Source organism: Aythya marila, assembly GCF_965140915.1.
Source record: "Aythya marila genome assembly, chromosome: 1".
Classification (NCBI taxonomy): Eukaryota; Metazoa; Chordata; class Aves; order Anseriformes; family Anatidae; genus Aythya; species Aythya marila.
In genome coordinates, this window is record NC_139042.1 from 199,462,990 (window position 1) to 199,535,078 (window position 72,089).

Below are 72,089 nucleotides of genomic sequence, written 5' to 3' on the forward strand. Positions count from 1 at the left end.
AATTGCCTGACAGGACTGGGATTATTTCTAACATTCTGCACAGCTGAATATAACCTTCCTAAAGACAAAATAGATTTACTGCTGAATAGAGTGAACTGCGTTAATATATTGAACTCTAGGAAGCCCCTAAATAATGTGGTATGAAGCAGTAGCATTCCTTCACCTCTTTGAAGGCTGAAGACGGGGTGATTGCTGGATAGAGTTAGGTTCATGAAAGTTATACGTTGGTGAGTGCAAAGCTGATATTATAGGACTAGTCTTAGAGGATTGCAAATCTTAGAATTAAAATAAAGACACAGGGAGAGGCATTTTTTTTTGGTGTGTATGTCCTTCTCCTGACATACTACATCCTGTAATACAACTCCCAGTTGCAGCTTGATTTTCATAATTTTGTAACTGAAACATGAAACAACTTCTTCCATCAGTACTTGTTGATTAAGTTCTAAAGAAAGAAAAATCTAGAGGAGAGCTTCATGCTCTGACACTGAGTAGTTGTCTGAGGGGGCTGATTTTGTTGCCCTCCTGGGTGTACAGGCATAATTCTTCATGCAGCTGAAGGGACCAGCTACAGTAACTGGCTCTGAAATCTCAGTATGAGACTTAACTGCTGGAAGGAATGTCGATACCATGGGTGCAGATGTGGGTAGGCTGTTACAAAACCTGAGCAAAAATGATTTACTCATGTGGTTGCAATACCCCACAAAAGCAAAAGCAGTATTTCTGGATGTAAGCTGAGGTATCAGTGTGATTTTGTGCAGTTCACTATCGAGGCTGTGATAGTACTGGGGTTTTTGTTCTGTGCTCATAACTGGGGTCTATGTCCTGTGTTCTGTTCAGCTGTGAGACGCACAACAGTGCCAGTGTGGGTGATATGCCATCCCAGGTGTTCTAAGTATTGACAGCTCAGCTCTAGCACTGCCTCACTCAAAAGCTGGGACCAAGACATTTAATGAGCAAACTTTGACCCTGTATGAGTGTAGGGATTTTTCTAGCAGTGATTAAGTTTCAGAAGTAACTGCCAGCCAAGCACAGAGGGCTCAGCAAGGATAGGTGAGCAAAAAATGAAGGCACAGCTCCAGGTATTCCCACTACATGAGGGATTTTCAAATTAGTATGAAGCATTTCTGACCTGGAAATTACAACTCCAAGGTGGAGCACAACCCTTTGGGGATGATGGCTTTCTCAATCAAGAGAAATGCTCCAGTGAGTAATATAGATATGTTAATAATGTGAATTTCCATCCAGTTTGCCTGTTCGCATTTATAGGAAAAGGCTTAAAGGGTTGTGACGAGCAGAATAAAGTGGAGATGGTGGCCATTGACCAGTGGTGTAGCCCAGGAATTGATACTGGGTCCAGAACTGTTTAACTTCTTCATTAATGCCATAGATGATGGGACTAAGTGCACCCCCAGCAAGTCTGCAGACAATACAAAGCTGGGAGAGGTGGCTGATGCATCAGACAGTTGTGCTGCCATTCAGAAGAATCTCAACAGACCTCAGTACAAGAGATACATGGGCATACTGGAGTGAGTCCTTGAACAAGTTTCCAAGAGAGGTCATGGACTCTATCCTTGCAGATACTCAAAACCTGTCTAGACACAGCCCTGAATATCCTGTTTTGAGCAAGAGAGTTAGAAAAGATGCTCTCCAGAGGTTCTTTCCCATCACAATCCTTCTGTGATTCTGCAAAAATAATGTCAGTGGTACAAATATTGAATCAGATAATTCTCCCCTCACTCCACTGTGCTTCACTGATTTTCCCATGCATATCATTTCCTATTGAATGTTTATTCAGGTGAACAGACAGCCTTACTAATTTGGGGAATGAGGTCCTGGGCAGTCCCATATGTGTGTTTCTTCAAAAGAAGTTTCCTGAAAAAAAAAAAAAAAAAAGCCCTTATTCGTTGCTTATTTGTTTATTTCAGTATTTCTTTCCTGTATATCATGGAACACATAACCAATCCCATGCAAATAACAAATCTTAATTAACTAATCCCATAAAGCCAATATCTATTCATCTCTGGATGTTTGACATGTCATTATTCCAGACACACTTCAGCCTTTTATTGTAGAAGGTACTACTGACCTTCTGAAATCACAAAAGGCAGCTTTCATCCACTGCTTCTTCCTCCCTCTGCTCCCTTTGATTTTTACAAGCAAATAGTTATCTTAGAGAACACCTGTTCTCAGCAGGTGTCTGGAGCTTCCCTGCCGTACCTAAGCCTTTGAGGGGCTGTAGCATCTCTACCAGCATGTTCAGAACAGATTGCCCCAGTAATTGACACAGAAGCATGGACTGCTACATGTGGCGAGATGCTATGAGGAGTAGATGGAGGAAGACGTGTTTTTCTTAGGGCTGTAACAAGCTGCTGATCAAAGAATCAAATTCTAGTGGACAACTCACCAGGATTACTAAGAAAAGTTTGCAGATTCAGGGTTAGTCTCAGCTGGTAAGGAACACTAAAATGTATAAATAAATATACTAGATTTACTAAGAAAATAGTATATTTGTGTGCAAATTGGAATATTCAGGAACTACAATAGCTTAACACCAACTGGTGATCCTGAGAAAAGTTCTGTTCTCTCCTCTGCTCTACTCCCTGCTGTGCCAATCTCTTAAAAAAGCTTCTTTATGACATTTGTAGATGTGTTCTTTGCCTTGGCTTCCTAATGGGTGTTGAAGTACCCTCTCACAGAGTAAAAAGGAATGAGCGGCAACTGGAGCTTCTAAGTGTTCCTCCTGCATTACAACTCTGCTCCATGTTTGCCTGGGACCCCTGTTCCACATACATGGTCACTCTTTCGCAACCCTTACCTACTAAAAACTTGTGTTGGAAAAACTCATTCCAATAGAAAAGCCAGAGACCTTCCAGCCTGTGCTTAAATAACTGAATCCAGCCCCTAGCCAGCGTACCCCAGACAGTGCAGTTCAGGCACTAGGCACCTGCTTCAAGGATGCCAAAAATCTGTTTGGTTACCCTTGACCATAAAGGCTACATAAGACACATGGCACATTGGTAGATACCTTCATGTAGAGGACTAAATTTAGATGTCTCACCTTCAACCTGCATTTCTCCTATGAACTGCTTAGAGAACAGATTTTATACATATCTAAAACCTAAAGATTTTGTTGCCATTTTGGTGCTTGTCCTCAAAGTCATCTACTGCATGGGAGAGGTAGGTCTGGGTCTTAAATATTTTACAAATGACCACACAGAAAAGGCTGGCTAGGAAGAGAATTGAACCCAAATGGCCCATCCTTCAGCTATCAACATGATTAAAGAATTTCCTGAGTGAATCTTAGTCCACTGTGGGATACTATCCTACCATTCCCTGATAAAGAACCCTATGTACAAATGAAACACAAGAATAGAGAAGGGAAACCTGTGAGACACTCACTGAAGGAACACACGGAACTTTAGACAGTAGCAAACAACTTCCTCTCTTTAGCAAATTTGGCTATGTGACAGTTTCCAGAAAGAAGGATTTACTTGATTTGGAGAAACTTTCTGTACATTATGAGCACACACATAAGAGCCAGGAAAAAAAAAAAAAAAAAAAGAAAAGAAAGAAAATTTGTTTTATATGTACATATACAATCCAGGTACATTCAATCTTGGTTCCAAATTTTTGGCAGCTCCTTGTATAATTCCAATTCAAGTCTTTGCTTGTTACAGGAATTTTGCGTGAATGGACACTGCTCATCAGTGTCATGAAAAACAGTGAATTCAGGCCAGCTGCTGCACATTGAATTAATGTTCAACTTTTTTATTTCCACTCAGAGCTCAACCATAAATTCTCAATTATGGCCTGGTTGAGGCTCAGTGAAGCATGAGTGGAGATTTTTTTTATGTAAATAGGGTATCAGTCAACTCATTAAAAAAAAACTTGAACAGTAATTGAGGAGCAACTTGTTCATATTACATCTTTCACTCATCTTTAATTGATTAAATAGGCATGGGCTGGACTTGATTTTCCCTTTATTTTATCAAGTCCTTACTTGTCTGGCATCATTTGAGACCTTACTATTGTTTCTGATGGAAATCTGTGTCAAACTAATTGTTTTTGTTTGTTTGTTTGTTTGCTTAAGTCTAGGTCCTTATTGGACAGTTACTAATTCTAAGTTTTATATTTCAAATGGGGTAATGAAGGATCAGATCCAAAGACAATATTTTGTGGAAATAGATAAATATGTGTTTTAAGATGTTGCCATAAAATTAAGGAAGATGCTACCACCCCAACCACTATTTAGAGTTTTTCAGATGGGTATTCATATTTTCTTTGGAATATTGAGTCAGTTGTCTAATCAGTGTAAATCATCATTGTACGACTGATTTAAGCATACTTATAGCAGTATTTATGCCAATTTCTGTGTTCTGTCCACCATACAGATTGTCATAAAGAGCATTACAAAGGTGTTGTCCAAAAGCAGTTAAATTCCACGTGTGTTAGTGCTCACATGTATTTTCAGTGTACAACATCGTGTACCTGTATGGAAGAGACTTTTGCAAAGAAAAACAAAAAAGTGATGTTTGTGTGGCACAGGACAATAAAGCACATTACAAATGTCACAAAATCTGCAAGGGATGTCTGTGTATTGCTATAGTCCACTCTGGTTTTCATTTTAAATCTTTGAATCAACTCATGAAATGCATAAGGAGGCAGAGCTGGTTAAAAGCGATGGGAAGGGAAGGGAAGGGAAGGGAAGGGAAGGGAAGGGAAGGGAAGGGAAGGGAAGGGAAGGGAAGGGAAGGGAAGGGAAGGGAAGGGAAGGGAAGGGAAGGGAAGGGAAGGGAAGGGAAGGGAAGGGAAGGGAAGGGAAGGGAAGATGAAGTCTTCTTAGCTGAAATAAAATAAACAACTGTTTGATCATATGCAAATGTAAAGTCTCTTTTAGTGCATCCATCCAGTTTTAAAAGAACCTAAATGTTATAGTTTCTAAACTATTTTATATTGGAGAGTGTTCCAACTGTCCAAAACAGTTGGACTTAATTATTCAGTTCAAAAGAATGTGCATGTGAGAGAAAGAAGTAATATAACACTATTTATAGTGCCCTCATCAAAGGCTCGATGCTTGCATCCAATTTACCTAAACCATTTAGTTTGGCTAAGAGTCACCTTTCTTAAAAAAATGTATGCGGGCATCATGCAGCAGAAATTGAAAGACCTGTTTGCATTTAGTTCTTTAGATAGTCATATTGCAATCACATATAATTCTACCAATTTGCAAAAAGTTGAGCAATTGAAAAAAAAAAAAAAATCAACGCAAAGAATTAATGATATTGTTTGAAGGTTTCCCTTCAAAGAAGAGTTCTCTGAATTCTTTTGATTTTTTTTCACCAAACTGATAATCAGTCATTCCTCCTTGTGGTATGACACTGACCTCCCTTAATCTGTCACTATCTGTGACAGCTTTTGGAATCAGCAATGCTAGATGTGGCATATGAATTAAAATACATCTTTTCTCTCACTTCAGATGGATAATGAATTTTAACTATATTACATCAAGAATGGAAACATCATCTATAATTAGATTTAGATGACACCTCCTCTTGTAAGAACATTTCCCCTGTTTTCAGTTCCTAATAGAAATGTTTTTAAATTTGGCTGTTCAAGATGACATTTTCCATGCTGGTATCTGCTTCTGGATGCATATTATAATTACAAACAACTTTATTGAGCTGTTTTCAAAAACAATACTAGGAACAAATATGTTGGTTTTTATCAACATTAAAATTCTCCTAACCTTTTCTTTGAGACAGTGCAGTGTCTTTACTCTTTGGAGAAGGAATAAGAGACTTGGCAAGGAAGTAGACTGTTATATCAGCCCTTTTTCTGTTCTCACAATCACCTTGTTTAGAAATAGTAATAGTCAGCAAATCCTTGTTGATGGTTCACATCTGGCTTCTCTATATTCTGCCTATCCAGAGGAAAGGTTGAAAGGAAGGTGCTGTTTTTTCCATGCAACTTTTGAGGGCATGAATATTTTGTCTCTCACTCCACCTGTGTGGATCAAGAAGACCAGTGATGTGAATGTGGAAAAAAAAAAAAAAAAAGGACAGCTAAAGGATAAGGAGGATAATGGAAGACAAGGAAACTGAGTAGAAGAACAGTATCAAGAGCTGTTCGAGGCAAAATAACTGTGACAAAGAGTTGGTGGAGGAGAGTTATATTCTGGAGCTGACTGGTAAAAAGTGTGAGGGAATGAAGTACAGGAAACAGGACTAGGAATCAGTCAAACAAGATCAGAATGATCTGTGTAATCATAGAAACAGGAGCAGTAAAGAAGTAAGAAATTAATCTGATGAACTGGGACCTCCCTGTCAAAAATAAAATAAAATAAAATAAAATAAAATAAAATAAAATAAAATAAAATAAAATAAAATAAAATAAAATAAAATAAAATAAAATAAAATAAAATAAAATAAAATAAAATAGAGCCAGATGCCTGGAAAGGATATGCTTAGATGAAGGACAGAAACTGGGAAAGGCGACAGGGGAAAACATGAATGAACTAAGATATGGTATCTTGTAGGAGAAGATGTCATGGGATGAACAAAGAGCAGAGTGACGATGATGGGAACAGACAGGGAAGAGGAACTTGGACAGGGAATCCATTGAAGAAAATTGAGCAGCAGTTGATTCAAGAGTTATCTAATTTAGAAGAGACTCAGCAGTGTTAGCTGGGGCATAACAGAATCATCTAATCACAGAATGGCTTGGGTTGGAAGGGACATTAAAGATCATCTTGTTCCAAACCCCTGCCATGGGCAAGGAAACTATCTACTAGACCAGGTTGCCCAAAGCCCCATCCAGCTGGCTTTGAGGACCTCCACGGATGGGGCAACCACAGCTTCTCTGGGAAACCTATTCCAGAACCTCACCATGCTCAGAGTGAAAAGTTTGTTCCTAATATCTAATCTAAATCTCTCCTCTTTTAGCTTAAAACCATTCCCTCTTATCCTATTATCTATCTATGTAAAATTTGCTCTCCAACAGATGAAGACAAAGAGAAGTTCAGCCTGATGGCACAGGGTTTTTGACTAGTGCCTATCAGTTTCTCCTGCTGCTGAGCATTTTAGGAGAAGATAAGGTGCTGTTGCTATCAATCATCTTTCCAAATGGCACATGGTGTCCCGTTTGTGACAGATTAGTGGTGTACCACCAATGTGCTATGTTCAAAGCATAAGTAAATCTCTCCACACTGAAATAAATACTGCAGGGATACTATTTCTGTTTCAAAACTGAGATTTATAAACAAAAGCTTTTCAGAATTAAGACCATCTCTTGTAAAGTCCTGAAGACTTAATAGATGGACAAAAGATGCAATATTATATTCTTTCTTTCTTTCTTTCTTTCTTTCTTTCTTTCTTTCTTTCTTTCTTTCTTTCTTTCTTTCTTTCTTTCTTTCTTTCTTTCTCTTTCAATACTTCCTTGCTTACTTGCTTGCTTTCCTTCTTGGGGGGGGGGGGGAGGGGAGAGGGGGGAGAGAAAATCTATCCAACTACCTCATTGAACCTGATGAGCTATTCAAATGTTATTACATGGAAATATATTGTGATGCTTGGTAGCCAGATTCTGTAAACAGGGACAGACGTGGGTCTCAAATAAAAAGCATTATATAAATGAGTTCTTATGCTATCATGAGCTATAGAAGTCCTTTGTTTCTGTACTTACCTTAGGGAATACTGTATTGGGGAGCAAAAAGAGCTGGAACATAGCACAGCCTCACAGGTCCTGATTATTTGTGCTTCTCGTCAAGACATAATAAATTAAAAGAAACCCTCAGGCATGCCAGCCTCCACAAGTATGTCAGCACGTGCAGGGGGAGGCTATATGGCTGTGCTGTCAGATGTTTTGCCTTCAGCTGACTGGTGGTCATTCCCTTCTTAAGATCCACCTCCTGGAAAATCTATCCCTAAAGGAAAAAGTCAAGTGGTGAAATTACTGAAGAGTTCCAATGCCTTCAGTTATGTAAACAGCACTTTAAAAAATAATCATCAATTTTTGACTCATTCCAAACCACTATTTATTTATTTTTACTGTGACACATAAGGTATGTTTAACAGATAAGGAACAAGACACAAGATATTCCCCTGAAAGTACTATAACCCATAGACTTTCAACTCCATTTGCATACTTTTTCTTCCACCCTCTAAATGATTACTGATGCCATCATTCTAGTACAAAGGACTGAGAACATTAGCCTCCATACAGACTTGTCTGAGAGTCAGCAGGCTTTGAGTCCCACGAGACAGACATGGACAGGTCTAGGGGAGCGTTCATGGGTTATGCTAGATGAGTGTTTGAAGTACTAGAGTGCTGAATAAAAGTCACCATTGTGCCAAGAGCACTATTTACTCCTTTTGCAGTCCCTGTATTTTCTGCAGGAGCTTCTGTTATGAATATTTGGAGAAAGACTTTCGATAAGGGAAGGACAGGTAGAGGTAGGATTTATATGAACTGGCTCCTTAGCTACTCCAAACTGTCAAAGCTTCAACAGATTCTCAGGGCATTTATAAGCCCTAGAAATTTCAGTTATTTGTCCTTACAGAAGACAGCTGAGAAGCTCTGAAGATTTGGGATTTAGTTGCCTGATGTGCCACTTACACCCTTGTGTTCTTCTTCTGATCTGGAGAAACCCACCACATCTTTGGAGAGGTTATTGCAATGATTGATTTTTCTCAAAGTAAAAAAAAAAATGCTCACATTTAACTGGAATCTCCCCTGGTATGATTTGTAAACACTGCCCCATGTCCTTTCTATGTGTTTCCTTTTAAAAAGGGAGTCTCTGTCTTTTTTGTTACCATCCTTTAAATACTAGAACATAGCGATGAGGTCTCCCCCAAGTCATCTTTTCTCCTGGATGAACAAACCCAGTTCCTTCAGCCTCATATGTCAGGCTCTCCAGGCCTTTAATCATCTTAGTGGCTTTTCTTTGGACCCTCTTCAGGCTGTCCACATCTTTTTTGAACAGTGGAGACCCAAACTGAACACAGTATTCCTAGTGTGGCCTGAAAAACACCAAGCAGAGTGAAATAATCACTTTTTTAATTATACTCTGCAGGTGATACCTTTGCTGACACAGATGAGACTCCTGTTTGGATGCTGGTTCAGTTCCTTAGGCTTCCTGCAAAAAGAGAAGATAAACCCACCGGGAATAGAACTGAACTGGGCTGTGAGCAATATGTTTCATACACAGATGTTCAGCAGATCCTTGTGGATCCTGCTCTGCTTGGAAAGCTGGATGTGGCTATGTGTATGTTTAGGGACAGATGATGCTAAGATCAGAATTGTCTATAGATGTAGAAACAGATCAGATCCTTGCTTCCTGGCTCTGTTGTAGGAATTTAAATAATAATAATAATAAAAAAATAAAACAAACAAACAAAAACAAGCAAACAACAAAAATCCCACAACACCTACACACAGAACACTGCACTCTGACGAGCTATGCTGCATGCGGGGCTTCTGCAAGTGGACCACTGTATTCAGGCTACTAAAGTATTTGCTGAAAGACATCCAAGTCACAAACAAAGGCATTGACCCATGACTTAAATAAGAACTCATTTAGCATTTTTCTGCCACATGTATCCATATGTGATGTGCTAAGCACCAATTTTTAAAGGCAAAAGAGGAGGGCAATTTCAGCAGACTAGCTCAAACCAGAAATCCAGAGTTCAAGATAAAGACAACTGAGACTAAACCAAGAGACACATGGATAAAAAGAACACAGTGTTATTAATGCTTATCACTTTTTATGTCCATGCAGTTCTATGACAGTTTCAAAAGGATGTACTGATAAAGGATTTCCTGGTAGTTTGTCACAGCATGTGGTGGTTCCAGTAAGCCTCTTGCTGAACAAAGAGCACGGGGGAACTTTTGATATCTGAATGGGTGACTGACAGTCCTGAGCCTGAGAGGGAAGCACTTTATCCAGGTTTTTGTCATTTTTTCAACTAACTACACTAATACTTAAGCTGCCATATAAGCAATTACGTTGTTAGCAAGAGCATGAATCAAAGTCTTAATTGTTTTTAAAGTTTGTGATATTTTCTTCTCAGGACTTAGGATGCCCAACAACACAAGTTTTCAGTTTTCAAATGGAGACAAGATAACTGTGATTTTGGGGTTGGATTCAATGCATGCCTGGGATTTGGAGATTCTCCGTCCCTTTCCCCATGCCTACCACCCATCCCTAAAACATGGTGAGGTTCAGAATCCAGGAAAAAAAACAGGTACACATTTTGCAGATATGATTTTTCTCCTTGGATCAAACTAAGATCTGTGGCACTCAAAGTCCAGAGAGAGTTGTAACAGATGTAGGCCTCTCTCTGTCTTTGCCCAGTCTTACATAAAAGAGGCTACACATCCCCTTTTTCTGACAGTCTCCCCTAAGCTTGTGTCTTCCTTCTCCTGCAGCTGGAGTCTCCTTGCAGAAATCAACCTCTCAGCATCAAGAAGTGCTGATCCAGTGTGATTTGTGAGACAAAATGATAACTTGACATTAAAAATTTCTGATTGCCTCAGGGGAGCTGAAGGAGGATTGGAATGTTCCCTCAGCAGGAGGCTTGGACATGCTAGTGAAAGATGGAAAGAAGGAAAGGGAGGATAATTAAAATAGTTTCTTTGCAGATTCACTGAATCATGACAATTCTGAACTAGAGACACCGTAGGAGGGACAAGAAGATTTACTGGATCAAGGAGCTGCTTATAAAGGAGGAACAAATTAAGAATATTTAGCATGAAAATTAACACTGGAAGCCAAGCTTAACACTGACCCAGATACAGATAGAAAGCTACTCCCTGGCTAACATAAAATAATTATTGATGTGATGAGACTTTTTAACTCTCTAATCATCTAGATTTAGTTAAGGAGCAATGATATTTGAAAGACAAGAGGGGCAGAACCAGGCTTGGGCTCAGAGCCACAATGATGTAGTCAGACAACTTTTGGGCTGTGTTTGCCAGCTCAGGAGTATCAATTAAGGGATTCAGCACCCAACAAAACTCTTTCATGGAGACATATCTTTCCTTCTTCTGCAGGAAACAGTGCAGTCTGGCTCGCAGTACTCATTAATTTCATACAGCTGATTTTTCCCAGGATAACCTCTCACAATGTCATGACTCTGGTTACAATCTGTAATATGCTTAACAGCCACTGCCCACTCCTCCCATCTCCCAGGAACGATGAATGAACAACGAAAACCTGGCAGTTGTCTTAGGGAGGCTGCTAGGGCTCTGCATGTTCTCTAGCTGCCATAACCAGTGTAGTGTAAAGAACAGGTTCCCTGTCCCTGTCTTGTAGCTACATGTATGTTGTAGGTATGGATGTGATCCTGCCTGCTACCCTGACATAAGCCCTCATGGGTGCTAATTGAATGGAGATTCTCATCACAAGTCTTTACCACATTTATGGACATATTATCTCTGAAAAATGCTCAGCCTCGGGGAACCAAGGCAAATTCTTCCTTTGAAGCTGGTGAAAGATAATTATCACAGATTAGTGGTGATATTGAAAATAGCACAGGTATGAATCAACCTATTCTTTAATGTTTTAAGTTAATTTATTTCATTACAATCAATCTTGTCCATAATTTCCAGAACTTGGTACATGCTCAGTTTTGTCTTTATCATTACTGTGTCTATTCAAATGTACTGGGTGAGCTGCTTGGTACCCAAACACTGCTGCTTGGTACCCAAACTATCTGCTATTCACATGCCTAAAATTTCTAGTCCCATCTCTTGTCTGTCAAAAAATGCATATAATCATTGCTTCATACTAGTCCTCAAAGGATCAAATGTTTAAAGTCATCAAGCTTTTATAGTTTTGCTTGGCCTGCAAACTCTCAAAACGTCTGCACGCCTTTTCTGTCATAAGCGAATCTAGCAGATTTAGCTGGCTCAGATACCAGCCATGGGGAGTTCAATGTGGGCTGCAACATCTCACACCACACTTTAAGAAGGTCAGTGCTCAAAGTTTTCTCAGCTTGTTCAGAGCTCTCTGCTACCACAAGCTAAGTTAGCTATTAAAGCTAGCTTAGGTAAGAACTACACAGTTCTGCAGTGATGAAATACCCTCTGTCATCTCCTATTAAAAATGCATGACCCCTCTTCTTCATTACACAGAGCTTTAGCATATACTAGATGTTACCTCCACTGTAATAACACCCAAAGGGTTGAACATATTTATATGTACATAGATATGTTTCCAGTAACTCTGAATTTACTTGTAGTCTTCCCTCTTTAAGTAAGTCCCTGGTAATTCAGCTGTGAAATTAAAGAAACACTGGACACTGTAGTGAGCTCTACTTTCCTCTTCCCCTTGTAAAGAAATCTTAATAATGTTAAGTTTATGGCTGTCTATATTAAAAAAAGAAATGCAAAAGGTTATAGCTTAAGATAAACTACCAAGCTTCTGTAGCTGGTGGCTGGAACAGTTCGTTTTCTCTTGAATTAATCCAGAGAAGTACCTGCACCATGTCTGTGAAGTGTCCTAAATTCTTTATAAATTGAAGAAATCTAGTAGTGTTTTCTCTCTTTGTGATAACTGTGATTTCTCTGATTTTTGTATTAAAAAATTATGGCCCATCTTAATGAATGGTCCTACATTCATCCCACTTAATTTAAGGCTTACAAATTAGGAGCTACTTATTTAGATCCTATGAGTAATAATCTAGGTGAGAAGGTAAACATTTCTACAGAGTAATTCAGCCCCTCCAAGATCTGAAGAAACCTCTACTAATACTGGAATTATCCTACCCTGTCTAGGTTTCTAATGGAAATGCCTCATTAGCTATTAAGCTAAAAGGGAAAAAAATCATGTCTAACCAAGTACATTTACAAAACTTTTAAATATTGGCTCCCCATCATTTGACATGATTATTCTTTAATTGACGTTGATGATGTTCAGTAGCACTCGGCATATTCACAGAAGGATAAAAGGGTCATGTAGATATTGAACGGCTATGTCACTTCTATTTCCTAATACTAGAATTTTGGCTGGGTTGCAAAGATCCACTAAATTAAGTAAAATATTGTATAAGATTAATGATTTTTTGTTTGTTTTTTTTAATAAAATAGTTAAATGATCCATTGATATTCTGAGCTCCCCACTTGGGGTTTATGGTCTGTCCTGGTTTCAGTTAGAACAGAGTTAATTTTCTTCCTAGTAGCTGGTAGAATGCTATGTTTTGGCTTAGAATGAGAAGAGTGCTGATAACACCCCGATGTTTTAATTGTTGCAGAGCAGTGCTTATACTAAGCCAAGGACATCTCAGCTTCTTACTCTGTCCTGCCAATGGGCAGGCTGGGGGTGCAGCAAGAGCTGGGAGGGGACAGACCCAGGACAGGTGACCCAAACTAGCCAAAGGGGTATTCTATACCATCTGATGTCATGCTAAACAATATATAGGGGTGGCTAGCCGGGGGAGGGAGTCCGGACTGCTCGGGGTTAGGCTGGGCATCGGTCAGCAGGTGGTGAGCAATTGCATTGTGCATCACTTGTTTGTACACATTATTAGTAGTGGTACTATTATCATCATTGTATTATTATTATTATTATTATTATTATTATTATTATTATTATTATTATTGTTGTTGTTGTTGTTGTTGTTGTTGTTGTCGTTGTTATTATTTTCCTGTCTTATTAAACTGTCTTTATCTCAACTCACGGGCTTCACTTTCCATTTCTCTCCCCTGTCCCAGAGAGGGAGGGGGGAGGGTGAGCGAACGGCTGTGTGGTGTTTTGCTGCTGGCTGGGTTAAACCACGACATGGTCTCTGTGCAGAGAATTGTGGGACTGGGTAAAATGTGGCATAGGAGAGCCTATATGACTTCACAGCCCTGGCCAGCTAGTCATAGACCCTCACTGAGCAGGAGCTGCAACAGAAACAGGGATCAATTGCCCTTTGAAAGTATACTTTACTGTTAAGTAAGGTAAAGACCGTGGCTACATCCTCCATCTGCTCCAGCCCAGTAGTGCTCCTGACAGGCCTTTGGGGCCCAGCCCAGTGCCTGGGGACCCAGGGTCCCAGAGGGACACATATGCCACTTTCTGCTTTGTAGTTTCAGCTGGTAGCAAGGCTGAGCACACACCCCAGAGACAGACAGACACAGACAGACAGACAGGGCACTGCCACAACTGGTCACAAAGGCTGCCCTGGTCAAGGGCTGACTTCAACAGCACTGAAGCACAGGACTCATAGAACAGACACACAGCCAAGACCCCTTCCTCTGGCAGAGACAGAATTTCACTGCTGCGGGCACCCCCCACACTCTCCATCTTCACCAGAACACACACATCAGTGGATCCCTCAAGCACCAGCATGGCCCCTCTGCCTGCCCAGTACCCCTGCCCATACCCCGGGCCCCTCCACAGGCCATTTGCTCACCGCCTGGTCCTCCTCAAAGTTTGCCACAAACACTCTCACATGCTCATTCCTCATGCACATCACATTCGTGAGTCCCCTTGGCCTTCTCAGAGTGCACCCTCTGCCCACCTGAGACCCCAGCCCTGACCCAAGGCCCCCGCTACCCAGCTTGTCACGTTGTTCCATTTTCACTGGAACCATGGCTGGTTCCAGTTTCACTTGCACACATTCAGGTCTTGTCAGGAGCTGGCACATTATCCTTGCAGCACTCACACACGGGAGAGAGTGTGAATGTGCACAAAGAGAGTTAAGAAAAGATTTAATGAGAAAATATAAGAACTCTTCTTTCTCTGACTTTGGATAAGATACCTAACTTCTAGTTAGGCATGAGGTAAAACAGAGCTGTGCTACTAAGTGACATTAGGTTGTCACTTTGGGTGTGCTTCATCTGCCTTAGAGGTAAGATTCAGCTCACCGATGAAGACACCTAAATTTAGATGTCTACAACATAGGTACCTACCAGAGTTCTTCTGCTCTATCTGCCATCTCTTTCCATATATTTCTAATACCGTAGTGCATATGGCATTGAATACATAAATTTAGGCAGTTTACCTAGACCCATGTTAACCCGGGCACACAATGAAATTCATATCATTTCAAAATAAGCATCTAAAATGATTCAGATTATCTGCTCATCTGAACTGCCTACAACTTGCCGCTGACTCTAAAGCATAATTCAGTCATAACATAAGGGTGTTTAGCTCTTCCATATTGAAAGTAAAGTGAGATAAATCCCACTTTCTGGTTTTGAGCCTCTGTTATTCCATCTGTAAAATGCAGCTACTATGGCTGTAGTATCTCAGGAACAGGTCTAAATCTGTGACTTGTTTTTATATATTTGATTTACTGCCTAGCTTTACTATGGTGCATTGCTATGATTCCTGATTGAAGCTGCCTATTGCAGACATTTGAGGGATTTGTTTCAATAATGTGTCTTCTACTTGCAATGAAGTCAAAAAGGACTTTAAAATTTTGTTCAATATCAATTAATCTCTGAAGAGACAGCAAGAAAAGAGAGTGACACTAATGAAATTATTAATCCAGAAAATGCTGAAGGTTAGAAAGAAGATGCATGTTTAACTAGTGAACTAGTTAAGGCATTAATATAAAACATAATGAAACCGTAGGACTATCTCACTCATGTGGAGATTATAATAGTTTGGGGCAGTTTTCATCCCCTTGTATTCTATATAGCAATGCATCTTGAAACTAATGAAGTGCTAGGTTTTTATGAGACTTTTCATGGACAATAAGGCTAATTGGAAAAGGGGTATTAAAGTAATGACTACCTTCATATCAGTAAACTCTGAAGGAGAAATAGAAAACTTGAGGGGCACTGCTTTGTTCAGCAAAGTTTCTAAGATCTTTTACCTTCATATCTAATAAAGTTCTGAGTCATGCTGCTTAATTCTCTGGATTTAGAAGAGATTTTTGATATATTAGATATCAAAATAGAGATATATTAGAGTTCTTTTGTGTTTTATCTATCAGACCTTCAAGGAAACTCATCCTACTATTCTGCACTTTATTTCCTCAATCAGATGAGAATATAGACTAAAATAACATTTTTTATGTTGGTCCAGTCAAGTATAATATCATTTCTTGGGTTAAAATGTGTAGTTTACTCAAAGAAGCCTGAATGATCTACTGTGTCCTATCAAGTTACTGGGAAAAAAAAAGATTTTGATGTGATACATGAGAGTTAAGATTGGACTGCTGGACATAGAACCAATTTTTATTGATATAGGGTTCTGCTCTTTCTCCTTTATCTCTAGCAAAAATACAAGGTAATTTCTCTGATGTCATTCTTTACCACACAGTTTATCAGTTATCACTGGGACCCACCAATTGTATACTTTTTTTATACCAGCTGATTTTATAACCTTTATTGAGATTGAAGATTTTTGATCACTATATTTTTATTGAACTTAAATGTCTATCACTAATTTTGCCAGTTATTTAAAGAATAGAGAACTGATATTGGCCATGAACTTTGGCTATTCTTCTTGAGATATGACACAGATCTTTATTATTAAGCCTCTTGAATGGGAGTGGAGGGAAAGGGAGTAAAAAAGTAACAACTTCACCCCAAACTTTAAAAAGTCAAATCTGAAAATAAAACTATCATTACATTGGTGTACAAACTGCAAGCAAAGGCAATTCAACTGTAAGTACTCATGACATACAAAAACAAACAAACAAAAAAAACCAACTATAGGCAACATTTTAGATGCTCAAACTGCACAAGCTGTAGAAAAGATTGGACTATGGTTTGAAGAAAATCTCTATAGAGGCAGTGATTCACTAAGTTTCACTGGACCTTGTAAGAATCTTGTTTGTTCCCATTTTTACTTTTCTTTAAAAGAAAAAGCAACAAATGCCCCTAGGGCATAGCAGAAATTAAAGAATAAAACAAGCCCCCCCCCCCAAAAAAAAAAAAGAAAAAAGAAAAAAAAAAGAAAAAAAAAAAAAGAAAATAAAAGAAGAAAATGGCAGCTATGATTATTAAAGTCATGGAAAAATGATCTGTACAAAGCAGTATAATTTATGGCTATTCACATTTCAATAGAAGGCAAATAAAAGATAACATGACGGATAGCGAAGAGGGGAATGTGGGATGTGTCATGCAGTTTTAAGGCAAATTTTATAGTGAAAAGAAGTAGTTTATTAGTCAAGTAATTAATCTGTGCAAGTCATTGTCACAAGATATAATCAAGCTAAGTCTTATGGCAGGATTTTAAATGGATCAAGTATTTCTGTGAATATTAAAAAAAAAAATAAAAATCATCCTTTTATGAGACAGATTTGTATAATATAGGAAACCCCTAATATCACTGATGCTGTCCAGGCTGGGCACATCATATTATTTTAGACTTCTCTGACTTAACACGGATGGTTCTGTCTTTATGCTGTCTGGCTCATTTGGAATTACTGTGTCATTTAACTTACATTCACCTGGGTGAATATACTCCTGCTGTGCTCTGTTTTTTTCTTGTGATCATTTTGAATGCATCTAGCTTGTTTTTCTTTTTCAAATAATTTAGTTTTAAATTGCCAAGAATTTAATATTTTCAGCTATTTTATGAATCAGTGTTCAGATAAAGGTAAAGACACAAATATCTGTAAACTTCTAAATGGCATTATTTTAGGAGTTACAGCCTATGGCATAAACTGTATTTCTTCTTCCTCCTCTTTATCCTTTTTGTTCCCTCTTTCCTCCTCTCATCTGTTCTCTCATCTCAATTTAAATGCTAAGCCTGGGACTTGTGTCAGAGAAACAAGTGTGAAGTTGCTTTTCAGAGCATAATCAAATGTGTTGGTATAGCTGAGAGGGACTCCTGATGATGTCTCAGGAACCCTAACCTCTCTTGAGTGATAGTAACCCAAGACCGATAACATCCAGCTTCTCAAGACAGTTAGGATGCTCACTGCCATTCCTCTCTGCCCTGAGGGAGAGTAGCAAGCCATTTTCCTCTTCTTTCAAGTGATTCAAAAAGACTTCGTTACCCTGCAAAGTATTCAAACCATAATTTTTCACTCTTGGCTCACAGAGCTGAAGGTCATACACATGAAACTCTTTTCTCTTTCTGATATTCTTTTGCTATTCTCTCCAATATCTATGTAATATGTGACAGAGTGTCTGAAGTCTAAAAATAAAATATCGTAGCTTCTAACTGCACATGACAATTTGGAGCAGAAATAATCAAAGCTTTCTCAAAGCTATAAGCAAACTGAAAATATGGTGATACAATGGAAAGCGTTGAATAAGCTTAGTAAAAGCTGATGCCTCCATCCCTGTCTAAAATAAGTACACAAGGAAGCAGCATTGAGAAAAACAGCATGTTAATAACCATGAAATTCTGTTTCAGCTTTTAAAAGAACAAATCTCCATCTCTTAGTGAGAAACCCACTGTTTAGGAAAAATTCCCATAAATTCCTCCTCTCAAGAGGGACATGTAGGAAGATACAGATGCAGGGAACAATAATCAGTGGGCTATAAAATGAGAGTCTGAATACACAATTCTGCAGGGGAAAACAAGCAAACTGTGAGGTTATTCAAGTTTTCAAATGCCAATAATCATTTGATGGAGGGGTAAATAATATAAAAAAAATTAAATGGTGTAAATTCATCTCTTTGGTGCTTATATAAGATTATAAGTGTGAAATTCTCAAAATTCCAAGTGAATAGACAGTGATTTACAGAAGAGTTTTTGTTCAATTGAATTAATTCAGAACTGCTTTCTTTATTCATTATTTCGTAGAGTTTTTCTGTAATGTCTTTAATAACTGCAGTTGCTCAATTATCGTTGTCTTTCTATTTTGACCTGAAGAGACTCTTACCTGAATATAGAAATTTGCTTTAAAACTTTTAAGTTCTCTTTTCACAATGTTACCTGTTTTTTGTTTTTCTTCCTTGTCAATATCAATTACTACTTCACTCAGTTTTTTTTTTTTTTAATTTTATATTTTGAAATATCCAGTTGCCCAGTCCCGCAACTACGACATCATCGGCATAAGCGAAACCTGGTGGGATGAGTCCTGTGACTGGGGTGTTGCGATAGATGGTTACAGGCTCTTCAGGAGGGACAGGCAGGGTAGGCGAGGTGGTGGGGTGGCGATGTATGTGAAGCAGGGGCTGGACTGTGTGGAACTTCAGGTCGGCGATGGCAAAGTTGAGAGCCTCTGGGTAAGGATCAAGGGACGAACGAATAAAGGGGATGTAGTTGTGGGAGTCTATTACAGACCGCCTGGCCAGGATGATAGCGCCGATAAATTATTCTTTACAGAACTAAGAGAGGCCTCGAGATTAACTCCCCTTGTCCTTATGGGGGACTTCAACTTGCCGGACGTTAACTGGGAGTGCCACACGGCTGACACGAGCAAGTCCAGGAGGTTCATGAAGCACCTAGATGATAACTTCTTGGTACAGGTGCTAACGGAGCCAACTAGGAAAGGTGCCCTCCTAGACCTGTTGCTAGAAAACAGAGAGGGTCTGGTGGGAGATGTGGTGATTGGTGGCCGCCTCGGTCATAGCGACCATGAAGTGGTTGAGTTCAAAATTTATGGTGACAGAAGGAAAAGTGCCACCAAAACCTCATCCCTAGATATGGGGAAAGCAGACTTCAGGCTGCTCAGGGAACTAGTCAGTAAGGTCCCCTGGGAAACTGCTCTTGAAGGCCTCGATGTCCACCAGTGCTGGTCACTCTTTAAGCGATGCCTCCTAGAAGCACAAGATAAGGCAATTCCAAAATATCGCAAGTCAGGCAGGCGGGGCAGGAGGCCGGCGTGGCTGACCAGGAACATTCTAATGGAGATTAGGCGGAAACAGAGAGTGTTTCGCTACTGGAAGGAGGGCCAGGCGTCATGGAAAGAATACAGGGATGCTGTTCGTGTTTGTAGGGAGAAAGTTCGAGTGGCCAAAGCACAGCTAGAGTTGAAGCTGGCTGTGTCTGTGAGAGAAAATAAAAAGGGTTTTTTTAGATATGTAAATGGAAAAAGGAGAACTAAAGAAAACATAGGGCCGCTCCTTGATAGGGAAGGTCTCCTCACAGACGATGACGTAGGCAAAGCAGAGACGCTTAACGCCTTCTTTGCCTCTGTCTTCAATGCCGATGATGGGCTTCGGGACCCAGGGTGCCCTGAGCTGGAGGACCGGGACGGTGGGGATGACAAACTCCCAACTGACCCTGAACGTGTGCGGGATTTGCTACTCCACCTGGATCCCTACAAGTCCATGGGTCCGGATGGGATTCATCCCCGGGTGCTGAAAGAGCTGGCGGATGTCATCGCGGAACCTCTATCAATTATTTTTCAACGATCCTGGGAATTTGGAGAGGTCCCGGTAGACTGGAAGCTGGCAAATGTTGTGCCAATTTTTAAGAAGGGTCAGAAAGAAGACCCTAGCAATTACAGGCCTGTCAGTCTCACGTCAGTGCCTGGTAAAATCATGGAGAAGTTGGTTCTCGGACTCATTGAGGCGCACCTGGGGGACAAAGCAGTCATTGGTCCCAGCCAGCATGGGTTTGTGAAGGGTAGGTCCTGCCTAACTAACCTGATTTCCTTTTATGATAAGATCACCCGTATGGTGGACCAAGGGAAACCAGCTGATGTGATTTTTTTGGACTTCAGCAAGGCTTTTGACACGGTTTCCCATAGGATCCTACTGGACAAAATGTCCACCATACAGCTAAATAAAAACATCATACGATGGGTGAGCAATTGGCTAACGGGCAGGGCCCAAAGGGTTATGGTAAATGGAGCTGCGTCAGGCTGGCGGGCGGTCACCAGTGGGGTCCCTCAAGGCTCCATTTTAGGACCGGTACTTTTCAATATTTTTATAAATGATCTGGATGTAGGAATAGAGGGTATTTTGAGCAAGTTTGCTGATGACACCAAACTTGGAGGAGTTGTGGACTCAAATGAGGGCGTAAAGGCCTTGCAGAGGGATCTGGACAGGTTGGAGAGCTGGGCGATCACCAACCGCATGAAGTTCAATAAGAGCAAGTGCCGGGTCCTGCACCTGGGACGGGGAAACCCTGGCTGCATGTACAGACTGGGCGATGAGACGCTGGAGAGCAGCCTAGAAGAGAGGGATCTGGGGGTCGTGATAGACAGCAAGTTGAATATGAGCCAGCAGTGTGCCCTGGCAGCCAGGAGGGCCAATCGTATCCTGGGGTGCATCAAGAACGGCATCGCTAGTAGGTCAAGGGAGGTGATTGTCCCGCTCTACTCTGCGCTGGTGCGGCCTCACCTCGAGTACTGTGTGCAGTTCTGGGCACCACAGTATAAAAAGGACATGAAACTGTTGGAAAGTGTCCAGAGGAGGGCTACGAAGATGGTGAAAGGCCTTGAGGGGAAGACGTACGAGGAACGGCTGAGGTCACTGGGCCTGTTCAGCCTGGAGAAGAGGAGGCTGAGGGGAGACCTCATCGCAGTCTACAACTTCCTCGTAAGGGGTTGTCAAGAGGCAGGAGACCTTTTCTCCATTAACACTAGTGACAGGACCCGCGGGAACGGGGTTAAGCTGAGGCAGGGGAAATTTAGGCTGGACGTCAGGAGGGGGTTCTTCACAGAGAGGGTGGTTGCACACTGGAACAGGCTCCCCAGGGAAGTGGTCACTGCACCGAGCCTGTCTGAATTTAAGAAGAGATTGGACTGTGAACTTAGGCACATGGTCTGAACTTTTGGGTAGACCCGTGCGGTGTCGAGAGTTGGACTTGATGATCCTTAAGGGTCCCTTCCAACTCAGGATATTCTATGATTCTATGATTCTATGATTCTATGATTCTATGATATCCTTTTGAAACTCTAAGGGTACACATTAAGCTGGTAACATACAGAACCATGTCATTCTCAGTGCTTTGTGTGTAACCACTATGTGTCCATCAGGAAATAATTCATCTTCACTCAGTAGAACAAAACTGTGCTCCGTGTTGTTACTGCCTGGTTTGTCACAGAAACTTGGATGGCTTCAATGTAGTTTTTCTTCAGAGGTGTGCAATGAAGAATCCTCTGTGTGTGTCTCAAACTGAAGTTTACTGCAGTATATTCAAACCCTTGAAGCCTAATTTGGCTTAGTGTATTTGACACATCTCCTCCTGGGTTTTGTTAGTTAGAAAACAGATCTACCAGCATTCAAGACCATATAGTATTGAATTTCTAAGAACTCCAAAATAAGGAATGTTTTTTTGTGTGTTTTTTTTTTTTTGTTTGTTTGTTTGTTTAATAAAAAAGAAACATCTGTCTTTCTTGTTATGACAATTTTATCCCTCTTAAATAGGAGCTTATGCCTAAATTTATATTTTCAATCAAATAAGGAATCCTACTAGGGTTTTGTGTCAATATTCTACCATTTTTTCTTTCAACAATAAGCATTCCCTCTTCTTCTGCCTCAGTCTGTATTGCTCTTTGCATAATTCAGTTTATCCTCTTCCCTTTCATCCTTTTCACTTTTTCCAATATGCTTGTGGTACCTTGAGTTGGAGTTGGAACCACATTTTCTTCTTCTCCATTTGGTTGTTGGTTTAGTGTACTTCTGGCTGCTTCCTCAAGATAACTGAATCCAGCTCTACAACTATGTTCTCCTCACTTTTGAGTAAAGCAGGTGGGTTGGGTTATGTGGCTTTATTCTGCTTATACAGACTTGGGTGGATTTTTTAATTTATTTTTATTTTTTTTCTTCAGTAATCTGTCATTGTGTTTCATAGCCACTTGTGAGTAACAAATACTCCTTAGCCTCTTTCTATACAGCTGCAATCCAGCCATTTCTTCACTATTCTATTGTAGGGCATTTTTTTTTTTTTTCTCCTAAAAACAGTATCTTGCATGTATCTCAGCCATGTAGAATTTTTGTTTTGTTTTGGTTTTGGTTTTGTATTTTTCAGTTCTCACTCCCAGTTTCATAAGGTCATTTAGATTCATACACTCCAGGCCATCACCAGTCATAGAACCATAGGATCAGAATGGTTTGGGTTGGGTTGGACCTTAAAGATCATTTAATTCCAACCCTCCTGCCATGAGCACAGATACCTTCCACTAGACCAGGTTGCTCAATTCAATTCTACCTGTGAAATTAAAAAGCTCTTATTGGTTATTTAATGGCACTACTGAATAGCAACAGACTCAATACAAGTCCTTCAGGAACACCACTAAATAAATCCTTCATTCAGGTTTAATATTGAACCATTAAAACATATACTAAGTATCTTTTCCAAACTTGTTTTCATCTTATGTACAGTAAATTGCCCTCTTCTTTTTCCTTCTCCTATTTATAAGAATTATTGTGGAAGACTATCAAGTTGCTTACTCTTGAAGCTGAGGTTACGATGTAAGATATTTTCCAGACCAAGGAAATTGGGTTTGATTTGGCATTATTTATTCTTATTTAGTTTATTATGATTTTTTATCTGATAGCTGTCTTTCAGATGAACATGATTATTTGTCTCATTCTTCTTTCTAAGAACTGATTTCCTCTAAACATTGATCTGACCAAGACATGGAGCTACCTGCTGTTATTTGTGTGGTAGTGCTACCATTGATCACAGTTCCCCTATTGACTGTTTCCTTCTGTAATTAATCACTTTTGGCATATGTACTTCACCACTTTCCTACCTTTCTTCTGTTCCAGCATGCAGAACCAAATGCAAAGTGGGAGGGCCAAAGAAGTCATGATGTATCATTGGATGCAACACTAGATATGTGTGCACACAGCTTCTCCTAAGCTACTGCAAGAGGGGAGAAGATTTATTTACAACTGGGTTCCCCTGGAGCCACAAAAAAGTGCTGAGGCTTGCAGTGACCTCCCTGAGACTTTGCTGGTACCCAGACTTGGCAGCATGTGGATGCCCAGGTTTTCCCAGGAGGCCAGTATTGGAAAAAAATGGGAGGTCTCTCCTAACTCTCAAACCCAGTTCCTCCTTGCTAGTACAGTCCCCAGGGAGGGGGAAAGCTGACTAGTGCTTCAGCCTAAGCAGAGCTTTGTTTGAACACCATCTCCCTAGAGACAGGCATTTGGGGATTGAATTAGACAATCAAAATGTTCAAGTGACCCAATATATTGATAGGTCCTTCCTTGCATGGCATATGTGTACTTTAAACTGCAAATTGCACCACTGAAATGGTGCATTTTCAACCCTTCATTCCTTAGAAAAAGCTCACAGAGTTGATAGCGTAGTTATTTCTGATTTCACAGTTGTTAGGTTGCTTTTTTTTTAGTACTGCTGTTAGCCATGTCAGAGTTTCCATTTTCTTTCCTCAGGCTCTTGTCACTTGATTACAGCAGTTCACCAGATGTCCCAGTTTATTCTATCATTTGTATTCTTCCCTTTTCTGGATGGCTCCACATTGATTAGTCTTGTGTAAACATCTAAGTCCAAAGCCAATGCACACAGGCACCAAGCTCTATTCCCATTGAAATCAGTAAGAGGCTACTCTGGATTTTCAGAATCTCATTGTTTTGATTTGTGGTTAAATTAGTCATGCCAGCTACTGCAAAGTAGATGTGCAGTCCAAATCCATGCTAGAAGATTTTGCCTGTCTACCATGAACATGTTTTTCCATAGACAGCAAAAGTTTTTTACTGAATAATTCTCTAAAAAAAAGAGAAGCTGTTCACCAGTGAGTAAAAATAAATAAATAAATAAAATAAAATAATAATAATAATAATAAATGAATTAATTAGTGTAAAACATGCACTGTTTAAATTGTCTCCAGAAAATTTACAGGAAAATTCAGTTGTACTCTCAATTCCTCTTGGAGGTGACCTACTAACCTCAAAATATCCTTTCCAGTGAGCTTTGGTGTTTTGAATGGAGACACCAGGCTCTCCCATGGTTTCTCAGGAGGAAAACATTTGGTGCTGGACTTTGAATCACAGGTTCTTGTAGTAGCATTCATGTGCCTAACACTGGGTAGTTACATCTAAGCAAGTTTTCCAGGATCCCTGAACAGGCAACGCTAACAGTAATCAGCAGTCAGTGGAGTTAGGAGGTGAATAATCTCACCCTAGCACGAGTGCCTTGGGCTGTGCTGAGCTCTCTATTGTTATAAGAGGAGATTAAGTAATTGGTTCAGATATAGATACCTTCAAGTTAAAGTTAACTTGTAAAATTAATTCCATCCCCATTTCTATCTGTTGTTCTGATGGCTCAGGCATTTCTACACATTTCTTCTAGCCTGTCAAGCAATCTTATTATCCCTTATCCCCACATATTACCTCAATTTACCCTGGCTGGTTTACCTCCCTTCTGTCTCTCTTTCTCAAGTAAAGTCCTAGTTTTTCTCCCAAGGGACCAAGCTCAATCTCCACACCATTATCTGAATCATTTGAAATTTGGCTATACTTTGGTCACTATTGTTCAGATTTTTTGTTTATTTATTTTTTCATTCCACTGCAATTTGTTTGTCCAGCTAATCCTAACATCACACCACTGACCTGTCACCTGTAATATTCCCATCCCAGGCTTGTTTTCCTTTTCCTTTTTATTCCAGTTTCCCCTCCTTCCAGTCCCGTGACCTCACTGGTGTCTGGAGCACCAGATTCTGTTCAGTTCACTCAACCCCTTCTGCACTGTAAATTCTGCCCTTGATTTTTTGTCCTTCTGTAGCCATTTCTTCCCAGTGTAGCCATTTCTTATTTTACTTTCATTCCCATCCCACAAGTTTGCAATCCCTGTTTTACCTGCCTCTTTCAGATACCCAATGCAGTCTTATTTTCTCTCTTCCCATCTGTCTTTCTCCTCATCCTATCCTATTTTCCACCCACACAATTCAAGTACCCTTGGTCCAACTTACTCTTTAATTTCCTCTGTATATTATGCATATAATTTTACTTTCCTCTTCATGAAAATAAAACATTTTACTCTTCCAGATGCTTCCTGGACATCTCAGTTCATAAACAAGTAAGTGACAGGGACAGTCCCTAGCTCTCAGTATGGATACCCGCAGGTAACAATCACAGAAGAGCCCAGAACAGCAGCCAAAGTGTTCTCCTGGGTCTGCAGATCTCAGTCAACATCTTCAGAACATTTGATGACTAAATATAGGGACCCGTTGCAAAACCATGATTATTAAGTACAGCATTGGTATATGAAAAGGAGCACACATCTGAAACAAGCATTACCCTCTTGAAGGATGCTCAGTCCTTGCTACAGACTTTATAAATGTTGGAGAAAGTTTTAAAATTGAGCTCTGAAGATTTTTCTTTACCTTGAGAGCAATGTTTAGCTGTAAGCCATACTACCAGCCTCACCTATAGTATGGCTCACCACCTGGAGAAGCTGCTCGTGTGTGCAGAGAGAGACAAAGACAAAAGCATCTGACAAACCCTCACACTGCTTTAGAGCTGTTTGAAGAGGAGAATCTGATCTATTGATTCGTTCTGAAAATAGCACCCAGTGGGAGGTGACTGACTGGCTAATACCTGTGGTGTTTCCATTACCGATTGGGATGAAATCTGTTGCCAGGAATCCTAGGGCAGTTTCCATGGCAACCAGAAGAAATGCACAACTGCAACGCACATGACTTTTCAGGTGCTCTTTTAACTCTCCTGAAACAATTGGCTTCTCTGCCAAAACCATACCTACGATAAAGAAAACCTAAGTGCACATCCAAATCATCCAAATGGTGAATAAAGTTTATGTTCAAGGCCAGATTTCAGCTGAACCCAACATCTATCATGAAACAAACTCAAGAGTTTGTTCCAGAAATCTGGAAGTATACCATAATCCAAGATGGAAGAAACTTTACAAGATTATCTACCTTCCTTTTTTTTTTTTCCCCCCCCTTTTTTTTTTTTTAATCTTTGAATAAGAAATTTCAAGACAATAGCAATATATGTAGATAACATGGAATTAATTTGGATATCTCTATTTCTATATTAAAACCAAAGCCCTCAAATGTCAGAGTTGATTATATGCAATGTGCTCCATGCCAGAGGCACTGTGGTTATTTACAGAAATCAGAAGGCAAATATTCCGAAATTATTTTAACGTGAAAGTATGAAATCTAATCCAAAGTATTAAACAATAACTGTAAGGAAAGCTTACAATCTTAATGTTATAAAAAGACATTGATTTTATGTACAGTTAGCCACAAATTACTGTAGACAGTAAATTCACTGAAAAATTCCCACTTTCATGAATTAAGGTTAAACCGAGATATAGTTTCAGCCTGAATATGGCCAATATGGATAGCAGAGTTTCATTACAAAGTATTGAAATATAGTATATATTTTAAAAATAAATCTTCATTTCATTTGAAAAGTTCAGGGTTTTGATTTGAAAATCTACTGCCTTTTTAGGAATACATAATTAATTAATTAAGATGACCCCAAGGCAAGACATGTGACATATGATTGAGAGACAATACGATAACAGCAATAAATAAATAAATAAATAAATAAATAAAAATAATGCTATAGTTTGTAAGCACCTTAGGATGAGGAACTAAAATGTTACTATTTCAGATGAATGCAGAGTTATTTTTAAGTTTAATCAATAGTCAGAGACCTCCATCACCTGCTTTGTGCTCTGGAGGAATAAGCACATATGAGGGTGTAGAGAAATTGAAGGAGATGCAGCAGATCAAATAAACAAAGTAAAGGCAGTGAGGAAAGGGACTTATCAAAGGTTACAGGCCACATGACAAATGTAAACGTTTTTGAACTCTATCTGCTGACATCTGGAGGTTGCTGACATCCTCCCTGTTAGTACTGATGGATGACAACTATTGGAAGTGCACAGGGGACAAGAACTAATTCTTCATGAGCTGAAAAAGATGTGTCATCTGAGATGTGGAATCCCAAATAAAATTTTGACTGGCTGGATCATATGAAATATCATAAACCTTCCTTTATTTTTACTTGAGGGTGAGTTGCAGGAAGAGAAAAATAATAAAATGTTACTGTGGCAAAAAATACACAAGTACAAAGACTGTTGCATAAAGAAATAAACCATCCCAGTCTATCATCACTAGGAGTGAGGAACAAATTTCTGAAGCAGAGCGAGACTAGAAGCAAACCAGTCAAGACAGAGCAAAGTACACTATTAAAATAATCAGAGAAAACTGGGTTGACCTGGACATTTTAAATGAGGATGCTGCTTGCATCTGAATGAATCATTAGCAGAGATTTAGGTGCTTTCCTAAAACAGATTACATTCATAATAAATAGACTTGAGTAGAGAATTTTAAAACCATATTAGTGGTAAAGGTTGATGCCTGGGGCCATATTATCTCAGCATCAAGCTCTGATCTGTCATAGATCAATGAAATGTAGCAAGCCTGAATTGCTGATTCAATTTAGTATTCATTTACTTTCAAAGCAGAACATAAATAGTATGGGAGAAAATGTGAAACATGATCTCTGAGACCAAGATCATGTTCTATGGGGAACTTAGCATTCATGCACACATTTATCTTGTGAATATTTAGGGAGCCGAGTATCAAAACAGTCCAATCTGTTTTGAAGATGAATCTCTCTCAGTGCCCCAGATGTGTAGTACCACTGAAGTCGAAGGAAATTTTGACTTCTCCCCCAGTGGATACTGAATGCAAACATGCTGTGCGCATAACTAAGGATGAACCCAGTCAGAGCAGTAGTGAAACTCCCAACAAGAATATAGTGGCTGTAGCATCTGATTTCATGCCTGAATGGGAAAATGTCCAGTCCGCATAACTAGACAACTGTGTGACAGGAGAAGAAAGAGACAAGGAAAAATTTATTTTATTCTTTTGAAAAGCTTTAACATTTCTTCAGAGAACTTAAGACAAGCTGACATATCTTTAATAAAGCTATGAAAGATTGATTAATATTCCATCTATACTCAGCTGCATATATATATACTAAATATAAATATACAAAATATAAATATACTAAAACTATATTTAAATCTGATCAGATACTGAATTTAAAGCCAGAAAGTCACAAGTTTGGTCACTCAGTTGTTGAGAGAGCTTTCCTGTAACATGCAAACTACAACATCCCAGCTTTTGCCATGGGAATGTGAAGCTGCTGCGTGTGATCAGATGCTGGCAGTGAGACAGAAAAGCAAATTAGAGAAGCACTAAAACTTCTCCAAAAGTCATGAAAACTTTTCCAAAAATGTGTTCTAAATTGTATCCCAGTCTCATAGAAGTCATCCTGGGATACTCACACCTGATCCAGCCCATGCAGTAGAGTTACTTAGTCTTCAAAGGTATAACTAACTATACTGGACCCTTCCCACTGCCCTACTGACAATCTTGGCATGTTTACTGACAGAATATAATCTAATTATCCCATCTCGTTTACCATGTATCACTTTGCAATGCCTGAATACTCCTATTTCAATTACCCCCATGCATTTTTAAAGTTTCTTCCCTTTTAATAAATAATTTGTTCTATCTATTTGTATAAATAACAAATTGACCAAAATAATAATAATGATAAATCACCAATAGCTGGCATATCCTGTGAGGTTTGCTTTCAAACTCTTTCTAGTTCACTTCATTATCCTTGGGTCTTATTTTGATGTGGCAATAAACAGCTTTAGATTAGAGCTGCGTAGCTGGTAGAGTGTGTTTATACTTAGCAACTGTCTATAGAAATAAAGATTAGCATCAAGGCTTTACCACACTCTTCTGTCAGGATGCTGATCTTTTGAAGCTACAGTGTAGCCAGAAAACTCATCTTTACCTTCAAAATTAGCTCTGCCATTTATACATTTCATACACTAACACTTAGAGAAGGAATAAAAGACTAGCTTTCTTTCTTGACCGAGTTTGCAGTAATCCTATCTGTGTCAAAACAATTTGAGAGGGAAGGCCTACGATGAAAAGATGCAATTACTTTAATACACTCAGAAACTAGAATTTGTTCTGCCATTTCTCATTCAGACTTAATACAAAATATTCTTAAATGAGAAATTCAAAATGCCTGCAATGCAAGCTGTATGTGTGTATATACATGCCTGCATATTTTCTTGTCTGTATGCGTGTGCATGTATGTGTGTACATATATATGTATGTATGTATGTGTTCCTATAGGTTTAAATATGTTACAAATGAATGTATTTTAATGCTGACTAAATAATAAAACTTATCTGGTCATATCTAGCTTTTGGACTCATATCTCATTGCAACCCCAGTCTGAAATGGCTTTAGGATTCATCAGCATTCTTTTGTTTCAGTGCATTGTGTTTGTTTGGTATCTGACCTAAATCATCGAATCCCATGGGATCACAGTTGGACAAAGGTTGTCTCTTTCTGCAGTGTTTGGACAGGAGCACACTGCTATGTTTACAATGACAAGAATAGGACAGCCTTGATGCTGACAAATATTCTTGGCCATCTCAACAGTATCAAAGCTGCATAATAATTGCCGTTATTGTGGTACGTAACTTCTGATTATAGTATTTACTATGCACAGTAGCAAAATAAAATGTTATGCTTGTGTGCAATACATTTTTCTATAATGACAGTCATAACAACCTCTGTAACTATTAAACTGTAGAAACATCACAGTTCTTCTAAGGGTAGCTACAGAGTTCTTTTTGTTGCTTGTTGCTTCCTCAGTTGGACAATGGTTTGCCAAGGCTGTCATCTCCTCTGCACTTGAAAAAGGGGAAATTTTTTTTCTTTTTTCAAAAGTAACAATTAGTAGCAGAGATATTAATTGTGGTTGTTTGTTTTTTGTTTGGTTGGTTGGTTGCTTGCTTTGTTTTGTTTCGTTTTATGAAAATATGTGTCATATTCAATATGCATAGCTTGGAACAAAATTTGGTGGATATTGAAGCTGATCAGTATTTAACAGAAGTTTAATTTCCTCACTCTAACAACCTGACAGGTGATAGTTCCCAAAACACACGAAGCTGTGTAAAGGACTGACTGCTGTGTATCCTGTCATTGTAGCCATCTTTTCAACCAGATGTAGACATTCTGCTTTACATCCATCACATTCTTTTTCACTGTTTTTTTTTTTTTTTCTTCTTCTAGATTAGCTTTAACTCAACACCACGCTGATTTGATTTTCTCCTGTTGCTATATATAAAAATGGAGCTGAATTTTAATATTGAAGTTTCTATAAATTTTCTTCCCAAGAAACTACCTTCCACAACATTCTTAGATTCATGGCATAAACTCCCAAATGCTCTCCGGTGAACTCTTGGATGAAGCCTACTTAGCATCAGTCCGAAGCTGCAGCCAGTATGTGTTCCTGCAGGACTTCAAGGGGAATCATCTCCCTGTCCTTCACGTTGTTTGTGAAGCAACATCATGATTCTTGATCAGTGCACTCTCTTGTCTAGAGCGTGAGAGAGAATGATATGCATTAGTAAGAGTTACCTGGCTTCCACAGTGCATAAATCTGTGTAGTTATATGACAACTTCCATACCTATTAAAGCCAGCTATCGCAGGAGGAAAACACAATTAATGTGCCTGAGAAGCTTTAACATAGGTAGAAGTGACAACTCTGCTATAAAAACAACATCATGCAGTAAACCATAAATCCCATATCTGACTGGGATGTAAATACTTCTGGTTCTAAACCAAACACCAAATGCATATAAAGGATCTAAAATAAATAAATAAATAAACATTTTGAATTTCTCACCTTGACTGAGTATTTTATATTAAAAACAAACAGAAAAATAAAAGAAGTTGAAGTCTAAATAATTCATTCTGATATTTCCAAAACTGTATTTTTAACTCAGAAAGGTATATTAAAACATTCATTCATTTCCAGTTTTAAATGCCTATTAGTGTAACTTGATCAGAGATCAGAATAATGTTTGCTTTTCATGAAATGTAATTGCTGTGTGTCATTTTTAGTTTCACCAGTGAACATTAAAATTAAAATTATTGGTTGCTTCATTCAAAACCTCTCATATTTTCATCCATATCAAATTCTAAATTAGCTATCTTGCAATTTGTAGAATATAAAGATTAAAATTAATCTTCTTAGGATGGCGCTCCACTCTCTTGATAATAGACACCATGTTCTGTTAGTTTTTTTGTTTGCTGTTTTTTTTCCTTCTTACCCATCTTTTTCTTCTTACCCATTCATATATTTAGTTCCAAAGGAACATTGACTTAAGTTAGGAGCAGCTGGGAAAGAAGGAGAGAGAGATTTCAACCTTGATAAGGTCAAAATTGAAAACAAACATTACTCATACAAATATGTGGTAAAGGCACAAAATTGAAAAGATTCAGATTTAATTTCTGCAGCTACCACAGATGTATGGGATTATGAGCAAATGTCTGTACTTCATAGCATGTTCATTTAATGTCAGGCTCTCTATATTCCCTCTGTGGTTGGTGACAGGAAACACTTCAGAAAACAGAAGCTGTCTTCTGGTGGGGCTCCTTAAAAGGAAGATGTGGTACATGCCTACGTCCCACCCAATATGGGGTTGATCAGGACATGGGAAATGGAAAAACTTAGTGCTTGGTATTATTCATTTCCTATGTGAACACAGGAACTTAGGACATGGCAAGTGAAGATGCCCATTAGCATGAGGGGTGAGAAATTGGTACTTTTTGCAATGTATAAGAATATTTTAGATGTATGTGCAAGGGTATGAACTACACCCTGCAGTTACTTTTTACTTTCTCTGGACTATAAAGGGAGATTAAAGATTTAACTTAGTTGCCTACACAGGGCTGCCTAGTGACATGGTAGATACTCTGTAGGATCCAAGACATCTGTGTAGGAATGACACACATGACACAGAAACTACAGGAGTGATTTGCATATCTGGAATGGCAGCTGGCAGCTAAAGGGATGCAGGAGGATACATCAAGTGATACTACGTGCCTGAATCTGGGCATCTGAATGAAGCCCTATATGACTAGTTCAGATATTGATTGATTAGAAAGTCTATGTAACTTTGTTTTTTATCTGTACAACCAGATAAAAAAATATGACCGTGTATGTTGTGAAGTAGTGTTGTGAAGACAGTTTCTAAAGTATATGGCTTTTCTTATGCTTCCTTTATATCCCTCAGGAATGGCACAATTTTACCCACAGATTTTTTTATTATTATTTATTGTATGCAACTCAGTAATCCAGTCATGAACGTGATCAACTAAAGGAAAAGAAAGCTTTGGCTGCACCGACTATAATTTCCAAATTTATCTCAAGTTGTAGTTGAGAGCAGGAAGGGCATGAATGTTGAGAGTTCAACATCAACACAGTCATTCAGAGCTCTATTGTTTATGAGTCAGGCAAACTGCTTAAAAAGCACTTTATTCTTTTCTGTACACACCAGAAAACAGATTCAAAATGAAAGCTTCTAAATTCACGTCTCTTCCTCATTTTCTGAATTAAAAATATGACGTGAAGAACAATCACAGCTTTTCTGAAGGCAATCTCTTTAGTCTCTTTTTCTGAAGACGATCTCTTTATATCAAAGATATAGTACAGTCCCTTTCCCCCCCCCATCCCTAATAATTAGAGTAAATTGCTTTGCAATAATAATATTCAGCATTTTTACATCTTCTCTTCAAGAAGAATCAGAACTTGTGAGCTTTAAATCTTTACTGTAAAGCATTCCTTGATGTTGTTTTAACCCAAGAAGTTTACTCACCCTCTGATTAAACAACAGCACAACCATTATTATGTTCTAATCCACCCTGAGACTCAACTAGCAGAAAACTGATTAAATAGAAAACAAAGACTGTTTTTTGTTTTCTTGTTTTTAAAGACAGAGAAAAGCAGGCATAGTATTTTCCTGTATCTTTGTATACTGCTTTTCATACTCATGAATACAAATTCACATGCATAAACACACTGAAAAGTTGAAAAACTACATATCCTCCTCTTAATCCATGTTATCTGTGTATCCGTTTATCCGTTACTGTCATGTAGAAAGTGGAACCCATCACGTCCTGGTGAGAATACCAAATTTTGCTGTTGTTATGTAAGTCTACATGCGTTCTGGGAGTTTAAGCTCCATCTATAGACAGAGGAGGTCAAGGGCTCAATGTAATTGCCATAAGGTCAGCACTCAGTGTTGTCTGAAGTATTCTACAGTATCCAAGGATCATAAGATCATAGGATAATTCATGGGCTGAAGAGACCTCAGAGGTTATCTGGTGGAACCTTCTGTTCAAAACAGGGTCATCTGTGAGGCCTGATCAGGTTGTTCAAAGTTAATTATCCAGCTGGGTCATGAAAAACTCTATGCATGGAGACTATACCACCTGTCAGCAACCTGTTCCACTGTTGACTGTCCTGATTTAAGAAATAAATTCTTCTAATATTTCAACTGAATCTTGTTCACACTGAGTTTGCACACGCAATACAGGAACTATAGGAAACATGTCCTCCAGAAGTGGCAACTGTAGACCAAAGACCTAGTGGCAGGACAGCCAAATGGCTCACCTGGCTCCATTGATTGTTCAGACTAGAGCACAGATGCCCACTTTCCATTCAGACAGAGCAGAGAAGAGTTCTGGTGTTCTTTAAATACCGTGTTGCACTTGCCAGTATTGCACAGATACCTGAACAACCTGGAATATCTCAAAGAATGATAAAAACCTAAGTATAGGCAACTGAACTAAGGTAATGGAAGATACCCAAAGAGATGTATTTCGTATCTTTCACCAGACTGGTTGAAGGAAGTTCTATATTTTTTCCATTCTTGACATCCCCAACATTCATTAACCTCACAAGCTCCCCACAGGCAGACATGAAACTGTGCAGTGATCCTTCCAAGAATTTTCAAGATCATTTGGAGGTAAAAGGAACATCCCTTGGCCTTTAGCTGTATCATTTGAAATTACCAACCAGTGATGAAAATGAAGGTTTAAGCTCAAATCCATCTACTAGGACCTTGCAGTCACATAAGAAAGGAAAATCTGCATGCAGCTGAGAATAACCATTCAAAACACTGAATTAATTGCAAAGTTTTCTATTAGAATATTTTAGATTATCCTAAATGGTTAGATTATCATTTTGCTATTACACAGCTGGATAGTTGTATGAAAATCTTAAAAAATATAAAAGTACATTCAGGAAAGTAAATTGAGCTGCTTTTTATTATTTTTTTAATGGAAATAAATCTTTTGTTTGCAAGTCACAGATATCTTTCCCATTCCTTGTTAGAGATGAAACATTGTAAATGCCAATTTATTTTTCACTGTGAGGTTAGTCTTTGGAGTAATGGAAAATAATTTCCCTGATCTTTAATGAATAAATCATTGTGGGAGACTCTGCATGATTTTTTGATCCTGCAAAGCTATTTCTTTTGATTGTTTGCAGGGTTGGACATTTTAATACCTGAAACATTATTAACTCATAAAATTTTGCTTTTAGACCTTTCTGATAACTTTGCTTTTTCATTAATTCCTTTTCATTGAGTTAATAGTGAATTACTTTGTTTAATGATTCTCTAAAGATCCAGGAAGGCTAAATATCCTAATAAGTCAATTTGCTTTCAGAAATAATATTGGAGCCACCAATATCATTAAATTTTAATGTTTTCTGCAGTAGGCTATGTCCCTAGCCATGGGGTATGCAACATCTTAATCCAGAAGCAATTTTGGCAAAATAAGCCTGTCCTTTCCCAGAGCTTAGTATCAGTCAGTGGAAATTCATCAAATGTATTGTTTACTCTGAGAAAAATTTTAATATCTCAAGAACAAGAGAGAAAAAGAACCCTCATCACTGATTTCCTTTGGAGTAAAATTCACCATGAACTCTGCTCCCATGTTTCTAAGCTATTGAATCCCTTGAACACATCCCTCCAAGAAAAAGGTTGTGGCTTGGCCACTCTATGGAGAGAACCTGTGACCCAGCCCTTCTTTCATGGAGCCTTCAGGTTTCTTCATGGCCACTGAGATATTCAGGAGATTCAGAGGGCTCTGAATGCATGAAATTCTAGGTGCCCATGGGAAGTAGTGGTGGCAGAGTCAGAGTTATTTTTTTTGTCATTGATCCATCTTTACTACTTGGTCCTTTTAAACAATTTCAGTTTAGTCCCCCTAGACTTTTATATACATGTTAAAGCCCAGGTAAATGCATGTATTTAAAACCTGTGACACGAGATACACAGCCACTAAAATGAAGTTGTAAATGGAGTTGCTGTTTGGTATATATTCCCTGCTCTACCTAAAGAATCGAATCACATAGCAGGAAGAATCACCCACAGCTTAGAGTAAGGATTGGCTAAGGAAAGCACACCTGCTTTCAATTCTGTTGATGTTTAAGGTTTAAAAAGAGCTGCTACATCATCCATGGGTACTCTTTTATTTTCTATCTTTGAACTGGGATGTGGAAAGAAGTGCTTAAGGGAGGACATAAATGCATCCTCTTGCACCTTTTTTTTTTTTAATTAAAATTATCATTCTACTTGACAAAAAAGTAATATTTTTAGGGTGGAATAAAAAAGTCCACTGACTGCATGCATCATGCTCGCTATCCAAGTAATTGAGCTTAACCTTCTCAGAAAAGGTGGCTGATTGTGACTGTTCTTATTTTGAGTGTCAGTTTGAGGTGCAACTTGAGGATGGTGCCCAGAATGTGTGAATCTCTTTGTTGGATCATAGACATACTATGGTCTTTGAATTATATCATCTCATGATGTAAATCTGCTTTGGTATTTAATGTAATTATTGTTTATTTATTTGCTTTCTATGAATTGCTAGCTGAAACAAGGGGAAGATGCAAATATCTAGGGATAACTTTTAAAATTAAAATGTGTTAAGCCTCTTAAGTTGGGTGTCCATAAAAAGGTTTTTGCTTGTACTTTCTCTCTTTCAAAGAATGTTAGTAGTTTTCTGTTATCTAGATAAATGTTTCAAAACTAGTGATTATGGAGCTTTGTCTAATCCAAGCTGTTACAAGAAAAGTCATGAGACAGACAAAATCCCTAGGTACCTGGGATCTGTAACTGTGGCCTATAAACATATTAGCAACCTCAAAAATATAAGGATATGCTGCCCTAACAATTCAGACTTTACCAACATTATAGTTTTTCTAATAAAAAGAAATATTGCAGAAATCACAGCTAACTCAAACAGCTTGATCTGCTAAATAATAAGTATTTTGTCATAATCTCAGGGTATTTCATGCATGTAGTGTATAAGAAGTCCAATAAAGTTCTGTGTGCATGCAGTGTATTTATATTCCCTGCAGTTTTTATAGTGAAGTTTCCAAGCTGTGCAAAAATAATAATATAATAGGATCTCTATTCATTCCTCCTTCAGGAATGCTGTGCATATTTGTTTGCTTAGATTCCTTCTGTTCCCCCCAATCACTTTGCTGGAAGACAAGTATTCACTAATAATTACCCTGTTCCATCTGCGAATTTTAGCAAGCAGGTTTGACATTTTTCTCTGATTTTGTTGTGATATTTTCCTTCACTTTTTTTATGACAATGGCATATTGGATACAGCCTCTGACACAAGGTGTCTTCAGTGTGTCCTTTATCAGTAAAATATCCTGGAAAGAAGAATGGTCCTATGGATATTCATTCTGAAAATTGGATCCAATACTCAGTTCTACTAAATGACTCTTAGAGGAATTCAGAGCCAAATTTGGAAGTGTTAAGCAACTTCAGCTACAGCCAAATTCCCCCAAATCCTCAGAAAAGCTCTTATCTCATGTTATGCTGTTTGAGGCCAGATCCTGAACGTTGTGTTATTCAGATAATACATGTATTGCTGCTTATTTTGTTTCCTATAGAAGAACTAAGTTGTCTGGAGTTGCCTGGTCATATGTTTTTATGTTTTCAAGACTACTTAGAGAACCATGTGGGTTTTGTTGTTGTTTATGGGCCTTGTCATCCTGACAGTCAGAGAACATCTTTCTTCACTCTTAATTTTTTCAGTTATTTAGCTTGTAAAGTTTTGTTTCTCACTGCCTCATTGACCAGCTTCAAAGTCTATAATCAGAGATGCGCATGAAATCATCAAATTGAGGAAATTCAAATCTTGTGGGTTTCTGTATTGTGTTTATCTCCCTGCATCTCTCTATGCATGTGCAAACCCTGACAGTTTTCTCTGAAGAACCTCATCATCCACTAGCTTTACATCTGGGCTTTATCTGAGCCAGATTCCTCAACTTAATCCTCTCACAGTTAGAAGGATATTCAATATGGCTAGTGACAGGGATAAGGAAAAGTCTGGGTAGAATTTGAACTGTGTGGAACTAATGAGACACTATTGAATTCTCCAATAACATCTTTCAGGTGTAAATAATTTTAATACTCCCATATAAGCAACCAAACCATACTGTAACCTCTGGAGAAGACTTTGCATTTTGCAGTAATCTATATAAGTCTAACCAAGCAACAATGTATTCAAGTTTAGCTTTTATTTTTAGTTTCATCTGACAAAAACTCCTTGGAAAATCTTAAAGTAACCAACCATCTGAATCTTGCGCCCATATCCAAACAGCTTCAAACCTTCTAACACCCCAGTCTTTTCACTGTTCTATCCATTCCATTATTTTCTAAAACAAGCTTTTCCCAGAGCAGAAATATTTAACGTAAAAATAAGGCAAGTATTTTATCAATTTGTAATTCAAGTATGAAGACAATATTGTCTTTTATTTTGATTTGACAGTTTTTAGTTTTTTGTTTTTTGTTTTTTTTTAATCCGTCTTTTTGTGTTTGGGGGAAAAATGATAGCTCAGATAGTCACATTAAAATAAAAAAAGGCAACAACAAAAAACAATAAAAAGAGAACTAAATATAACTGTAATTTCTTGTTATATAGAACTTTGGAAGATTTTTAGGAAGAAGGACAGAATTTGGACCTGAGAAATCTGAGAGAGAGATTTCTAGATGTTGTTGCACACCTTTGACATGAAGAACCTCACCCCTGTGTTTTCATCCCAGCAATTTTAGAAAGTGGCACATATGAATTTGATGATAGTTGTTGTTGTTTTTCTCACATGGTACACAAAAACATAAAAGCACAAGAATGTTTTAGACAAAATAGTGTCTCTCCAGCAATCTCTTCTGAGTTCTTGGGAAGAGTTCATTTAGACTTCTTAACTTCTTTAGACTTCTTAAGTGAAGGGTTATGGATAATGGATGTTGAATTTGTCTAACCATTTCCTGTCAGCTCTGAGCCATGTGTTGCAAATGAGAGGAGGGATTTCAGATGCACTTCTATGTCAAGCAGTTATATGGTGAGTTATCAGGGCTCTCTGCTCTATCTCACAATGCTCTCAGAAGTGGCAAACACTTTCCAGGCACCGGGACACATTTTCTAGATTGCATGTAAATCCCTCTGCCATGGGTTTCCTCTTGGCTGGCTCTGCACAGGCAGGACATGTAAGCTAGTAGGAATCATGGGGACATAGCTGGAAATTAGCTCAGGTTTTTCGGAGCCAATATGCTTACCTCAGGAGTTTCATATTCTGTTTTGGAAGCCAGGCATAGAAGACAGTATTTCAGTCATATATTAGAGCAAACATGAACCTTTTGTGGTGAAAGTTGCCAGAAAATTATAGTCCAATATATAAGACATCCTTCAAAGATATAGATATATAATTTTTCCATCAGTAATAATTTATCCGGCTGTAAGTCTTTTTCAAGTCCTTTCAGGCTACTTCATGGCATCTCAGCTACAGAAAGAGCCAACATATTGAAACCAGCATATATTTTGAAAATTGACAGTTAAAGAAACAGATAAAAGATAATACATAAGCAGCAAAGAATCAGATTAATATGGACAGCATGGGGAATGTTCTACCTATGCAGGGAGCAGTGTTGGATATCAGAGGGCTCTTTCATCACAAGACCCAGTGGCTGAAAGCGAAAACTTCAAACTGGAAATGAAAAGCAATTTTTTAGCGAGAGGATGCTTAATCACTTGAACTGTTTACCAATGGGTATAGAAATTGCTCTTTCATTCAGAGTATTTAAACCATGGGCTTTTTTCTTTTCAAATGAGAACTGGAGTTCTCAATGAACTAGAAGTTTTCAGGGTGATCACAACAGTCTCTGGGTGAAACCTAGCCCTAATTTATGGGGATGGTCAAACTGAAAATAACCTTAAAATTCATGTCCTTACTAGTGAGGAAGCAGGTAAAATCTATTTGTTTTATGGGAAAACAAAACTTAGTCTGATTTTCTCTGAATTTTAGGAGCTCAAGTATTGAACAGAAAACCAACATTACACTGGAGTTATATGATTTTCCATAAAAATAGAATCCTTTAGGTGTTTACATTTTAACTTTCTAGATAGAACAGATTTCTTCACAGGAAACACACACACACAAAAAAAAAACAAACAAACAAACAAAAAAACTTGATATTCATTACAAACTTCATTTTTCTGAGTAAAAAAATATTCTTCTCCTGTTCTCAAGATTTGTTTTTTAACAAATTTTAAGAATCTCTGGACCTTTGAACACTTATCCAGATGTTCATAACAGAAAACAGATTAAAACACTCTTTAGCTACAAAAAGAAATCAACAACCTCTTTAAAATAAACAACAAGAACAAAATCAACCTATATTTTTGTAGTGGTCAATAAATTGTAATATCTGAAACAAATAACTATACCAAGATTCAAAACCTATGCACATAAATGTATTAAAAGGCCTGAAAGGAACAATTAATGATTGACTAAAAACTCTTCAAATTCCAATTAATGTAAATACGTATCACTTCTTCTTTTCTATCATTCAATTTATATTGATCATCTATTCTGTTATCTTTTAACAGTGACCTCACACCACGTCTTTGAATTTGTCTGATAGACCATGCAGAATTGACTTTTTTGTGGTTAGTATTTATTGTTACAAAAACTTGCTAATTATTTGCAAACTTCTACACATTGCCTCCTTCCTAAGTAGGTTATTCAAGAAGGTGCCACCTCATGCATTGCCATTAACTCTACTTCAGACATAAGTATCAAAATGACTTCCTTAGCCAGACACTGTATAATTTAATCATGCTCAAAGGATTTCCATAATTGTATCCACAAACATTACTGCAAGATCAGCTTTCTGCTCCACAAGTTTCAATTAGAATATGCAACACACCATTGAATTTAAAAATAAATAAATAAATAAAAATGAATGTTTCTATTCCTCTTATCTACAAGAGTTTTTATACAAATGCTTAGCCACGAGCACTTCCACTTCTCACTTTCTAAATATTTCCTTTTATAGTGTTCCTCTCTCCTGCACTACATATCATCCTTGTAATTTCTAGCATTTTGCTAATGAACTAGCACAGGGAACTGAAAGATGCAGCAGATTACTAATGAAATAGGGAGCCTTCACTGCTAAGTTATACATCTAATATCTGGCCTAGGTTTTCCTTAGTGTAAAGATGTAAATACTGTCTGCAGGCTGTTCAGTAAGCTATATGAAAACTGTTACTAGTTTCAGTCTCCTTGCTATGGATCAGGGGCAATTAACTGACCGAGACACAGAAATTACAGACAACATTTTTGGAAGTAAACTGCCAAACATCTAAAAATCAGATTGCTTTCTGAACAGTGGAAGTTGATCAGGGTGCTAACTTTAATGTCCCAGTCTGAAAAAAGAGTGGATTAAAAATCTTAATTGCTCATGGTGTCTTAGAAAGTCTTAGTAAACATGGAAAAAGAGAGTTTAATGTATATGCTTTGTGCTTACTTAACGCACAAAATTTTGGCTGAGAATTCAAGTATACCTAAAACACATTTAAACCTAGATTCCATAATGTTAAATATTTCTTTATGGCTTGCTAAATTCCAACTGTATATTAACAAGTTACACTTATTAATAGGTCATTCTGATTAATATGTAGCCATGTTCTATCCTAAATAAATATTTAAAAATACTTATACATAAAGAGCAAAGTCTTGAAAAATTATTTACAAAACCTGAAGAAATATTGAATATGTTATTCTTCCTGTGATGAGGTTGTCAAATTTTGGGCCATATAAAATCTCTGGAGATAGAATGAAGAGAATCAAAAGGGCACAATATTGCTGCAATTAAAGAAGAATGATTTATGAAAGGTGTATGAAAGAGAATGATGTGACTGGTAACAGCTACCATGGATTTAAGAAGAACAGTCAAGTTCGATCAACCTAAGTGACTTCTCGAATGGAAAGTCTGACTCTGTGAATAAATTAGGATGGGCCTCTAAAGACCTGTATTCCACCATCCTGTTCAAAAGGCCAAGCTAATTGCAAAGTAACAGGAGGTTTGGAGAGTTATCCAGCTGAGTTGACACTGTACCCTCAGTGCCAACTCCTGAGGAATTCACATCAAGTGGATTAGGAGTGTCACAAGGATGACCAGAGTGCTGGAGCATCTCTCCTATGAAGACAGGCTAAGGGAGTTGAGGTTTTTCAACCTGGAGAAGAGAAGACTCCAGGGTGACCTTATAGCAGCCTTCAAGAACATAAAGGCCTACAGAAAAGCTGGTGAAGGACTCTGTCAGGGAATGTAGTGATAGAACAAGGAATAATGTCTTTAAACTGAAAGAGGGTAGGTTTTGATATTTGGATGACATTCTTTACTGTGAGGGTGGTGAGGCACTGGCACAGGCTGACAAGAGAAGTTGTGGCTGTCCCATCCCTAGAAATGTTCAAGGCCAGGTTGGATGGGGCTTTGGGCAACCTGGTCTAGTGGAAGGTGTCCCAGGCAGGGGGGTTGGAATAAGATGATCTTTAAGGTCCCTTCCAACTCGAACCATTCCATGATTCTATAATTCTATGATTCTATGATTCTATGATTCTATTAATTAATAGAAGGTACATGGGAATATATGCCTTAACATTTCCATCAGGAGCCCATCAAGAATTTTCTAACCTCCTAGTAAGCAAAACTCACAATAGGAAATGGGAGCAGCATAATCCAGCCATGATAAAATTGCCAACGGTGGACGTGCTTGATCGAAGTCCATAGGGACTAACTTTTATAGGCACTGGATGATGGCTGTACTCAGCAAAGCAGTCATTTTTGTCATAAACCACATTTGCATCTCATTTGTTGAGAGCTGTTTTATGATGAAGTTGGGGCACAGACTACGTGCTTACTCCGTTGACTAATTACCCTTCCAGCCCAGTGGGTAACTATGCTCTGTAGACCAAGATTATAAAGTTGGACGCTAACAGTATAGAGAAGTACTTGGATAGGATGATAAATTAGTGACAAGTCACTCTCTCCTCCACAAGAACCAGAAGCAAAATAATGTCTGACTTCCCAATTATTTTAAGCTAAACTTCTGGGATAGTAAAAAATTGCACTGCCTATTATACTCTGAGTCAGTTTTTGCTCTGATGGAACCTGTAAAATTTCATTTCTTATTTTAAGGAGGAATCTCTGTGATTTTATAAACAATGGATGCTAATATGAAATGGCCGAGATTTTCATCTCTACTTTCCTAAGAAACACTTGAAAAAGACAAACTGTATTACAAACTCTAGAGGCCAACTGCCGCACAAATTTCCTCTCAGTGATTTGAAAGCAAAGCCTTTTGTTGAGTTACTTTTGTCTCTTCCTTTTTTTCTGCTCATTTGCATTTTTGCTACTATGTCCACATTTTATCTCTTGTGGGGCATGCCAGCACACATACCCCAACAGCTTTGAAATAAAAATATTAGGAAAATCTGAAATATGAGACTTAGATAAGCTTACGAATTCAGGGAAAGTTGAAAAATAAAATAAAAAAGGAATTGTTTATCTTTGCTTTTTATCACCTCAGTCTTATGTGCTAGTAACTAGTCTCAAGCAAATATTTACATTTATTTCAGAATGAAAACACTTTTTTAAACTTATGTATTTTTAGGCAGTATTAGAAACATAAAGTCTTAACTCATCAGCTGTGACAACATGAAAAATTCTTTACATTCATTGCCCGCTGTTTAAAATAGAAGCTGTTAGGCAGAGCTTGTGGCAGTTTAAGCATAGCTGTGTTCTAGCAATGTAGTTGCTAAGAAAAATAAATCAATTAGAATAGTTTGCTAACATAGCACCATTATGTCACATATTTTCTGTTTCATTTATGGCCATATGGTGAAGGACTCATTTTGCCTTGGCATAAGGACATTTTTGCAAAAGAAAAATTGGATTGACATTTTATTTTTACACCAAACTAAATTTCCTTGTAAGATAATTATTTATGAAGTATGATGTGTAATTTGATGCATGATCTCTGGAAGAGGTTACTAAAGAAGGAATTAAGTTGATATTTTTAGCAGTAGTACATAAAATATATACTCAGGAGTTCTGTAGAGAAAATTGTCTGGTTACCAACATAGGAGCTGCTGTTGTGATAGCTGCTCTGCTGGCTGATATAGCTGGGATTTAACCCAGTACCTCTACAGAGAAAATCATCAGTTGGTATAGCTATAAAGCTCTGCTACCAACAGCTCTCATCTTGACAGAATGGGTAGAGAGGGTGGAACTTGTAAAATACACTTTCTGCAAGTGTAACTCCTATTATATCTATGATCTTATACATAGTCATATGGAAGTCACACATTAATGCCAATGATAGGCCACTGAGAATGATTGCCCTGCTACTCAGACTTAAATCTTGCTACAAGCCTAAAACTAATCAAACTGAGATGAAAGCTGACATAGACAAGATCTGATCCAACGATCTTGGCCTTTTGTCAGGAATGTCAGTCTTGTCTTCCTATAACCACCTCTTTCCATAGGCGGCACCATTATTTCATCCTCCAGTCTGAACTTTTTCATATCACAGATATTGAAGATTCTTAGTATTATTCCTTCATGTATTTAACCATGCTTGTGACCAAAAGACATCCTCACCAAAGAACTCTGATAAGATGAAATCTGGAAAAAATAATCCACTGCAGTTTTTTTTTTTGTTTTTTTTTTTTTTTCCTTATTGTTATTATTATTATTATTATTTCCTCAAGAGCATTCTCATGTAATCACTGAATTAAAACACTGTCTTTCCCATCTTAATGACCTTTAGCATCTAGCCTTCTCACTGGGCCTTTTCTTGCTAGACTGAAAAACAAAAACAAAACAGTATGGTTCACAGAAATGCATATTTCTCAGAATCTTGAAAAATACAATAGATTTATTTTTTAATTTTGGAATATTCTTTTTAAATTGTAGACTCTAAAAATATGTGTAGTATGATAATATCCATCTCAATAGTTCTACAGAAGGAGATACTTTTATTTATCCTATAGAAGGGTGTATTTTTTATTTCAACTGCTGCTGTATACAAGACTTTATATGAGTCTTTTCTGATGTAGAAAACCACTGGAGCATCCACTGATTCTCATCCTAGTTGCTCTCTAAACCTTTCAAAAAATATTACTTTCTGGAGTCTTCTGTTGTAGGCATCTTTGTTCCTTTTACTTACGTAGACAAAATTTTGCATTTATCTGAACAGAAAAGGTATCTTGATTGAATAAACTGATTCATCAGGCAGCCCTGGTCATTGTATATCACTACTCCACTTCATCATTTTTTGCTGTTCCTCCAGTCTTTGTGCCAACCACATATTTATTTCATTGACAATGATGATGTATTTACTGCCAGATTACCAATAAAAATGTTGAACAGCATCAGGTACATTTTCCATCTCTGAAGATTCCTACTAGAAAAAGCTATAATGAAAATTCCCCATGAATAACAACTCCTTAACATTTGTCAGTTATACCATCCATCAGCTCTTTCTTGGTAATGCATGATGCTATATTTTTAATCAGAATGCCACATAGTTCTAAATCCTTACAAACGTTTAAGTAATGTAACAATTAATAATGACTTGAATAATTCAGGTATCTTTGACAACATAACTGTAATCTCCTCAAAAAAAAAAAAAAATTATATATATATATATATATTTAAACCATAAAGTATATTGACATTACTTATATGTCAAGCCTTTGATCTTCACTAATGAAAATGCATTTCTTTCCCCTTGGATAGAAAATATAGCAATATTGTTAACCAAATATCCTTTTCAAATACTTACAGATCATTGTCACTCTTCTGGGCTTCATCTGGGTTTTCCTCAGGATATATCAAAATGTTCATCAACAGTTTCAGCTGTGATGTGTAAGTCATCTAGGCCATGCAAATTCCTCAATCTTTATCCTTAGAAAATGTTGTTATGTGAACTAAAAGTTATGTCATCATCTTTATGTTGTACAAGTACATTATTCTTGTCTGTTTCCAATTATGGAACAGAAATATTTACTGACTATTTCTGCCTTCTATACAAGGTTGTTAATTGCATCATCCTTCTACAAATTGCCCTTTATCATCTCTCATGACATATCTAATCTAATTAGAAAATGCTCCTATGAAGGAAGTCAAAGCGTTCCTTCTTGCCCCAGCTTCTCCCAGCTGGAGAAGTGCAGTGTCTCAGAAAAAAAAAATATATAAAAAATAAATAAATAGCTGCTTTGATGTTGCTATCTCTGTAATTCATCTGACCATCTTTGCTCTCATGCTGTGCCTTTCTTTGTAGAATATTTTTTCCTAGGAGATTTAGACATAAAAGCTACATCATGAATACTTTCTTGGGATGCATTGTGCCTTTGTATTAAGACTTCTCAATAGCCTTTGTCTTATTTCAAGATTCTATACTCCCAAATGCAAAATTATCTTTAAAGGTTTCTTGCAAAATGTTACCAAGGAAACAGATAATAAAATTCTTTGTCCAGATAAGCTGAAAATTCATAGATATTTTTTCTTGGATTAAATGTATCTTGTATATACAAGTGATTTTGTATTAAATACCATTAAATCCTTATAATGATAATTTAACCTAAACTGTAACAGTAGAGCAGCAGTAATAAGAATATTAGATGCTGTCTATCCATATATTGAAATGATATTTGCTGAGCCCATACAGAATCACAGAATCACAGAATTTCTAGGTTGGAAGAGACCTCAAGATCATCGAGTCCAACCTCTGACCTAACGCTAGCAGTCCCCACTAAACCATATCCCTAAGCTCTACATCTAAACGTCTTTTGAAGACTTCCAGGGATGGTGACTCCACCACTTCCCTGGGCAGCCTGTTCCAATGCCTCACAACCCTTTCAGTAAAGAAGTTAGGTACAGGTACAGAACTGGAGAGATCAAGTCATTTGCCTAGTCATATGAGAAAGAAAGTGCCTAAAGTCATATGTGCACATGTGAAAGGCTTGTGAGCTTGAGCCATAGGACTTCTCTCCCACAGTCCTGTACGTTTTCTGTAAGGTCTTTAGGTATGTTTTTCTGTTTGTTTGTTTGTTTTTTTTTTCCCTTCTTTTTTGGTTGCAGCTGTCAAGATTCTTTTGACAACATTCATCCTTAAGGATGGAAAATGTCATTTTTTTCTGACAGAACTGGAAACAATAGAAGAGGAGGAAGAAAGTCTTCCTGACATACAGTTAAACAATGTTGTATAAAAGTGCTGTTCCCTCTGCTAAGTATATGAAGCAGGGAGAGAAGCTGGGACAGCTGTGGCAGGGAGAAACTAGGTTTATTTTCAGCAACATCCAGCAGTCCACTGAATTTTTGTCCTTTTTCCACCTCTCTTGATGAAGATAAGCCGTCTATGTGCCCAAGAACTAGCATGACCAGTCAACATAGTTTTTCTCCAAGGAGTATCCTTGGTCCTAATCACAATATTTATTTATTTAAAAAGAAAAACTAACAAATCCAAGTATATGAAAGTAATGATTACAAGGGCCTCTATTTGTTTACCATGATGCTGTTTTGCTCATGAAACAAAATGGGTATGAAACAAACAAGGAACGTATTATGCTGAGGGGAAAAAAGAATACAATGTTGATTCAAACTATTTCCATAGGGGAGCAATGTTGGGAAGCTCCATTAAGTTGCCTGGCACTAGCTGGCAGAAAAAAATAAATGAAAACACAGCTTTAAGAACACTGCTTTATTTACTGATGACCGTAAATGGAGCAAAGCTGGAAGGTGGTCAAGACTGCTGACTGGCTGATTGTCACAGCTAATTGTTTTTGACATCCAAATGTCCTACACATCAATATGCACAACCTGCCAAGCCACAGGCAGCATCTATTGGGTAGTTAAAACTTTATAAAGGAACAAAGCACCCAGCACTAACACAATGTATGGTCATGAGATCAGGCACATCATTTAACAAAACTTATTTTCCATACGCATTATGTTACTATCTTTCTAAAGATTATAGTTTGCTACCTGACAAATTAAAGTTCATCTTCTAATATATGATCACAGTGCTAAATGAGAGTTTTGGTAAGTTTTGTCCAGAAATGTCAGTCTTGGTTTGATAGGCACCAGCAGAACTTAAGATTTGCAGAAAATCTAAGGGAAAGGTTTAGAAATGGACTGGTAGTGAGAGCACATTTTGGAAGGATCAGTAGAACAATCTTACTGTCTTTTGCTTTGTGTAGTTGCAAGTACAACTTAAGTACCCTCAGCAAACTAGTGGAACTTTCATTTATAAATTCAGAAGGGAGACATTTTCTTGCTATATCTTGGTGTTGGCTATATCACCTGAAATAATAATGAATCCCTCAAAATTAATCTTTTTTTTTTCTTTCTTTCTTTCTTTTTTTTTTTTTTTTCCTAAGTCTTTCTAAATGGGAACCTGGTGTTAAGTTAGAATTACAGCCATCTGTTGAGGGCTTTATGAGCACTTCAAGATTCGAATACCTAAATCAAAACATGTGACTTAATGTTCTGAGATGTGGTACTCCTTACTTGACTAAGATTTCTTTGTTTCTACTGGAGTACTCTGAAACTGAAGCATGTCAGTTCACTAATGACTTCTAAGTGCATGCACCTAAAAGTCTCAGGAAGAAAAATTTGAACAACAGCATTTATTAGGTCCTAGATTTTAGTACCTACTGTAGCTATTAAGTCTACAAAAACTGAGTTCTGGCAGGTCTGCCAGGCTTTCTCATTATACAAATAGAAAACAAGTTTGCTATCACAAAACTTCACACAGATTTACTTTGGTTTCTGACAGTGGACCTTTCACTCTGATACAATATCAGTGAAAACAGAAGTTCAGTAAGCCAAACTGTGATCTAATCTCCTTTTCAATCTGACCATTGTCTTCAAAATGTGATCTCAGTGACATCAGGGTAAATATCTACTGGATTCATTGGCCTAAACATATATAGGAGTGAGAGCTAACTGAAAACTCTTCTGCTGCAGATTTGGAGTTGGAGGTTTATTTTATATGGATGCATTTCATCTGGCTTCAGTTTTTCAGACACCATGTCCATGTACGAAATTGAAAGATTTTTCCTAAACTATTTTTTCATTTTTTTTTTCTTTATGATGAATCTTGAGCGTTTGAATTTTAAACTAACACTTTATCTTTGCTCTGCCCCTTTTCTAAGCTCTAAAAATCAAGAGTTTGTGGCCTTTCTTCTGTCCTCTATCTAGCACTTAGCAAGTATGCAAGCATGCTATTACACAAATCAGAATGTCTCCTGAAAGATAAGTATGATTAGGCCTTTTTCTAAGGACACGTGTTGAAATTTCTCTGGGAAATGAACAGCTATCACAGCTATCACACTTAGTTAGCTATTGTTATCTATTGCATGAATTTTCCTTCACTGCAGATTAGTTCCATAACTTTTTTTCTTACTCCTCTTGGAATTCCCTCTGTTTTGTTGATCTTGTTCTAGGAATAAAATTCTCAGAACAGACCATAAAGTATTTCAAATGTTACATTTCAGGAGAGCATGCAGCATAAAAATAAAGAGCAAGTAGAAGAACTATAGCTATGAGGAAATACGACTTTGAGTCTAGGTACAGTTCGTGTGTTGCTGGGGTAAGCAGATCACAGTAGACACCCACATACCATATGCTGTCTACCATCATTCACAAGAGCTTCCAGACACCTCCCACCCATACAAGGTATTTGTCCTACGTTTCTTTCCCCCCTTGATGCATAAGTGCTGACACTTTGTGGTTTAAATTTTCTCTCTTCATACTCCTCTGAGCCACTGTAACCTGTTCTTTGTTTATCTTTACTTCACTTTATATCATTCCCTCAATTAGAGTACTCTTAAAATAAATCCAACAGACTAAAACCCATTTACCTACTCAATGGAAAGTCTTCTTTGAGACTCTGGAGGTTCAAAGAAAGAGGTTACCAATCACAGAAATTCAGCAAATATCTGTTGCAAAGATAAATAGTATGAGTACTCCAAACCAGGAATTTTCAAAGCTATTGCTGCACCATCTAGACATGGGAAGATGTTCTTTCCATTTAATGGGTAGCAAAACAGCACAGGCCTTACCTAGATCTGGGACAGTATAAATCATCATATTATGAAAATTTAGTCTGCTTCACAGTACTTGAGGTAACAAAGTCTTTTTGAAGCAATTAAGACTGTGACTACCTCCAGGACTGTTTTATCAAAATAATTCTAAACTGACATCATAAAAAACATTTGAGAAAGTAAATTACATTTGTTATGTTTTTCTTGCACAGGGAAATCCTCAAATGTAATGATCATTTTACATCTAACTGATATAAAGATGATTTAAAATAAATGTCACTGAGACTCTCTGTGCAAAGGCTACACTAATATAAAAAGACTCCAGGGTAAATAGATTTGTCTACAACTGTCTTCTTTAAAATGTCTTTTAAAAATCACTATTGTTCTGCCGCTAAGCAACTTTTAATTTTATTGTGGACTGAGACAAAGGAAATACTAACTGTCTGGAAACTAGAACTAGAAATGAAGATTAATCCACCAGAGCATAGATTCCTATATGTTTAGCTCTAGATTATTATTGCCAAAAACAGCACTGGACATGCCATTGACACCTTATTTGACACCTATGTGACTGAAGAGAGTGTTATAAACACTGTAGCCTCTTGGGACCAAATCAAGACTATTTTAATTAATCGTCTAGAGGATTGTTGATACCATACACATTCCAGGTGTCCACTTATAGAATTGTGTGACAAATTCCAGTTGGATAGAATACCTGACATCCTGTCCTGGGTCAGCTGTCTTTCACCTCATACCTGTCATCTCTCCTCTTCTTGCAGACTCTTGTCAAAGGTATAAACCCTCTGCAGTAACATGCAATTGGCCTTGAGAACAGAAAAGCTATCTGAATAATTGTGAAACATCACAGGGGAGCCTGGATTCCCCATTTCTAGGTGTTAGGATGCACAGGTGATGAGAATTGTGTTTTTCCCTTCAGTTGCCTAACTTTCAATTACCTAAAATGAGAATCAAGTCTCTGGATTCACAAATCAATTCAGAAAATGGGATTTGAGCAGATCTGATTTCTTTCTCACTATTTTTATCCTTAAATATTTAACTCAGAACTTGAAAAATTCTCTATGCACTTTAATTTACATGTGTAATTCTACTTTGCATTGCTGACTTACTCCTGCAGCTTCCTACTCATAACTTTAGCATTTGATCCTTTGATTGCTCAGGTGGCTCACAGTAACAAAGACTATCTTCATTTATTCTAGTAGAATCTTCTACTTCATAAAAAATAGATTATTCAATTAACAATCATTTATATTTCCATATAAGGATTTCTGAATATGTGATACATACTTTGACACAAATTTTGGCTCTTTCATTAGCATGAACCAAGTCAAAATAGATCAAAATTAAACAAAAAAATATAATTAATCTAAATCAATTTAAATACAAATTTTGATGAATTTTCTGTATGATACTACTTTCCCTCATTTTAGGTTGACAAAAAGCTTATGCTGACTGTCATTCTGTTGATGGATTTCTTGGAAAAAAATGGTTTAGCTGATAAGAAACCAGGGATGGCATCAATGGAAAGTCAGCCCATGAACAGTGATTTTGATCAAAGGTATTACGTGCCTGAGGACTTTGGCAACAGATGAAGCATGACTGGAAGCTTGTATCAAAGGGAAGGATTTTGAACACAGCTTCAGTTTTGCAGTGCTTAGATTTTGCATTTTTAATTTAAGCCTTCTAAAAGTGGATTCATTTATTTTGCTAACAAATTTTCTGAAAAGCAAGATCTTTTAGAAAGCACCTTAAAATCATCAGCCAAATTTGTAACCATGAAAGTTCTCAAAACTCTCTGTCCTCCATTATCAGAGTAGGTATTTCTTATTGTTTTTAAAGTAACCATTTTTGCACAGATCTCCTAGAAGAACATTCAGAAGAAAACCTCCTTGTGCCTTCAGAAAACTAAGAAGTCACGTGAAGATGACTTTTTGACTTTTGACTTATGACTTTTTGACATTTAAGAGAAGACACATATTGCTTATCTTTCCTCGCTAAAGGAAAGAAAAAAAAAATAAATAAAAATAAGTTAAGCTTGCTTCCACACCACTATGTGTATGGAAGAGTTTCAAAAGCCAGAGGAAGAGAGAGAGAGAGAAGAATAAATAAATAAATAAATAAAAATAAAAAAACGGGAAGAAGAAAATACATTTCTTGCCTCAATGACATGAAAAAGAACCACGCATTTAAAAATTCAGCAGTCCCTTTTTGATTCTTGGCCACAGTTTTCTGGTAACACTTCTATCAGTCACATTCATTTGAAGCATGTGGTGACACATATTGGAGATATGAAGACACAGTTTCGGCATTTGCAATTTCCCATCTTCAAAGTACTTTTTGGTTTTATCATCAATCTGGAGAAAACCCTGTAGCATATGATACAGATTTTATCCTTTTTTTATCCTTTATTCATTGCCATTATTTTATTTAGCTTCTCTCTCACCCAGAATCCTAATATTAATTTGTATCTAGGACAGTTTTCAAGTTTTGTGGAACCAACATCAAGTATAACCCCTGGTTAAGCCTTCATTTAACAAAAGTATCAACTGTTATATTTCAATAAAAAGGGAAAACTGAGGTAAGCATTGCAACAAAAAGCTTCCATGCTTCACTTTTTAACCTGAATGGACCTGTACAAAATATAAAAGGAACCAAGAGCTAAATTAGCATAATGTTGAGTCACCCCTATTGAGCTCCATTGGTTTAGAAAATAATTCACTTTTGAGTACCCATTAGTCTAAACAGATAATTACAGGGAGAAGAAAAAAGACTACATAAAATATATATATATATATGAGATATGTGTGAGAGACCACTGGGGTGAGTCTAAAAAAATGTGAGCAATTAGTAGAGCAGGATTATTATATGTCAGAGAGAAAGAGAGAGAGAAAGAGAGAAAGAGAGAAAGAGAGAAAGAGAGAAAGAGAGAGAGAGAAAGAGAGAGAGAGAGAGAGAGAGAGAGAGAGAGAGAGAGAGAGAGAGAGAGAGAGAGAGAGAGAGAAAGAAAGAAAGAAAGAAAGAAAGAAAGAAAGAAAGAAGAGAGAGAGAGATTGTGTGAACAATAAATGTACATTTTTATATATTGACTGAAATGGAAATTTAGGCATTCTTCCAGATATGCCAGTCTAGTTATTTATGAGTTGTTTCTCTTCATCCTGTTTCAACAGAAAGTACCAGTACATGTGCTTGAAACAGTTTTGCAGCATATTGGTATATAACTGACCATGCTATGACTTGCTACCTGGGCCTGATCCAGAATCTCAGTAAAAAAAAAAGTCCTTGAAAAGAAGCCTTATTAAAAGAAGCAAGAAGGTCAGTGAAGTTCCATAGAGGTATGCAAAGTCATTTGATCTCTGAAACAGTATTTTCAGATGACATCATGCAAACTTACCTCAGTAAACTGGGTATTTGGTTTGAAATCGGCAAATGAAATTTAATAAAAAATGAAAGATTCTATATTTGAGAGAAGGAAACCCAGCACAGAAATAAAAATGACTGTGCTGCCACAAGGCAGTATTAAACCTGAATGAACACATGAAATAACACAGATTAAGAAACAAATTTTTAAAATGGAATATTGCAATGTGGGAAGACTTTTTATCAGAAGACTTGTATTTGATGCAAATGTTGTTCTTGTAAGGACCTTATGCATTAGAGTTTAAGAAAGACTGTGACAGACTAAAGAATGTTTGAATTAGACTGGAGGAATATGAAAGGTTAAAGAAACACATCCTAAAGCAAGATTTTAAAAGAACTGGGCCTATTTAATCTAGAAAACATTAAAGGAAAACATGATAACAATCTTCCAGTAGTTGTTTTTATTGTAACAACAAAGGGTTTTAAGAATAGAGTGATCAAATGTTCAGAGAGTTCAGTAGGAGTCAGAGAAGAAGTAATTGGTTCAATTTGCAGTGACAAAGATTTAGATTAGATACTAGGAAATACTTTCTAACTGAAAGTGTAAGGAAGCACTAGAACAGATTACCTAGACAAGTTGCAGAATTAACTTTCTTGGAGATCTTAAAGTAAATATCTGCTAGAGGTGGCCTAACTATATATTACTTGCTTTTTTCAGTGTGGAGTATGGGTTTAAAAGGCCAATTAAGATCCATCCAAGCTTTACTTTTTAAAGATTTATGATAACTGAGATCATGAGTTGTCCCCCTTCTTCTTAAAGGCTTATTAGAAAAGCTATCATACTTGGTTTTGTTTTGTTTATTTGTTTGTTTGTTCCACTAACCTTTATAATTGAAAAAAACAAAAAACAAAAAACAAACAGACAAACAAACAAAAATACCTTTCGTCATGTGACCCAAGAATTGATATTCAAACTTCAGTTTGACTGAAGCAACCTCTGCTTGTACTTCTGCTTGGTGTGTTAGAACATTAAGTAGACAGTAGCATTAGCATGAACAGAGATTTTACAAATTCCCACAGAGACCCAACAGGCCGGCAGAAGTCAAATATCATTTGAGTCTGCAGTAAGCTACACATCAAGGCAGTGTCTTTCCTAAGACACAAGTACCTCCTGTAAAAGAATCCTACCTTGTTTCATCTGACAGTGCTACCTGAATAGATGGGAATATATTGTAGTGTGTTGTAGTTCACAACAAGGAGAGAAGACAGAAAATGATTTCTACTACACTGTCTAGGAATCCAGTTACCATTGCCAGGATCCTTTCTTGCTTGAACAAAGCCTACCATCTGAAGAAGAGGATGGGATGGTAAACCCAAATCACACCATCATCTTCAGCCCCTCTACTCCGTGTGTACCACCTAGGAATAGAATGTACAAGCATCTCAATAGTAAAAAATAAATAAATAAATAAAATTCTAGCCTTAAAAATAATTAAAACAAACAAACAAACAATATCTATCTATCTATCTATCTATCTATCTATCTATCTATACTCCATATATATATATATATTTAATTATATTTATTAAAGTCAGAATCTTTAAATTTCAGTCCCTGAGGCAGTTCTGCTTTGGGTACAGTTCTTATGAAAGTACATCAGATATCTGCTTGCATGAATAATGGAGAATCTGACTTTCATTTTTTTATTTTTTAGAATCAGAAATTACATAATTTAAGAAAGCTTTGTATATATTACTTGTCTCTTCTGCCTGGTCTCTTCTGATTGTTGCTTAATTAGGAATACTCTTAGAGTCCAATATCTGACTGCAATGTGGCAAGGGCCACATGTTCAGGTGGGGGCAGAGGGTGAGAGCTGCCCTGGACTATGGTGGGCCTTGCTCTAGACTCTCCACAAACTGCTAGGGGCCCCTCGCCATGGTCCTTGGGGTAGGGGCACCCTGAGCCCTAGCAGCTGGGCCAGAGGGGTGAGGCTGCTTTCAGCACCCCTACAAGTGGTTCTAAAGAGAGACTTACTAAGGAATAGGTGTCAAAGACCAGTGACGGACTGACCCACCATTCCCTTCCCCCAGCACTTCAACTTTTTTCCTGATATGACCAAAACCCACCAGCTGGGACTTTTACAGTGCAACATAGGATTTTGCTTATGTCTGTGAAGATCTCCAGCTCCTGATAGTGTTATAGACTGTGCTATATCCCACTGAAGAGCTCCTAGGGCACTTTGGAGAGCACAAGCAAACCACTAGGTCAATCATTACTTACATTTCATAACATTTGAATTACACTGACAGTTCATATGTCCTAATAAGAACTAGAAGCTCAGGTAGGATTACTTCATTTTTTTATCATGGTTACTATTGCAGTTTCCATCTATATCCATCTGTTTTATAGGATTGGTGAAATTCATAACCAATGTTCTCCAAACTTCTCACAGTCCCATCCTATACCTGATAAGGGAGATTTCTAGCTGGGAGATTGCCGCAAAAGGAATTACGCACTTCACTCACAAGAGAGAAGCAGCAATATGTTTATTGATGAAAATAGTGATTTAGCAAAGCTTAATACTGAATAAGACTGATTTAACAACATTCTGATAGTAAATGTGACATTAACAAGATTCATGATGGCAAGGTCACTTGATTATTTACTGCATAAAGGAGAAGGTCAGACTAAAAGCATCATGGAAACCCTCACATTGAGTCACGAGGTTCAGGATGGAGTCCCTTTTGCTGTCCAAACTCCAAGGAATCTGCATACAACCAGATCCTGCCCCAATTCCAGACTTAACGGTTTATGTCTAATATGCACAATCAGCCCTTTACATCACTTAGCTAAGATTACAAGATTTCAGCATGCTTAGCAAATTACTTGCAAAGTTTAAACAAGCTAGCTATTAGTCATTTACTGAGTATCTATTGCAGGTAAGGAATCTCTTAACATTGAGGAGTAACCTTGAGAGGCATCCCTGCTGAAGGAGAAGATGCTGGCAGGCAGCCTGCTGCAGTACAGGACTGCTGAATGAGCTTGGGGCAGTCCCCTATTTATGGGGTAAGATGATTGACTACTAATCATATTTGTGTACCAGCCATATTTGGTTGGTACATGCTCTATTAGCCCTTGGACCTATCTTCCCCAAGTCCACCTTGAGCCCAGTTTGGCTATCATGACCAGATACATTCATCATGGTTGTCACCAATGATTACCGCCCAAACAGGTTTATTGGCAAAAGGGCTGGAGCAGGTATGTGTGGCAGGGAGAGTGCACCACCACAGGGATTTTTCACATTAAACTACATACCCAACATGAGCACCAGAATTTCACACAGTGCAGTCGCTGAGGTAAGCTTTGTGAAATGCTGACGTGCAGAGAAATAACCTTGTTCATTCTTTTGTTATATCCAGCCTTCCAGCATCTCCTAGATGTTGACAGCAACAATCAGCAGCCTCATTCATGTACTGCCTCTAATAAAGAATGTGTACAAATGGACCCAGAATAGAAAGAGAACTGTCAAACTCTACAGACAAGGTTTACTAAATGTCGTGTAGACATAAATGGAGTAGGTTCTCTCCCTTCACCACTCTTTGCTTTGCATTTTGCACATGGAGAAGGAGACATGTCTGTTAATAAGGATAACTCCAACAGTATTTACAGTTAAGACACTGGCTGAAATTCTGCCTTATTTTATCTCTGGAGGAAATATCATTGTACATATGTGCAAATGTTATATTGAACAAGGAAGAAAAAAAAAGAAAAAGTGAGGAAAAAATATAAACCTGAGTGAAGTATATCTTGTTTTCCTTCTGCATTTAGCTTCTGGAGTAATGTGAGTGAGTCTTCGACATTTGCGGTTGGTAGAGCTGCACGTAATACAAGATTATTGGAATTACAGAAGCCTGAAGTGAGCAGTGGACCAGGGTCAATTTAGTAGCCAATACACTGAAACTGGAACAATTTATCTTGGGCCTCATTAGAGCAAAGTGTGAACTCACAGATCTATAGAAGTGATGGTTCATTCATGCTGTGTTAATTGCAAAACACCTAATAGTTCACTGCTGGAAATCCATAACACATTGTAGGATTGAATGTTTCCACTGTGGATTTAGCTTTACCAATTGCGGTAAATAATGAAGTGACTTAGTTAAGGGGAAAAAACAACAACAACAACAACAAAAAACAGAGTGGCCAATGCATTCTTTAGAGTTCCTCTTTACATGTTCATAAGATAATTATTTGACAAGAACATATGACTGCATTTTTCATAGAAAAATGTTCTATATCATGAGAGTCATAGAAAAATGTTCTTACGTTAGTATACCTTAGTATTTTGTATCTGACAGTTTCACGCTGGATATTCTGGGTCCTGTTCTAGGCTCTTCTCAGAGACAAAACAAGCCACTGCCTTTCACTCTCACTGGGTGACGCCAATCAACACTCTGACATCTGGTATTGAGCATACTTGTCCTTCCATAGCCAAAACTTTTCTTCTAAGCCTATTTGTATTTCCTCAACAATCAGTGGAGAGATATAGATACTTCTTGAAGGCAACTTGAAGGCAACTTGAAGGTAGCAGTATAAGACAAATGAGTAAAAGACATAAGATGAATCACTCTCTAGAGATTCTTCTCCCTCTCTCTACTCAATGTAAAGAGAGCCAAGAGGACTGCTTTAGTTTAAACACTTTTCAAAGAGCTGAAATTAGATTTGGTGAATCCCACATTAAACCTCTGGTTTTCCCTCTCCTACAGACAGATTCATTATCTATACAGAAGTTTTCTTTCAGTGCGGATTGTAGGAGTGAGTTTTTCACAAAAATTTTGACCAGATCTACTTTTTGTCCTAACATGCACATGTCTATGAGTTCTAGAAACAAAATTTATAGCTCCTACAAAGACCAGATCTACACATCAGTGTAGGGTTTTTACATGACTCTTGTTATAGCCCATTATTTCAACCTTTTTCTCTTTAACGCAATTCTCTTTAGTTCATTTTTGTGAGGAAACTCCAATTAGCTGATTAGTAATTATAAGCTTGGAGATAAGGTTAAAGTGTTGAGTTATATATTTCTTGGCCCATATAAATTTCCTTTGACATTTATGAGGTAACTTCACTGTCCCTAGTCCTCAGTAGGAAAACAGTTTTAAGAATGAATTATCCATGAGTAATCTTAGTCATAAAAAATTAAGGGTTGTAAAGCTTAATAAACACAAGTTTAAATTGCAATGCACACCAAGTTTAATCACCACATAAATAAATACGTTTGGTTAAAGTTCTTTTTTTTTTTTTCAGTTTATATTTATGGTCTTTCTCCAAATTTGTGCCAGTGTTGATGATAGAGTGGTATTCCTGATTAAGTTTTGGCAAAGTTTTTAGTAATATTCTTCTGTGAAACCTTAAAAAGCAAGCAAAACAAACAAACAACAACAACAACAACAAAAAACAAACAGCATCAAAGCAGCAAGAACAAAAAAGTGTTGAAAAGTGTTGTGACATTGTGACACATTTTACTTTTTTTGGTTTTGTTTCGGCCTTGGCAATTAGTTTAACATTACATTTGTAGAAATAAATAGAAAATATAGTAAAAAAAAAAAATCACTTGTGTCACATGTTGTGTAGTAACTGGCTGAGTTTTCCCACTTCCACATTACTCCAACTAGAATTGTGTTGCCACCTAACCTCACACCTCCAAACAGCTTCTTCTTGTGATTTGGAGTTACTTTGATGATCTCAGTTCTGTCCACAGCTCTGGAGTGAGCTGCATACACCCCTGGTGAAAGGGACAGAGGTTTTGGAGAGAGCTCTGTATTAATAGCAGGATAATCTTGTACTGGATATTTCCAAGAGTACATTGGGGTTATGAGGGACCTGTTCTGAGGATAACACAAATTTTAATATATTTACCTGTTAAGGCAGGCCAGCAGAAAAGGAAGACAGCAAGACAGGCAGGAAGAAGTGGCTCTCTCTATGCCACTAAGTAATGTAGTATACAGAAGAGATTTGTAGGGTGAAACTTTAAATGCTGCAGGCCTTCCATTATTGTAGAGTCATTTTTGGGGACAGCATCTGGGATTAGTTCCCATCTGTTCCTGTGGCCTAAACACCTACCAGTCACTGAGGCACAATGAGTGTATTGAAACTAAAACATCAATGTAGACACATTTAATTCGAGGAAAAAAAAAAAAAAAAAAAAAAAAAAAAAAAAAAAAGAGAGAGCTTGGTTCCTTGTTGCTGGCTCAAGAAACATGGTGTTAGCAGAACCTCTCACATTTTGGAAAGTAAAATAGATCCTTTCTAGTGAGAGACAGCAGACATGCAGGTGTGAGCTGTAAGTGTGATTGATCAATTGCAAGATAAAGATTGGCAATCGACATGGGCTGGAGGGCCCATGGTGTGTTGGATGTTGTCTTTTCTCACTGTCAGACTGCTTTGTTGCTGCTAGCTGAGGAAAGATGCCTGGCTGGCACTGTATCATTTGGCTCCCACCTGTTTCTTTGCCCACCTTTTCTGTCTCTTCATTGCAGCTAGCACAGCAGTTTCCAGCAGTAGGATATGTCTCTGAGAAAACGAGAGCACACTTTCATTCATTCAAATTATTAATTTAATTAAGATACTGGTGTCCTGAGGAAAACATTCTCAGTGTGAGAAAGGGCACAGCCAGCACAACAAATCTCCTGGAGGTGGGAGGGAAAAGGTTAAGGGCACAGCATAGTCTCCTTGTATATGAGGCAGTGTAACTTCTTATTTTGGGGAATGCCACTGCTGGAAAGAGGGAGGAGGAGGAAAAATAGCTCAAGAGCTGTCTGCTTGTTTGAAGGTGGAGAGGAATATTGGAAGACTGAAGATACAATTGCTGCTTTGCTCTTTCCTGCTTAATTCCAGATAATGGGATGTGCTCCTCTGTTTCTTATTTTACTGTTGTGTTTAGAGTGTACTGCCCACAAAATACCTTCTGGTAGTGTACATGTATGTAGGAAACAGAGATAATTTGGGGGAAGATAAATCTCCTTTTCCTTCATTTTGTTCCAAACACTTGATTGAGCAGCAAAGCACTTGCTTTTTCAGCAGGGTGCTAACCCAAGTTCTTTAATTTTCTGTGCTTTTCAGTACTGGCAGAGAAAATATTATTTTTCTGTGCTTAACCTGATTCTAGGATCGGGGATTAAGCAAACATTTTACTCCTTGTTCTTTAACACTTTAATCCCAAACAGCGTAGAATGAAATGAGTTCTTAGATGACTTCAAACGTTTCTAATGTGCGGTGTTGACTCATTTAGACCAGACATATATACATATACATATATAATAAATAAGGGGAGGAGGAAGACTGAATGAAAAGCATACAGATTTGACAACATTTGTTTTTTGTCAGACTGTGCTCACAGAGCTAACCTTGTTGCTGTGTTTTCACTAGCTGGGATTTGACAGGAGACTACCAGTTTGTAAGATGTCTTCTTCCAACTTTGCTTTTCCTTGGCTTTTCATTCCTCACCCTCACCCTCACATGACACTAGATAGCAATACCTATACAGGATCTCATTTCCAGCTGGTGTGTTGCATGCCGTGACTACGTTGTGTGTAACTAAGCCTCAGGTGTCAGAGAGGCCAGAAGGAAGAAGGTGGGTTTGGATGGTTGAATTTCCACTATTTTTTTTATTTATTTATTTTTTCCCTAGTGTAGAGAGAATCACCCTCTTGTAGAGGAAGTGGAAGAATGAGGAGGAAACTTCTTAAAAGCGTTTCCCAAGTATGCAAACTGCATGTGCTTCCAGATGTCTTACAACTTTCCAGTTTCTTACAAATCTTCCAGATTTACAAGGGCCACAGATAGAAACACATATCAGTGGGTGGTGGGATTTTTAATGTAAAGCTAGTGTAGAAACGCCTTATACAGCAATTTCTTTCCAATAAGAGATTCTAACTTATTCTGAGTTTAGCTGCTCATGCAGAAATAAATGTATGACAGAAGAAAGACTGCAGGTGGATTTGAATGACTAATGCATTGAGAAGTGTGAACATCGCTTTCCTTCTCACAGACTTGAAAGCTGACACCCTGTAGTCCTCCTTACATGACTCAGGGTGGTGTGTGAAAAGGAAGATGTTATACAAGCTCACCCATTAGGATCATGGACTTAAAGCAGTGAATTGGCTGCCATATCCTCCAGTTCCTCTTGGAACAATGTAGACATGGGCTAGCTGATAGCTGGCATCCTTATTTTGTCATGTTCTTCCAGTAGCTGTTGAATAGCAAAAGGTAAACGCCTTCCCTCATTGGAGTCAGATAAAAACCTCACTCTGAAAGCAATCCTAGCCCTCTTGAAATATTTCAGAATGAAAAAGAGCCAGAAAAACTGCAGAGACTGAAACTCTGCTGCCAGCTCAGGACTGCAGCAGAGAGGCATTTGGACCTTTCAAGTATATTCAAGCTTTGTAAAGGCTAATGGAAAAAGTCTCTTGTTTCCATGCTCTGTCTAGCATTTCCTTTGCTGATCAATAGTTCAAGGCACATACCTTTTGTAGACAATGTCTGTGGTCAGTGGCTGATAATCCCTTGTTGAAGCTGGGTTAGGTGAGTATTGAATTCATGTATCCACAGATATCCTAGTGGGAGCAGTCGAATAGCATTAACCACTACAGTGGTAGGTTATTGGTGAGGTGAAATAGCATAAACAATGCATTTTGTGTTAACTTCATAAAAACACAAATATGAATAAGAAACCTGCAATTATGAAGGAATTAGGCACACTGAGAATCACAATATAGAGGTTTGTCAAAAAATTCACTATAGATAATTCTTGGGTTATAGAGTCTTTTGACAACAATATAGAAATCTGGATCTGAAATTAGAAAGCAGTTTTGTAGGCTTACTAGAAATCTCTGCCAGAGCTGAGTTGTATATTTGTCATGTGTTGAGTGTTTCAGTACAATTTAGGATGATCTTTCTTGTCTCATTTCAGTCTCTGACTGGCACTGCCCTGCTAAGACCACTCACACTGGTCTCCTGCTCTGCAGAAGGTGGCAGCAGTACCTACTTGTGTGATAATGCCTACTATGAACCAACTGGACAGGGAAGCACTGATAAACAAGATAAGCTCCACCAAATGGCATCAAATACATTACTCCTCAAAACTGAATCAATATGCTGACTGTGAGACTCCTGCGGTCATAACTTCATTTCTGGTGTCCTCCTGAGTTTGGGAACAGCCCTTCACTATTGCAGCTGGTTGAGTTGGCTGGCTCCATTATCTTCTCTATGCTGTCACATCAGACGGTCCTTGCAAGAGTGTTCAGATAACTGTCTCCATCCTAAGAGTTTTATTGGCAAGAAGGATGCACAGGAAACCTGAATAATTCATAAGAAAAGCTTCCAAAAATATGTTGCTTGGTTTGGGTCTACCCCCAAAAATCAAAATACTTTTTAAAGTGAAGAAATAAAAACTTTTCTTGGAAACGTTTCTGCAGTACCTTATGGCAGGTGACTCCCTGATTCTTTACAGTCCATTTCTCCTCTGCATACAATCTCTTTAGAGCAAACTGTGGCTCCTGTGAGGCATCATAAACCTGTTCTCTTGGGGATTGTGCATTATGGGAGCTGACAGTCAGCAATGCAGTCAGTCAGAAGCAGAGAAGACCCAAAGAAGAGTACATTGCAATCATAACTACCATAAAGGATTTTCAATCAAAACATTTTGGTTTGACAGAGAGCTTGTTTTAGAGGCTATATCAAAATTATCCATGTAAAGTTCACATATTTTATAAACTATTTCTGTTAAATACTCAGTGTTTCCAAGGAAAAACAGTTTCACTGGAGATTTTCTGGTCAGAAAGATAATGTATCAAGACCAAAGACATCCTTAAGCTGTCTGAGCATTTAATATGAAAAAAAATAATAATAATAATAATTCACTTCCATTCACTCAAAATAAGTTCTAAATGTAACATGCAAAAGAAACTTAATTTTACCTAAAGGCAGGTGGTTCAAGGATAGAGTTCATAAGTATTTGATAAAAACTGTTGACTACAGACGTAAGAGAGTTCAGAGTATTTTCAACACCATGGTGAAAGGCACTTAAAGATCAGATGTTTGCCCACTGTGAAAGAGAGTAGCCAGCATTCATAGTGCTCCTACTGTTCACATATGTAATTTTGAAAACTCAGTGCATGGCATCCTATTCACCCAGAAAACTTGCAGAGAAATCAGGAATGAGCTAGAAGCCCTATGAAATGCACAGGAGAAATTCTAAGTGCACAGATCCAAGGAAAATCAGGCTTCACGTTCCCTGCTGTTACCAGGATGGACCATTCTTTCTCCATCATGTTCACAGTTAGTAGCTTGATGTCAAGGATATTTTGCATGTTGGAATGAAGGATTAATAATGACACGTTTCTGATACTGTTGTTAATATGAGCATTTGTGTTATTAAATTTTTATGCCAAATATATTAGACATTGCAAGGCAGGAAGAGGAATCACATTAGGTTTACATTGCAAGGTTTTGGTAGCAGGGGACTGCACGGGTGGCCTCTGTGAGCAGAGTCCAGCAGCTGCCCCATGTCAAACCAGAGCGAGCTCCAGCCAGCAGTTCGAGGAGGAACACCAGTGGGGTGGAACAATGGGGAGGAACCCTATGTGGAGCAGGGGCAGGGAGTGACCGTGAAGAGGAGGCAGAGACAAAGCATTAGGGACTGACTACAGCCCCTCATTCCTCATTCCCCTGTGCTCCTTGTGAGGAGGACATAGAAGAGGGAAAGTGGTTTTTTGCTTGCTTTTAGGCTTGCTTTTAGTTTCTCACTGCTTTAGTCTGTTAGCAATAGTCAAAATGTTACATTAATCTCCATATCCTGAGTCTGTTTTGCCTATGATGGTAACCAGTGAGTTATCTTCCTGTCCTTATCTCAACCCATGAGCCTTTTCATCATAATTCCTCCTCCTGTTCTGCTGAGAATGGGGAGCGAGAGAGCAGCACTGTGGAGCTTAGCTAGCCATCAGTGTGAAACCACCACAGGAATAAATTATAACTTACTTCCACTTTTCTGAAGTTTTAGAGATGCAAAGTCATGCATTGTGAATTCTTCATAGAGATGTCACTACTAGCCATCTTCTGTTTTATTTCTAGATGCAGCACTTATTTTCTGTGGCAGTAGCAGAATGAATATGTTAGCCAAGAATTTCCAAAGCAATGAGTCAGTTAAGATTGGCACTGAAGAGAGGATGGGGAGCAATAACTCCTTCCCCATTAGTATTACCTGGCTCAGCGTGCCTACTCCAAGCTACCTGACTGGGCAGCAATGCCAGCACACACATTACTCTCCTTCCTCATTTTACTCCCATATACAGTCCAGACACATCCATCTGACAGGTTTCCATTTTTAAGTTCCCTAGTCAATTAATTGGCACATTCCTTTAGACCTCTCAGCTCTGGCATGCGAAGACTCCAGTTATTTTTAGAAAGCTGAACTGCTGCTTTTCATGAGTAGAAAATTCACATTTTAAGAAAATCTGTCACAGTTCTTTTGTCTTCAGGAAAAGCATCACCAGAAACTAAAAGTTGTGTCTTTGCAGCCTTGTGTTTCCATTGTGTGGATCAACTACAGAGTGGTCAAAGGCTCTGACATTTAGTATGAAATTGGTAGGAGCATTTAAAATAAGATGAGAGAATGGGACATTTCTTTAGCATCCTGGCAGAGAGGCTGTTCCTGGTGATATGTTCAGAATTATCAGGAGTGTAACAGTGGTTCCTTTTCTCCTTTCTCACTGACCTACACCTCAGGGAACATTTACCAACAGCATCTTTTAGGAATTTACCCCTAGAGATTATGGATATTTACTGGCCCAGAACCTTTGATGTGCTCAGACTCCAACTGTGCATTAAAAGAGGAAGACATTAGCCAGGTATGTCATTGCCTGGCAATCATATTGCCACAATCACAGAGGAAACCAACAAGGAATTATAATTCTAATCTAACAAGGGGCAAAATGCAAAATGCTCTCTTTTTCTCACCATATTGACATATCATTCCTTGCTTAATGAGTGAAGTAAAGGCTGCAGAAGAGGCTTTAGAAAGCTACAAAAATGGGCAAATTGTATGGGTCAATTATTGTTTGTCCAAGTTTGTATCTGACCATAACTCCAGAGGAGAACAAGCTGAGTTCCCAATAGTCCCATCCTAACCAGGGATGAACCAGAATAAAACTGGAAATAGTATGGTTTCTACAGCTTCCCATTATACTCAAAACCCTGCTTCTACACTGTACAGTGAATATAGACCTGAAGGAAGACTACAGATATTCCTAAAATACATAAGGGAATATATATATGTCCCATAAATACAGACATAAGGGACCTGGTAGGTCCCTGTTCTTCAGCTTCTACTGGGATTCATTTACTTCATTTTTGTTAATTCTACATCAACAGAGCCTTGGAAGACAGAGAGGGAGTTTATGGCTCACATTTTAACAGCATGGAAAGGGCTAAAAAGTGCTTTATCTCACACCTAGTCCTGCTGAAATTTCCCTGCTGATGAAGTAGAGATATTGCTCCATGTAACTGTGGAGGTTTTACCCAGCCTGAGAGCATCTGATCTGTAAATCAATAAGAAGTTAAAAAAAAAAAAAAAAAAAAAAAAAAAAAAAAAAAACCATGAAATTCACCCAGAATTTTTTATGTTAACTTCTCCTTAGGCAAAAGATTACAGTTTTAGAAGCAACCAAGAATATACCTACATGACATAAAGCTGTACAGCATGAAGATACCTGAGCAAGTGCTGAACAAACAAGCTTTATTATGGAGCTCTGTTGTGACTAATTAACACAGCTAGAAGTAGCTATATTAGTCCAGGCAAGCTGCCATGAAAACCTTCTATACTGCTTTTTGCATCCAAGCAAATTACTTTAGAACTACCTAAGGCATCTGGAATGCAATAGACTATAAGGGACGTAAGAGTCTTAGTCTCACAAATGATTAGAGATGCAAGGCTTCTGAAAGCCTAAGTCACCCCTGAACTCTACTTTAAAGTAGGGATAAGCTTTAGGGAACAGGTCAGCTCAGGAAATTGGACTCCATACTTATTTAGTAAATTCTTACTGTAATATCCATTAAAATTCTTCACTCATCTTGTCTGGTCTAGATATTAAAGAGAATGCAAAGAAGTAACTTCTAACAAGCCCAGAGAAAGATGATTCCTTTTTTTTAAAGACTACTGGTATGAAACAACTGATTACTTTTTGTTTCATATAACGGGTTTATCTCCAACATCTCTCTTCCAACAATGAACTTACATTTGTTACCACACTTGTGAGCAGAGGCCATTGTATACTACCTCACTTTGTTGTTCTTCTTAAAGGCAGTGCTATTTCTCCTATCTTTTATCTTTCCAAGAAGCAAAGAAAACACCTCCTGTAATGGGCTGAAGAAGGTAACATTTGCTCTTTCTGGAGCTTTATTGACTGTAGAGTTCAAGAACAGTCTTGGAGAAATGTTTATCTTCAAAATTAGCTGAAACAATGCAAGTTGCTCAATGGACCTATATGTGGGAGTATGCTGAGAAGATTATGCATTGAAGCTTACAAATATGATGAGCTGTTTTAGTAAAACAGAAGATATATGAACTACTGAAGGAGGGAGAAGGGATCTGTCTGGCTACTCTGCCAAGATGCTGTCAACCAACATTATCAATTGGTATGTCAAATCACAATATTTCAATTAAAGGACTAATCAGTACCCATACACAGCTGTGTGAGACTGTCTTGACCTACAGTACTAATCATAGTCTTCAAGGAGTTCCCACAAGCTATTCAAGTCATAAGAACTCTGTTGTAATTGCAAGTAAAGGTGCTACAGATTGCCAGTTGCTGGTTTCTGAAAAATGAATCTGTAGCTGCTGGGAGCTGATCCAAAACCCTCACTTGATTTGATAAAAGCTTTCCAGTGTTATTGCTATCGCTTACCGTTTCTGTTACTATAATGCACAGCAGTTGCATTCAAACCACTAATATAAGTGCCTGACTTAAACTTCCCAGCATGTTTCAGAGAACAGTGGTAGGTGGGTTTTGTTTTTGTTGTTTGTTTTTCTGGTTTTCTGGAGTTGACAGATCTATCTGTTTGTCTTGTAAGTGCTGACAAGATACAGCCAGCTACTAGAGGCATGTAGGATAGTTATCATACATCTCTCCTAATTTTAAACATCTAGATAATTTTTATATTCAGAAGAGAAAAATAAAAGACCATTGATTCAAATTCATGTGTGCTTGCAGCCCAGAAAGCCAACTGTGTCCTGCGCTGCAACAACACAGCGTGGGCAGGGAGGGGATTGTCCCCCTCTGCTCTGCTCTCCTCAGACCCCACCTGGAGCCTGCATTCAGCTCTGGGTCCAGTACAAGGACAGAGATGTATCAGAGTGAGTCCAGAGCAGGCCACAAGGATGCTCAGAGGATGGAGCCCCTCTGCTGTGGAGCCAGGTTGAGGGAGCTGGGGGTGTTCAGCCTGGAAAAGAGAAGGCTTCGGGGAGACCTCCCAGTGGCCTGCCAGGGCCTGAAGGGTGCAGGAGATGGGGAGGGACTGTGTGTTAGGGGGTGTGTTGGTAGGACAGAGGGGAATGGCTTTAAACTAAAAGAGGGTAGATATAGATTGAATATAAGGAGGAAATTCTTCCCTCCTAGGGCTGTGAGGCCCTGTCCCAGGCAGCCCAGAGGAGCTGTGGCTGCCCCATCCCTGGCAGTGCCCAAGACCAGGCTGGATGGGGTTTTGGGCAGCCTGGGCTGCTGGGAGGTGTGGAGGGGGCAGGGGGGTGTAGCCAAATGATCTTTAAGATCCCTTACAACTCAGACCATTCTATGATTCTATGGTTGTATAATTCTATGATCTTACCTACCACAGAAGTCTGTCTCAGGGTATGAACTGAATCCTATCTCCAAAAGTAAGCGGTCTACCTAACTTGATAGGATGACTACTCTGCTTCTGGCTTTCCAGCACACTCAGTCATCTGACCCACCACAGTAGCTTTGATATCAGTGCTAGGTCTCTTTCTCATTATAGCAATAGGAAACCTAGTCATATACCATGATCTTATTGTGATAAGTACTGTAATGGTGCTTATTAGTATGTAGTACAAAATGTAATGCATTAATCAGTAGATGGACAGGAGAATGTAAGGTAGCAGGAGATCCTATTAATTACTATCATGGCATGTTATCACAGTACATGAGCAATGTAACTGCAATCAACTTCTGTGTGCATCATGACAGAGGCCAATTTTAAGGATTGTAAGGTAGCTTTGCAGACATTCAGACACCACTTCCCAAATGCATCTTAACATTTCTCCAAGCATTAAGGCACTTGATCTACCAATACTGCTCATTCAGATCTACAAGACCAAACTGAAGGCAGAAATTTGACTCATTTTGCCTGGGACATATAGCACTGAATGCTACTTGATCTTACATGCAGTTTTATTGTACAAAGTCTGGACAGCCAGACTATCCATGCAGCAGAAAGGAAGCCTGTTGGGGATAGTGTTTTGAGAGTTTTTCATACTTTGCTCCTGCTTCTTTCTATATGCTGTCTTGTACTCCTGCTGAAGGTTGCTTCAGCATTTCTTGTGATTAACATTTTTGATAATATCAGAAAATACAATTTTTGAGTAAGTAATGGACTGTTTCTTCTTTTATTTGTTCCCATTCTTCCCTTTTTGACTTTTAGCTTGCAGGCCTCACCTCAGGTCAGAGAGGTCCCCTGACTTCATTGAATATGTTAACCTGGAAACAAGGAGACCCACAGTTAATTCTCTGCTCCACCAGAACCTTCTTTTGTGACCTGACGGGAGTTCTCTAATTTCTCTGAACGTCATTCTTCCCAACAGGTGATAACATCAGTTTTTCTTTTTCTAAGACATGTATTATGATGTTAAACTTTATACTGAGTCTGAAACACATGGACATGTAGGTGACCAGGTATGTATTCAGCAGTGTTAACGAGGGCATTGACTAAACACTGGCACAGGCTGCCAAGGGAGGTTGTGGAGACATTCAGAATGGCCATGGTTCTGGGCAACCTGCGCTAGGTGTCCCTGCTTGAGCATGTGGATTGGACAAGATATCTCCAGAGGTTCCTTCCAACATCAACCACCCTGGGATCTCTCATCTCTCTAATTCAGGACATTGTCATTTTTTTCTCTCTAAATGATTTAACATCATTATTTCTAAACAAGATAACACTTAAGGTCCAAGGACTTTTTGCATGCCCCCAGCATTTGTGTGCCTCCCAAAGAGATATGTTTAACATAACATCACATCAATTTCAAAAATTAGACAGGCTTCACAAGGTTTCTCTGCTCCAAAGCTGATGTAATATTTCAATTATTTCAGTCTTATAAAACCCTGAAAACATTTTTCTTGGGTATCCATAGACAAGAACAGTTACAACACCACTGTTATTACTTAACATTAGATACTGTAAAACTGTTGCCCGTAAAGATGTTTCTGAGCCCTGAAACAAATCATTTGAATGTTTTAAAGTAAATATTTTATTTTTCTATTTACTCCAAAGCCATCATTCAGGGAACAAAATGGCAGATTGATACAGAAGTTGGAAGTGTTGAGCTGTATAATTTCACTGCTAATAAATAAATCATTTGTTCTCTAAATTACAGCATTTGTCATTGAATACTGATATTTTACAAACAGTTTGCTTTATGGCTCATGAAAGTGCTAAAAGAAATATCAATGCCTGCTTCTTTCCTGGATTTGTTTGACTTAAAGACTAGTGAGGGACTTGCAATATATTCAAGATCCAATATTTTTATTGTTACTATTTGCAACCACTTCTAATAAATTTCTCCTGAGGCTACTAATTTTGGAGAGGTTTTGTTTGCTTTGTTTTGTTTTACTTTGTGATTTTTGTGATTTTTTTTTTCTTTTTTTTTTTTTTTTTTTTTTTTGGAATCTTGTTTGCAAGGTATACTCTATTCACCTATCAACTTGAGTTGGAACTGAATCTCAAAGATGACACCAGTCTTATTTTTCTTATCTAAAAAGAAACATTAAGATGACACCTAACAGCAACAGGACAGAGTTGAAGTAGACTATCATGATAAATATACATTTGCTAGCCAAGTAACAGTGAATATAGTAGTGCATTTCCTCTTGACAAGTAATTTAGAAAAATTGGTATCTACTCTGAAAGGTCTTCATCCAAGATTTTAGCAGGTGTAAAGGAGCTTTTCTATAATGTTTAGTGGAGTGGTTAGGACCTTTCAAAGGAGCTGGCACGTTACTTTTGGATATTTTTTCTTGTCCCTCGACTTCGCGTTCCAAGTACTTATTTTCTTGTAGCACCTCAGTAAATGTAATGTCATTTCTTGAGTATATGCCCAAAGATATGTCTATGCAGCAGTGCTTGTTCCCAAGGTAAAATCTGTGGAGGACAGCAAAAAGGATGCCCTCTAACATAATACAGGAGAAGGCAACACAGCCCATTCCTGCAGTCAGATGAGTCTATATGCAACACAACATGTTTGATTCTGCTTGTGTTTAGGTAGGAGTTTCCAGGCTGGACATCATAATCAAGTTTTAAGTATTTGTGAAAAACTTTATTCCAAGTAGCAAAAGGAGTGTGGATAGAATGAACAGGCTATTTTCTCTGTAACCCACAGTGACAGGAACATATCAAAAGCTTTAATGTTCAGGACAACAGTTTTTCAGTTCCATTATAATCAGAAAAATACAGGTAATTCTTGTGAATAAGAGCTATGCTTGTAAAAGACTTTCCTACTAACCACCCAATATTACAAATCTCACTGACTTTTCCATAGCTAGTGATTTGTGTTTCCATACCATGCACCAATCTGTAGTTGAAATTTTTATGGCTGAGTGTGAAATTACAGACATTCTGAATGGGTTTAGACTTTGTTCATCAATACACATTATCCTGGATAATTGTTTGGAATGTATGAAAGATTCTAATACTCAGAAACATAAAGCAAACCTAATTTTGTTCTGGTGGGGCTTCTCCTGAGTTCTGCTACAAAAGAACTCAGCAAAGTGCCACATTGTTAGTAATAAAATAAAATAAATTGTTTCTGAACCAAAGATGCATTCAGCAATCACTGGATTATGTGCTAGTCGAAGTGCTAGCAGACAATAAAACATGACTCTAAACAATTGCTTCAGCCTTATCTTTCAGAAAATCATAAAGTCAAAATGCAGTTTCCTGAAAACAAATAGAGAATGCATTTATAGCGAAACGTACCATTTAGTGAATAAGATACACAGTCAGCCATAACCCCAACTAAGTATCAGACACCATTTGAAGTAAATCTGTGGGTCGCTTATAAGCATACTGAACCAAAATATTTAGGTTACCACTTGAAAGGGTCCCTCTGCTGAGATTCATCCATGAAAGTTGGAAGCCTAGTCCTGCAAATATGTTTGTGTGTGTCTATAAATATTCCAGCATTTCCTGTAATTAGTGTTGCTTGATACTCCATGTTTTAGGATCTTTTATTAGTTGCTCATAACTTTCCTAATAATTTTTATTAGGATTTTTTCCATGCTAGTTCTCTCCAGGATGGTCCAGAATTCATTTGTTTAAACTAAAACTGCTAAGATTTTC